Genomic DNA, 72,089 nt, shown 5'->3' on the forward strand with positions numbered 1-72,089 from the left:
TGGCTTATTTCACTTAGCATAATACCCTCTACACCCACCCATGCTATCACAAAAGGTAAGATTTCCTTCCGTTTTATGGTCGAGTGGTATTCCATTGTGTAAACCACCACAACTTTTCTTATCCACTCACCTACTGATAAGCACTTCGGCTGCTTCTGAATCTTGGCTGTTTAAATAACTCTGCAATGAACATAGAGGTACATATATTTTTTCAAATTAGCATTTTAGTTTTTTCCAGATGTATTTCCAGAAGTGAAATCATTGTGTCTTAAGGCAGTTCCGTTTTTATATTTATAAAATATTTTTCAACTTTTTAGATTTTTAATTTTATTTATTGAGGTGACATTGCTTAAGAAAATTAAATAGTTTTCAGTGGTACAGTTCTATACTACATCATCTGTAAACTGTACTGTGTGTTCATCACCCCAAGTTATGTCTCCTTCAATCACTGTTTATCCTTGCTTTATCGTGAAGTTCTATTTTTAAATTTTTGTAAGCTAGATCTTAAAAACATTTTATTGATTTACTATTTAGGAGAGGGGGAAGAAGTGACAGAGAAAGTGAAAGAAACATTGATGCAAAAGAGGAACATAGATCAGTTGGTTGCTTCTTTTACATGTCTCAACTGGGGATGGAACCCACTACTCAGTCATGTGCCCGGACAGGGAAACCAACTGGAGACCATTCAGTCTGTGGGGTGATGCCCAACTAGATGATGCACAGTGGTCAGGGCTACATCTTTATATTTTTTATTAAGTCCATTCTGCTTTCCACAGTGGCTGCACCAACCTGCATTCCCACCCATAGTGCATGACGGTTTCCTTTTCTCCTCATCTTAGCAAACAATCATTTGTTGATTTATTGATGATAGCCATTCTGACAAGAAAAACAAGCATGTTCATCATATCTTTTTAATATTGAGGCATAGAACATACCTCTCAATTTTTAATTCATTTTTAACTGTAAAAATATGTTATTGAAAAAACCATTTTTCCCAAACACTCTTTTCATTGCCTCTTTCACATCTTTGTTCCTCAGACTGTAGATGATGGGATTCAGCATGGGAATCACAATGGTGTAAAATGTTGACACAATCGTGTCATGGTCCAAGGCATAGCTGGAACTTGGTCTCACATACATGAAGAGGATGGTTCCATGATAAATTGACACACCTGTTAAGTGAGAGCCACATGTAGAGAAGACTTTTCTCCTTCCCTCAGCAGAACGCATCCTAAGAATGGCCAACAGAATGAAACCATAGGAGATCAGGACAATCAGGATAGTGATGATCTCAATGGAGCCCACAAAGTAGAAGAGTAGAAGCTGGTTTATGTGAGTGTCAGAACAGGCAATAGCAAGGAGAGGAGGGATGTCACAAAAGACATGCCTGATTTCATTGGAAGCACAGAAGGATAGGCTAAATGTGGCTATTGTGTGTATAGAGGCATTCACAATGCCACCAGCATAGGAAGCAATGATGAGTGGCACATAGACTCTGGGTGACATGCTCACTGAGTACAGGAGAGGGTTGTAGATTGCCACATAGCGATCATATGCCATTGCAGCCAAGAGGAAGCATTCTGTGGTCCCAAAAGTAACTGCGAAAAACATCTGTGATGAGCATCCAAGGAGCGAAATGACTTTATTCTTTGACAAAAAATCTACTAACATATTTGGAGTAATTACTGAGGAAAAGCTGGCATCCACTGATGATAACACACTCAAAAAGTAGTACATGGGGTTGTGGAGCCTGGAATCCCCAATGACCAATACAACTAGCCCTAAATTTCCCACCAGAGTAAACACGTAAATCGCTAGAAACAGGAAGAATAAGATGATTTGCACTTGCAAATTTTCTGTGAAGCCCTTCAGTACAAATGTAGTAACTTCAGTGACATTCTTCATGTTGAAATCTTATAAAACAAGCATAAAGATATTTGTACAATTACAATTTACTTACTACAAAAAGAATAAACAGAGTTGTGACTCAATATTGTGACACAAGGAGACAGGAGCTATGTCCTCATATTATTTGTTGGCAATGTAGAATTTCCACGTTGCACATAGTAGATAGTGACAAGTAAGTGGGTCAAGTGTCCATGCCACTCACTGCAAAATTAAATGGAAAAGATGGGTGTCCACTCACTATGCGAATCCATGACATTTCCAAAACTATCAGGTCAATTGATAATTTATTACTGTATTCTATTAGCTGTTTTCTGATTAAGTAACATTAGAACACCAAGTGGTTGATTAAAAATAATTTTCTTTTGATAGTGATTCACATCAGATAGTGTTTCAGTGGGCAGAGCACTGGAATAGAAAGTCAGCATTCTAGACCTTCCAGTAATGTTGTAAAATGATATACCACAGGTTAGTCACCTATATAATGAGAATATTAATATTTATTTTGTAACATTGGGGTAAAAATTGAAAAAAATATGCTAATAAAGTTGAATTTTGACAGTTATGTTCAATAAAGAATATGCTGAGTTACTTTTTATTCTACAGAGTAGCGGTTGCCTGGATTGTAACATTTCATGAGCTAATGTGTAAAAACTTCTACCTCTGTTAGATTGCCTTGGGTTTATCTGAAAGAACAATGAAGATTTTTGATGGCTCATGATCACAGTAAGCCAAATTAAGCAATGAAATACAAACTTTAATGAAAATGATTAAGTCTCTATTAAAAATATGACCCAAAGTCACAAGAAAAAAATCAACCCCAATACAATTCTTGGTCTCAGTTCAATGACATACCTGGTTAGGAAAAACATAGGATTTAGATCTAAAAGTGAGTGCTCATTGCCCTGGTCATGATTAAATGTCAAGTGTGGGATTAGGCTTCCTCTTCACAGTTTGTTCCCCTTAAAATAGGAATATGTTTGAATGACCAAGCAGATATGATGGCACATACGCAGACTAATTAAATGTGTAAAGCAAGACATGTATAAAAAATTTCTTTCAAATTTGTCATTGTTTTGTTACAAATTTATGATGACTATAGAATTGATCCTTTGTCATCAGATATATTTGTTTTTAAAACATTAGCAAATATTGGATCCCAAACTAATATTATCACTAATTATTTAAAATATGTGACCTTAGCCTCCTGCTAGATATTTCATTCCTTAGCTAAATTTATTATATTTGTTTTGTAATTATTAATAAGTACTGAGATATTATTCTTTCATGATTAAATCCAATGAATCTTACTTTAATTATGATTTTTTTCTCTAACCACACAGCTCATCACCATTCCATTTTCCACATTACTGTGGGCTTAATTTTACTTGGGAAAGTAAGATAGTAAAAGATTACAATGTTGAACACTAGCTAAATTTTACTTGAATCAGGTATTTCCCCTAGATGCCAAAATAAATGTTACATTTGGTATACATAAGTCAATACTAAAATACTTTGAAAGGATTCAGAGTTATAAAGACAAAATGTCTGTGATTTTTAAGAATTTAATAATATAGCATCCACTTTTGAAATTAATACCAAACCAGTTCAAAGACACAGTTTTAATAGAAGGCAGAAAATTCCAAATATCTTTGCCCCAGCATTGAAATAGTAAGTTGGTTAAAAGGAGAAAAGTAATAATGGCCATGCTCTGAGCACATTTCCCAGTATTATAGTATCTCTTACTATACCATGACCTTATTCTGTAACTGCCCTCTCCTATTATCACTCCCAGTGAAATAAAATATGATTCTTGATACATATTTAAATAGACTTTAAACACTAAAACTAGAGAAAAATATGAAATAGCATTAACTTGAAGTGACTTCTATATCACAAAGCTAGCAAAATAAAGGATAATTGATTATTTCTTCATTAGAGCAAAATACAGGCACTCAGGTAGTTGAATAGGTCCAATGTTTTCTTTGTTGTCCCTGCTTTAATCTGATCATTCTCCTTCCATCATAAAAACAAAAGCAGGCATTCAATTTGGAAAACTCTTACTTAACTCTGCAAACATAAGTTCAATAGTTTGTATCTGTTGGGTTGTATTTATCCACACAGTTGGGAACAGCTAAAGGGGATTTTATAACATTTGACCTTCACATTTTTAGGCCACACCTCATAAAATATTTTTCAAGTGACCTAAACTTTTCTCTTCTTACCTGTGTATCAGCAAATGTGGGTTTAGATACACTATGAACACAGTGGTGTAGATCATTTATATTCCCTTACTGAATGATTAATGAAAACCACCAAGAGTTTCCCCAAGGGGAACATGACTCAATTATCTCCTGGTTCAAGATAGCAACATGATGATTTACTCAATAATTAGAAAGAAAAACTGTTATGGAATAATTTACTACATGTGATATTTATTAAATAATCAAAGCCCTCCGGCCTCTGGTTATTATGATGCCTTATGATGATTAGTATCACTAAGTACATTTCTTTTTTTGCATCTATACTTATTGTACTTTTATTTTGTTTTATAATTAAATTTATCGGGGTGACACTGGTTAACAAGATTATATAGATTTCAAGTGTACATCTCCATGACCCATGCTCCGTATATTGCATTTTGCGCCCAAAGTCAAATCACCTTCTGTCACCATAGATTTGGCTGCTTTTACCTTTTATTACTCCCCCATCCCACACCCTCTGACAGCCACAATACTGTTGTCTGTATCTATGAGGTTCAGTTTTTTATCCCATATATGTGAAAACATGTGGTTCTTAGCTTTTTATGACTGACTTACTTTACTTAGCATGATATTCTCAAGGCCCATCCACATTATCACAAATGGCAGAATTACATCTTTTCTTATGTTTAAGTAGTGTTTCACTGTATTATGTACCACATGTTCTTTACTCAATCCTCTATGGAAGAACTATTGAAGGACATTTTGGTTGTTTCCATGTTTTGGCCACTGTGGATAGTGCTGCAATGATCGTGGAGGTGCATGTGTCTTCGCCACTCAATCTTTTTAGATTTGGGGGTTATGCACTCAGAAAAGGTGTTTCTGGGCTATATGGTAACTCTATTCTTATTTTTTAAAGGAAGCTCCAAACTGCTTTCCGCAGTGGTTATACCAGTTTATATTCCCACCAGCAGTGAATGAGGGTTCCTATTTTCCACAATCTTTCCCACACTTGTTATTTTTTATGATGATAGCAGCCATTCTAACAGGTGTGACATGGCATCTGGTTGTAGCTGTGATTTGCATTTCCCTAATAGCTAGTGAAGTTGAGCATCTTTTCAAATATCTGATAGCCATTCATATTTCTTCTTGGGAGAAGCATCTGTTCAGGTGCTCTGCCCACTTTTAAGTCAGATTGTTTGTTTGGTATTGATTTGTATGAGTTGTTTATATATAAGTTAGGTATAAAATCTGTCAGAGCTGTTGTTTTCGAATATCTTCTATTTGGATGGCTGCCTTTTTGTTCTGTTGGCAGTTTCTTTTGATGTGCAGAAGCTTTTTACTTTGATATAGTCCCCTTTGTTTCCTCCTTTACTTCCCTTACCTTTGAAGTCAAATTCATAAAATATTCTCTAAGATCAACGTCCATAGCTTTCGTACCTTCTTTGTAATTTAGTGTGTCAGGTCTTAGATTTAGGTCTTTGATCTATTTCAATGTAATACATCACATTAACAAAATAAAAGGTAAAAATCACATAGTCGTATATTAAGAATTGCAGAGAAAGCATTTGGCAGGATATCTGTTTATAATTAAAACACTTGATAAAATAGAAAGAAAATATCTCGACCTCATAAAGGCCTTACGGGACAAACACTCGGCTCATATCCTACTCAATGGTGAAAAACAGAGCTTTTTCTCTAAGATCAGGAACAGGACAAGAAGACCACTCTCACCACTCTCATTCCATGTGGGACTGGGTGGTCTAGCCAGAGCAACCAGGCAAGAGAAAGTAATTAAAGGCTAACAAATCAAGAAGAAAAAAATAACATCATCACTTTTTGCTGATGACATGATTCTTTATAGACAAAACCTTAAAGACTTCACCAAAAACTATGAGAAACAACAAACAAATACAGTGTAAAGTTGCAGGATACAAAAATCATTGTATAAAAATCTATTGCATTCTCATATACTACAATAAAAAGGACATTTCAGAAAAAAAGAAAAAAACAATTTCTTTTGCAATGGCAACAAAAAGAATGAAATATCTAGGAATAAACTTCAAGGATGTGAAGGACCTATACACTGAAAACTACAAAGCTTATTAAAAGAAATAAAAATACAGAAATGCAAAAATATTTTGTGTTCATGGAGTGGAAGAATCAACATAGTTAAAATGTTCATATTACCCAAAAACAATCTACAGATTTATTGCAATCAATATCAAAATTCCAATGACATTTTTAAAAGAAATAGAACAAGAATATCATTGTAGTTGTATGGAACCACAGAAGCCCCCAAATAGCCAAAGCAATCTTGGAAAAAAAAAAGCACAAAGTTGGTTGCATCATCATCCTAGACTTCAAATTATATCACACAGTACAATAATTTAAACAATATGGTTGTCAGAAGAACCAACACAGCGTTGGAACAGAACTGAGAGCTCAGAATAAACCCAAATGCAAGTAGGCAAATAATTTTCAATAAAGGAGCCAAAAAATTCAATGGAGAAAAGAAAGCCTCTCCAATAAATGGTGATAGAAAAATTGAAAAGTCACATGCAAAAAGAATGAAACTAGAGTGTGTGTCCCCATACACAAAAATTAACTCAAAACAAATGAAAAAACTTAAATATAAGACTTGAAACACTGAATTACACAGAAGACATTTATGGACCTTGATCTTACAGAGTATTTTATGAGTTTGACCCCAAGGCAAGAAACTAAAGGCAAAAATAAATGAATGGCACTATATCAAACTAAAATACATATAATTTTCTGTATGTATTACTCAGAATTTGTATTTGAAAAGGATTGTGGCTGAGGTTCTTTATTTTATTACTTGTTTATAAGTTTGTTGAAACAATGAAATAACCTTGTAATGACATCTATTTTTTCTTTTCATCAATATGGCATTTTAGCATGTTAGAATTCTGATAAAAACAAAACAACATAGAACATGGAATCTATAACTGGTACCTACACTAAGATGACTGAGCTTATTTTCTTAGAATTTCCATCTCCCCCTGAACTGTGTAGATTGTCCTACTATTTATGGTCCTGACACTGTGTGGTATGATTTTAATGGGGACACTGGATTAAGGATGCTAATCAGGATTAATCCATGCTTTCAATCCTCTGTGTAATTTTTCCTTAGCAAACTATCCTTTGTAGACCTTTCTTACTCCTCAGTCATTGTTCCTGAAATGCTGACCAATTTCCTTTCAGAGAACAAACCTGTTTCTTATTATGGCCATACCTCGCAGTTTATTTTTTCTGTGCTTTTCCGGACACAGAATCCTTTACCTTGGCTGCTAGGATATACAGCTGCTATGTCGCCATCTGTAACTCTTCACTGTATACTGTCGTGATTTCTGAGGGAATTTGTACATGGTGGATTGTCTTGTCATACATCAGAGGCAACATGAGCCCCTTGGTACACAAATCCTTTGCATTTATTCTGAAGTACTGTGATAAAAATGTTATGAATCATTTTATCTGTGACTTCCTCCCCCTCTTCAGCTAGCCTCTGCAGACAGATCAATTAACGAGTGGCATCTCTCCACACAGGGCAACTCAGTGAAAATGACCTGTTTTATCACATCATCATCTACTTTTTCACTATTTTCTCAGCATTAAAGGCTTTTCAGTGGGAAGAGGAAAACCTTATCTCTATGGGCCTTTCACCTGACTTCTGTGTCCACCCATCAGAGGAGTCTTCTCCCAGTATTGATAAATTTATCTCAGTTCTACACACGGTCATCCTTGTGCTGAACCTGTCAATTTACAGTTCAACAAACAAATACGTACATGACACCACTGAGAAACCCACAGGACTGAAGGTAGAATCCTTGTGAGATACAACTTTCTAAGATGGGTCAAATTCCCTAATCACAAGCTCTATTTGGCAACCTGCAACAGCCCTACCAGCACACACACAACTTCTCTCACAAGAATTTCACCAAACACTCATTTTTCACATAGTCCAAAGGAGTTTATAGCCCCAAAGTATAAGAAAACCTTTAAAAGTTTTAAAATTGCTGCTTAATGTTAATGTGGCAATGGAGTATAGCTGGCTGCCTTAAAGGATATACTAAATACCTTGGAAAAGTGTGCACGTACATGTGTGTACGATCATGTATACATTGTCCACTGACAAGAGTAGATTAGTGGACGAGGGAAGAAGCCAGATTCCCTTGATTCATATGCCAGCTCTGTACCCAGCCATTGAGTGGCACTTTGAATAAGTAACTTATTTTTTCTATGCCTCAGTTAACTATCTGTGAAATGGGGAGAATATAGTACCTGTGTCATTGATTATTATATGATTAACTAAGTGAAGGTTGAGAAGACTGCCTAAGCTGTTTGAAGCACTTTATCAATGTTAATCATATATATAGTATATGACCCAAATAACAGTCTTAGAATTATACTCAGGAGTAACCAATGAGTATGTTCATCCAAACACATGTACAAAATATTCACCACTGAATTATTTACAGCAGTATAAAACAACTCAGTTTTTCTCAATACAGTAAATCAGGAGTCGACAAACTTTTCCTTAAAAAGATAAGAAGTGTACTTTTTAAGATTTGTAGGCTATGAAATTTTTCCATAACCACTGAGATTTGATTTTGTTTCGTAAAAGAAAACATCAACAATGTATTAAAAAATCCTGCATCCCAGCTTCAATAAAACTGTGTGTTCTATAGTTTAATGACTCATGGTCTAGATTTGGCAAATTATTTCATGATAAGTTTGTACATTGAAAAAATACACAGCAGTGAAGGTGAATGAACTACTTCCACATACAATAGCACAGAGATATTTTACAAATGTAGTATTGAGTGAAACAAGCCAGAGGAAAATGTATAAAATATTATATGTCTTGATTAGTGTGTATCTCAAAAAATACAAACTGATCCAGTGTACTGGACATCAATTTGTGATGGGTGTGGGGACAATTTCTGAGATGCTAGTAATGTCCTTTTTCTTTTGACCAGGTTCTGTGTGCACAGGCCAATGTATTTTTTTCTCAGCCGCCTTTCTTTCAGTTAATTCCATTACACAACAGCAACTGGATCCAGAACACAGGCAGGTTCCTTTGCCAAGAAGTCAATTCCCTTCTGTGGCTGCTCTCTGCAATTCCTGATCTGCACCTTTGCAGAATCTGAGTATCTAAAGCTCATGGGTGATGGCTCTTGATGGACACAAGGCCATTAGTAATACTTTCCTCTTTCCATTCACCATGTCCAGTGGAGTGTGCACCCTGGTCATGTCTGGGAGCACATGATGGGAATTATGGATACTTCAATAAATACAATGTTAATATGCTGCTTGGTTTCTTTGGGTCAAATGAGATTAACCATTTCTTCTGAGAAGGCCTACCTTGACTTCTGCTATTTTGCTCAGATGCTCAGGCGAATGAGTTGGTGATATTCACAATTTTGGGCTTCATTAATTGATTACTGTATCAGGACTGTTTGTTCCAATTGTTATATATCCCAGCACTAATGGAGACCAACTGTGCTGAGGGGAGGTTCAAACCTTATTCCACCTGCACCTCCTACTTAACTGTAGTGCTAATTTTCCAAGGGACTCGATCTTCATGTATTTCAGGCCACGTTGTTTCTACTTCATAGATCAAGACAAAATGAGCTCATTGTTTTACACCTTTATGATTCCCATGCTAAATGCTTGGACTTAAATCCTGCAGACCAAGGATGTGAAAGAGAACCTGGAACAACTTAGAAACAAAAAGTGGCTCCATTAAAAGATTATATATTGGGATATGGAGCTATATACATATACCTGTATGTGTGTGTATTCCAACATTACATATACCATGTTCCAAAAATGGAACTGTTTTTGATTCATTTCATGTGAACCAATAACTATTTACACTACATTTCAGCCACATCAAAATGTGTCGTTTCCTAAATACTCCGTACTCTCTCTTATGTCTTGAATGTATATGTGGTACTCTCTATTTGTACAAATGCTGTGAACTTCTAGTTACCAAATTTTTATTGCATTGATCTTTTATTTGTACATTACTTTAATTTTTTAAAACTTCCTGAGAGTTTCTAAAGTGACTGTTGCACTTCTATGTGATTTTATTCCACAGCGACTCCTGCAGATTTTGTACTGAGGAAGCTTATCATCTAGTGGAAGTGACAAATTTTAATAAATGGTCATTCAAATTATTTATAATAAACTATAGTTATGCCACAGTGAAAAAAGACTACACACTGTATATCCAAAGCACACTAATCAAACAGAGAGAAGCGCTCTGGCTGGTGTAGCTGAGTGGATTGAGCATGGGCCTGCGAACTAAAGGATCGTGGTTCGATTCCCAGTCAGGGCACATGCCTGGGTTGCAGGCCAGTTCCCAGCAGGGGACACACGAGAGGCAACCATACATTGATATTTCTCTCCCTCTCTCCATCCCTTCCCCTCTGAAAATAAGCAAATAATATCTTTTAAAAACTCAATTAAAACAGGGAGAAGAAAGATAAAATGTGCTCCCTGCTATGAACACAATGACCTGAAATGAAAAAAGATAAGTGGGAACTAACTGAGAGATTCAAATGGTTAGAGAAACATTCTAGGTAGATAGATCATGCTATTAGAAAGTCCTTGAGTTGTATAAAACCATGTCATTTCTCTGGGATTTCAAAGCTTAATGAAGACCAGTTAGCTAAGGTATGAAAAGCAAAGGGGACTGGCCTCATGAGTCAATCCCTGTGCTGCAATTCACAATTCATTGGCTTCCTCCAGGGGCTGTCCTCCCCTCCAGCACTCTCTAGATTGGTTCACACACCATCATGTGTCTTAGGACACTGTTGAATCTATGACTCCGCTTCCTATCATTATCATCAAGGTGGGGTTTCCAACAGTCTGCCATTCAGGACTGTGCATTCTGTTTCTTCACCCAAGCACTAGCACAGCACATGAAAGAAAGATATCAAACACATTCACTGTTATTAAGTGTTTGTACTTCTAAGGCAGAAAAAATTCACTGACAGCCTTGCACGTGCCTTCATTTCAGTTTTTGTATCTTATATGAAAGAACATAAACTGGTTGTAGATATTAAAATAAGGAAATGTTAAAGAGATATGGATAAATTGTTTTTAAAATAAATAAACCAAATATCATGTATCAAGATATTTGACAACTGCACATGCCCCTGCTCTACTTTGTTGATGATCAAGTCACCGGAAGTAGCTTGTTTAGCAAACAGGGACAAGGATGTGACTTTGAAGGATCACACAAGAAACAAGGGCAATCAAATCTGCAATCCCACCAACAGTGAACTTGAGTCCCCTTTTCCCCACAACCTCTCCAGCACTTGTTGTTTGTTTCTTTGTTTATGATAGCCAATCTGACTGGTGTTAAGTGGTATCTCATTGTGGTTTTAATTTGCATCTCTCTGATAGCTAGTGATATCGAGCATCTTTTCATGTGTCTCTGGATTCTCTGCATGTCCTCCCTGGAGAAATGTCTGTCCAAGTCCTCTGCCCATTTTTTGATTGGGTTGCTTGTCTTCTTTGAGTGGAGCCGAATGAGTTCTTTGTATATTTTGGAGATTAAACCCTTATCTGAGGTATCATTGGCAAATATGTTTTCCCAAGCTGTTGCTTCTCTTTTTATCTTGATACTGTTTTCCTTAGCCATGCAGAAGCTTTTAATTTTGATGAGACCCTGAAACACCAATCCAAAAGAACCTATGCACCCCGATGTTCATAGCAGCACAATTTACGATAGCCAAGAGTTGGAAGCAACCTAGATGCCCATCGGTAAATGACTGGATCAAAAAACTATGGTACATTTACACAATGGAATTCTATGCTGCAGAAAGGAAGAAGGAACTACTACCCTTTGCAACATCATGGATGGAACTGGAAAGCATTATGCTGAGCGAAATAAGCCAGGCGGTGAAAGACAAATATCATATGATCTCACCGTTAACAGGAATCTAAACAAACCAAACAAGCAAGCAAAATACGACCAATGACACTCAAATATGGAACAGGCTGTCAGGGCCCAGAGGGGAGAGGGGGGAGAATCATAGGGGAAAAGGGAATGGACTCACATGAACAAGTATAAAAGACACATGGACAATAACTAAGGGTGGGGGGTGGAAAGGGGAGGGAGGCGGGGAGCACGGGGTGGGGGGCAGGCAGGGTTGGGAATATAAGACAGAAACCTGTACTTGAACAAGAATTAAATAAAAATTATATTTAAAAAAAAGAAAAAAACCAAATATTTACACAAGTCAGAGTCATTCAATTTTTGTATACCCTTACAAAATGCCTTTGAGTGATAATGATAGGGGACTCAAGAGTTGGAAGTTTTTGTTTAAAGTAAATAGTTGTAAGCTAAGGAAGTAATGCATATGTTAAAGCTATTGTTTCAGAAAGTATACATAGATAAGGCCTATCTTGTTTCCTGGGAGGAAACAAGTGCCAATCTCCTGGGGCGCTGTTAAAGACCACTGCCCATGCGACAAGTGGAGGCATCCAGAACATTGTGTTCCATGGAGGGAGAGATAACCACCCGCCTGTGGTAACAGCTAACTGTTCAGGACAAGAACACTACAGTTTCTTTCACCAATTCTCCCTGAATTTCAAAACTCTTCATTGCCCCTTGTTTATTCCCTATTTAAAAAAAATATTGGCTTGGAAAAAAAATAAGAGAGTTTTGTTAGGGTGTGAACCTGCCATCTTCTCAGATCCCCAGCCATCTGAATAAAGTGCCCATAAAAATTCAGCCCCTGCTTCCACTTCTGGGTTTGGCAGGTGACAGGCAGCACAAACATGGTGTCTTTTCCAGTTTCAAAAACACTTCAGATTGCTAGGGAAACCCAAGGAGGACAATGAGACAGCTCTGTTCTCTAAGGAGGTATTGTTTCTGGGATTCTGAGACACAGTATGGCAGAAAAACAACAGGAGATGCTTCTTGTGGTAATAATAGGTCCATTTTAACCCATGGCCTTGGGAATTTTACCTCTGGCTTGGGTCCTGTCTTGAACAGCACCATTGCAGGACTGCAACTGGACTAGACAGAAGCCCAAGCAGAGATGGTGTCAACCCTACAAGTGCAAAGATAATAGCATTGAACTGGCACACTATTCCCTTATAAGACAACTGAAATGTATTTAAAGTCAGATTGCATATGCTTCTAGCCACTATAAACAAAGATGTGTCTAATGTGTGAACTAAATAGGACTAAAAACAAGGAAGAAAGTAGAAGGTTTTAATGAGTCTGATAATGTTCTGTTTCTTGGTCTGGATACTGATTACTAGGATATTTTTTTAAAACAAGTTGTATACTTACCACTTAAGCATTTTCTGTATGTACATGCTGTATCATGACTCACCTAAAGAGCAGCTACCATTAAAGTGATTCTCAATTTTAATATCAAATATCTGTTTGAATGTGGAATGTAGACAGCTCTTACTCACTGACAGAAGTCAGAATTGACTTTCAACTTTGGAAAAGTATATGGCAATGTTCTGTTGCAGCTGCCCCTAAAATCCCACCAGTAGTTTTGTGCCCGATAGAAATGAGAAAGTATGCACATGCAAAGCTTTGACAAAAATGATCAATGTGCATTATTTGGGATTTGACAAAAACATTTAGCATGATTATTCATTGGAATACTGTACAGCAGAGAGAATGCATAAACTGTTCTCATGTGCAATGGCTTGGGGGAACCTCATGTGCATGATACTGAATGAAAGGATACAGACCTGAGAGGATAAAAACAGAACGACTGCAATTCTTTCCACTTTATAAAAACATACTCAACTATCTACCATTTTGCCATCAGTTGTGTTAGTTCCAAAAACAGTTTTTGAAAGCCTAGTTTCCTGATTTTTGTTCAGGGTTTAAATGCGGGAATTTATGGCTTTTTAAATTGTACATTTTAAAATATACATATACATATCTTTAAAAGGGTTTTCTAAAGGCAAAGATTATTTACTATCAGATTATGGTGATTGCGAGATTTCGTTATTAATTTTTTAATTTCTAAAAGTTTCTTATACACACATTTTCAAAATATTATTATAAAATTAACAAAGCATATAATTTCCATAAACCATTTCACTAAATGATTGTCTCTTGTCACCAGAAAGGGCTACCTCGATTATCTATCACAGGTATTGGTAGCAGCCTTCACTCACTACTTTCCCTGTTCCTGCACCAGGAAGCCACACTGACCTGGTTTTCCTTGACGGCATCATCAGGGGCTGCACTGTGTGCAGGGCCTCATAATCATCCAGGCCTCAGGGCCCAACAGCCATTATCTGCGGGAAGGAGATTATGAGAAGGCTGTTCTCTATCCAGTACCTGTGACATCGGGAAAACCCTGCACATACAGAATATTCTTCTCTCTTGTTTTCTCTGAAGTCTTAAATTGTGTTCTGAATCTTCCCCCTTAAACACATAGTTAAAGAAAGCCATTCAATTAGAACATAAATCCTTTGGGAATGAATTTAAATGATCTACATTTTGACAATACATTGCTCCCCATATTCTGGGTGTCACGGGGAGTGGGAGTTACACTACAAGGGCTCCCACGTTTATGGAGGTCTCCTTTGGATCCTGCTTGAAAGGGGTATCACCTGAGGCAGCTGGCATCTCTGGATGAAACATCTATTTCCTTCCTCCACAACCAGGGATTTCCAGACATGAATCATGGCTGTTGAGAACTGCACCCTGTTTACTGACTTCATACTCTTAGGACTCTCTGACAGGCAGGATGTGCAGCAGGGGCTCTTTGTGCTCTTCCTGCTGGTTTATGGCATCACTGTGATGGGCAACCTAGGGATGATCCTGCTGATCAACATGGACCCCCGACTCCACACACCCATGTATTATTTCCTGAGCAATCTGTCATTCAATGATATCTGCTACTCCTCCACTGCTTCCCCTCAAATGCTGGCTGATTTCTTATCTCAGCAAAAGAAGATTGCATACAATTTATGAGTTGTTCAGATGTTCATTTTTGGTACTTTTGGAGACATGGAATGTGTTGTGCTGTCTGTGATGGCATATGACCACTACGTAGCCATTTGTAATCCACTTCTGTATACAACAGCCATGTCTGGAAGAGTCTGCACCCAGCTAGTGGCCATTGTGTACATACAAAGTCTGGTGTACTCTGCAATCTTTACTTATTGCACTATTCAATTGTCTTTCACAATTCCAATATCATCCATCACTTTTTCTCTGACTTCCCACCCTTACTAGCCCTCTCCACCTCAGACACAACCATCAATGAGACAGTGATGTTCACTTACAGTAGCTGTGTTCTTGGGTTCAGTATTGTCACTCTCCTCCTCTCCTACAGCTACATCATAACTTCCATCCTTAGAATGAAGTCAGCCAAGGGCAGACACAAAGCCTTCTCTACCTGTGCCTCCCACTTAACCACTGTGGCTATGTTTTATGGGACACTCCTGTTCATGTATTTCCAACCCAGCTCAAGTCACTCCATGGACACAGACAAAGTGGCCTCTGTTTTCTACACAGTTGTCATCCCCATGTTAAACCCACTGATCTACAGTTTGAGGAATAAGGATGTGAAAGATGCCCTGAAAAAAGCAGCTGGCACTAAATTATGTTCTGATTGAAGCCATGTTTTCAGTAGTTCAGGTATTTGATATGCATTATTATGGGTTCACCAGTGCGTGATGCTAAATATTTTTCATTATTTATCATTGTGTCTAAATTAAACATAGGGACCACTCATTATTGATCTTAATTGATTCAGGTGTTTGATATTCATTATTATTGACTCACCAGGGCCCAATGATAAGTATTTTCCTTTACTTATCATTGTGTCCAATTACACATAGAGAACAGTTATTATTGATCATAGTCTTCTCCCCAAGCTAAGGGAGACTAGTAGTAGGTAAACTTCACTGTTTTTCAAAGAGGATTTTATCCCTCCCTTCTCTCTTCACAGGTAAGTCCCAGTGAGACATCATGGGCTGAGCAGCCCCTCTACCCATGCCAATTCAACTCACCCTCCCAAGGTTCCATTTTTTAAAGTAATGGGTATAATAAACTTGCTCATTTAGGGGGAGTTCATGGGTTGAAATAGGTTTGTTTGTCTTATTCCTATGTAATTGTCTCAATCCATAAATGTTGCATCATAATACTTACAAGTATAAGTAGTAAATAAACAAATGAGAATTTTAAAAAACCTTTGGTCCAAATTGAAATTTTCATTCATGCATGGCCCTTTTCATTCTTCTTCACAAACATTTGTATCTGTCTACTGACAATGCTTTTGTTCCAGGATGTTTTTTTGTTGAATCGATGAATAATGTCCTCTGCAAAACTGAAGCAATAAAGTGCCTTTGTACATTTTTCTAAAAAATACTGAGCTCCCTTCAGTTTTTCATTCTATGCTAATATGTTTATCTTAGACAAAGTTCATCAGTTCTCCTTGTCTTTCAGGCTTGTCTGAATAAGATTTAGGGACAGGGATCACATAGAGAGAACTTTCTGGATCCCCTATTCCTCATTATTCTGCACCGATTTATTAACAACTATTCAAAGAATCAGAAGCTGTAGATTTATATTGCACCTCAGAGTATTCACATCAGCCTCTTGATTTCTCCTCTTGCTCTCAATGTGGCGAACAGACATCACCCTATTAATAAATGTACAGAAATATATGAAGGGAAGTTGGGCTTAGTAACACCAGGACCTCCTCAGGGTCACTGGGAAAGAAACCTGCATCTTGATGTGAGCATAGCTCCACACTAGTTAAAACAAAACTTTAAAAAATGAATTGCCCAATTGGTACATGTTAAATTGTAAAGGCATAGTTATAAACAAAAGTATGTGTTTCATGGAAAAATAGTAGGATTCCATTTGTAATGATTTACATTTGTTATCTGCTTATCTGTGAAATAAACTGGAACAATATTTTACACACAACTTAAATAGTGGTCATTTCTGAGTATGTCATTGCTATCCCAATAGCTTAATTAAATGAATTGCTTGTGTTGTTCTCCTTGCAGTCAATTAACAATGACCAGCTATGAAAAAGAAAACACAATTTCAGATTCCAATAAGTGCTTATTTTATTTTATGTTGTTCTGAGGAAGGGAACAACAGGACATTCTTTTCTGATTCCAGAAGGACAGGATACTGAGTGATAGAAGGCTTTCCATTCAGGTCCTCATCCCTAGTGTTATCTATACCTACAGTGTATGAAAAATGCTGAGTGTCATGTGCTTCCAAGCATGATAAGAATAAAACAGTACATTAAAAGCATGCAATTTTGCCCTGGCTGGTGTGGCTCAGTGGACTGAGCGCGGACCTGGGAACCAAACAACCATGGTTCGATTCTCAGTCAGGGTACATGCCTGGGTTGCAGGCCAATTCCCAGCAGGGGACACACAAGAGGCAACCATACATTGATATTTCTCTCCCTCTCTCCTTTCCTTCCCCTCTAAAGATAAATAAATAAAATGTAAAAAAAAAACTGTGTGATTTTCATCAGGTAACTTGCCTTCAGTTACTGATTGGAGAGTGTTTTAAGACAAAAGTAATTTATTATTCTTACCTCTTTTCTTTTACAATATAAAATAATTTTGTTGCTGTTCATAGAATATTTAACACATCAGAACCTCTGATAATTGTCCAGCCCCCCACTCTCTATTAATTTATTAAAACATACATTTATGAAACATAAATGTATTCATATCTATAAAATGAAATCTCTTTATTTTGTGTAAATTTGGATTGGATGGTCATGATTCATATATATGTTTAGGTGAAAAATATCCAATTTTTAATTATATTTTTCTTTAAAGATACTAAAATAATAGCTTTTACATATACTCAACAAGTGAAATTATTGTTCCTGTTTGTGTCTTATTTTCATTTTAAGGGAATGATCAAATGAAAGAAAGGTTAAGATAAGAACTGGACTTTGAAGTGAGACACACCTGAGTGCAAATTTGTTCAAATCCTTTCCTGTCCCCAGTAAACTCAATAAAAAAAAAAGAGATGAAAAAAATTTTTCCTTGTTATCTGTGTAACCCTAGAGCACTTAATTCTTTTAAGCCTCAGTTTCCTCATCTCTTTATCACAGGCCTAATATATACATTATGAGGAGAAATATATATAATTTCAGAATTTTATGATTCTTGAAGAGAGTTCCTAAGATCATACAGAGTCAACCATCTGCTCATCAGGGGCTAAAGCCCTGCTGCTGAAAGAAGACACTGTCTCCTTGCTGGCCTCATGTCAGGAAGTGAGGTCTCCAGGATCCACCCTCATCTGCAGTAGAGCCTGCTCACCCCATGGTCAGATTCCTGTGTGTATCCTAGCCTCAGGGATTGTGGGCCTCTCTGCCATCCACCTCAGATCTTGTCTGTCCTGACCCTGCCTTCACTCTTAGAGCTGAGTAGAGGTTTTCTCATGGCCACCCATGCTGGCCACACCATCCCCTTGTGCAGGCCAAATCCCTGGACCCACTCTATCAGTCTAATTCCAGAATCCACACTGCCAAGAAATGAGTTCAGATCATTAATCCCAGAGTATCTCATTTCATGCTGTTCTGTCTGTCCCTATCCCAAGGACTATGGCTATCATGGCAAATTAGCTACAAAGGAACCAATATTTATCTATTACAGTGAACTCATGTACTCTGAACATTTCTGCTCAGTATTTAAAAAAAATATTTGATTCTCCTCACTCATAGGTCACCATTCCCTTCTTCTCCATTGAAACCCCACTTAGGCCATACCCCCACCTCACCACTGATCTACCTAGACAAGTCCCTTTTGGGAAAGATAGCTTCCCTTGCAATAAAGGCTACTATAATCTCAATTATAACCCAACATACCTTTTCACTGACAGAAGGCTTTCCTCACTACTCCATCCTCTCTCCCTCTACTCAAACTCACCTGAGATGTATAAGATCTGCCCAGAAGGTATCCAGCCATGGAAAAAAATAGAGACATGTATTGAAGAAGATGCAAGATATAAGAAACGCTGGAAAATAACAAGGACAAAACATCTCAGTGTCCATCAAAGTAGGTACTTTGGGACCTCACACAGTTCTCCCAATAGCCACCATCTGCACTGTCATATTTTTCTCAATCTCTTTGAGGGTCTAAAATCTCTTCCATTTCAAAATTGAATTCAGTTTTGAGAAAGTCTATAAATCTCAGGGTTTCAAATCTGGGCTGGAGGGATTTAAGTCACCTGAGTGATCAGATGTTTAGTCAAAAAACCTGAAGGAGACACGATGCACCAGGGGGCACATTGTCGTGATGAAGCTGCTAGTCACCAGTTGCTCACAGCTGCAGCAGTTTCCACAGGAATGTTCAGCTTAACATTAAATTTGATGCAGAGTCATTGCTCTACTCATTCAGTCATTTTGAATGTGCTGGCACACAGCACACATGCTCACTCAATGGCATCTACTGCCCCCACTGACTAGTGCAGAAAGTGGTCATTGTTCACACAGGTGCATTTTAGTCCACTCTCTTTGGCTGACAATTACACCAATGTGCCGCAAACTTTTCACTTTATATTAACAATGGCTGGACTTTTTCCGGGCATGCCTTGTATACCTTCTTTCAACTTACAGTCCTAATTCAGTAGAGTTTATTCCCAGAAGACAACCACAGTGTCATTCCTCCATCTGTAGGTTCCTCTTCCCATCTCTGGCTCCCAAGCATAGTCTCCTTCAGTAATTTTGTGTAATCAGTTAGTGTTACATGTCAAATCTTTAACCATAGCTCTTTATTTTTGCTCATTTATTAGTATCTCCAAGCAGAAGCACCACCAGGGATGACAGTTAGTGTCTTTGTATAATAATCCAAGCAAATAGCTCTGTGTGGTAAAAATCTGGTCAGCAAAATTTGTTAAATAAAAACTGAAATAATTCTCATGATATCTAAGTGTGTGGCTCCATATGAAGAGGCAGCATACTCAACTGAGCTTGACATCTTCTGTAGAAACACACTCAGAACTGCAGAGGCAATGACAACAATATTCAGTCAGAGTGGCTCCTCCCATCTCACTCTACCTGTGACCTTCAACAAACCATTCTTTCTCTTTGGACTTCAGGTTCCAGTCAGTCAGATGAGGAGCTAAAACTGAATAATCTTAATTATCTATTCAAGTTACTGCATCCTGGATTATATTAACATGAGTCTATCACTGCACATATCCATTGAGCATGATTGGGACAATGACAGACAGCTGAGAATACACTCATACCAGTGGAATGTATTACAGCTGCAGGCCAACTGGACCTGAACTGGAAGTGGCAATGATAGCAGATGGAGAGTTTGGGTGCATGAGTCCCACCACCATCAAGCCAGTCTACTTAACAGGCCTTCCATTCTACATTTCACTGGGAGACACACTTTATAAAAGTGAACATTCAACTTTGTTAGTTGTCGGAAATATCAAATACTCCAAATAATGGCTACAATTAAAGGAAAAGATCCTGTCACTTATTGGTGAGGGTGTTCAACAAGGCATTCACACAAGGGTAGTGTGTTATGGCCAGGTGGGTTGGCAGACTTCATGGAAAACTGTATGATGGTATTTACTAAATCGAAATTTTATATACACATGCACACACATTTTCAACTCCTGGTTTTATATACAAGATAAATGGGTGTTTTTGTCTACCAAAGAGTATTACAAGAGTGTTCACACTGAAATTATTGGAAATAACAAAAGAGAAACAACTCAATACCTACCATGCACATTAAAGTAGATCAATACACAACGATGTAGTTGTAGAAAAGAATGCTCTACACCAATGGGTTCATCTTTGCAACTGAATGCAACAATGTGAACAAGTGTATAACTGCCTACAGCAGCACATGCTTTAGGTGTCTGTTTGTGCTCACTTCAAGATTATTCTACTCTGATGATAATGAAGAATCTAATTACTCCGTTGGATGAAGGGACTAGTGACTTAAGAGGATTTCTGGTGCTCTGAACTGTGTGGCTCAGTTTCTTGTGTATGAAAAGTCACCAGTTTGATTCCCAGTCAGGACTCAGGCCTGGGTTGCAGGTTCAGTCTCCTGTCAGGATGTGTACAAGAGGCGATGAACTGCTGTTTCCCTCTCAAAATGATGTTTCCCTCTCTTTTACTCCCTCCTTTCTCCTCTTTCTAAAAAAAATCAAAATATTTTTTGAGAAGGCTATCCTTGAATGGATGACTTTGGTGATTCTGGTAGTGTTCTATTTGTTGTTTTGTCTTCTTCACAAGGGTATTTATTTTAAATTTATATAGCTATATACTTATCACTTAAGTAATATCATGTATAATACATAACAGAAAGGTTATCCAGAAGGCAAATCTATATATGCACCATTAGATTCTAAGAAACTTCAGAAATTTATTGTTGTAAAAGGTTTAGTTCCAGTGCTGCCTTGTCTACAGTAAAGTCCAGCATATTCTTGGAAATAATTGAAATTTTAAAGAATATTTCTGTGATAACATGTCACTCTGCTCATAAATAATTACTGTATTTTTAAGTAAATATGTCTTACTCATAATATGAACACTTTCTTTTTTAACTGATGTTCAGCTACAGTTGTTTTCATTCTCCCCCACTACTCCTGTCTTCATCACCCATGCCTTCCTCCCATCCTCGATTCTACCACCCTTTGACTTAGTCCATGTTTCCGTTATGTATGTATGTTCATTGATGACCCTTCCCTTATTTTACTCCATTATTCCTCTCCCCTCTTCCCTCTGGTTACTGACAGTTTGTTCTTTATTTCAGTGCTGTTGATTATATTTTGCATGCCTGTTTGTTTGGTTGATTGTGTTCCACTTGTAGGTGAGATCATATGGTATTTGTCTTTCAACTCCTGGCTTATTTCTCTTAGTATAATGCCCTTCAGATCCATCCATGCTGTTGCAAAGAGTAGGAGCTCCTTCTTTCTTTCTGCTGCATGGTATTCCACTGGGTAATTGTACCATAGTTTTTTAATCCACTCACTTACTCACAGGCATTTAGGTTGTTTCCAGTACTTGGTTATTGTCAATCGTGTTGCTATGAACGTTGGGGTGCATAGGTTCTTTTGAATTGATGTTTCAGATTCTAAGTGCATAATCCCAGCTTGGAATTGCTGAGACAAAAAGGCAGTTCCATTTTCTGTTGCCTGAGGAAATCCTTAGTGTTTTCCAGAGTGCATTCCCACCAATAGTGCAGTAGGGTTTCCTTTTCTCCACAACCTCACTGGCACTTGTTTGTTGATCAGTTATACTGGCCATTCTGACTAGTGTGGAGTGATATGTCATTGTGGTTTTAATTTGTATCTCTCTAATGGCTAGCATCCTTTCATGTGTCTTTGGGCTTTCTGTATGTCCTCTTCAGAAATTCTCTGTTCAGGTCCTTTGCCCATTTTTTAACTGGGTTGTCTTTCTTCCTGGAGTGGTGCCCTGTGAGTCCTTTATATATTTTGGAGATCAAACTCTTGTCCAAGGTATCATTTGCAAATGCATTTTCCCATATGGTAGGTTCCATTTTCATTTTGCTGCTTCCTTTAGCTGTGCAGAAGCTTTTTATTTGATAAGATCCCATTTGTTTATTGATTCCTCTATGTCCCTTGCTCTAGGGGAGATAGATATAGGTGAAAATATTTCTGCTTGGAAAATCTGAGATTTTCTGCCTATGTTCTCCTCTAGGACTTTTGTGGTGTTGCCACTTCTAATATTGTTTCCAGGAACTGGGGGATTAGTGAAGCTCATTTCCTTTGGTGCCATTACCAAGCATAAACTACCAGAAATGGAATTGCTTGGTCATAAAGCAGTTTTTTAAATTTATTTCGTTAACTCCATACTGCTTTCCGTGTGACTGTGCCAATCTGCAAGCTCACCAACAGTGCATGAGATACTCCTCTTCTGCATACCAAAAAATACAAATGGCTGTAAGAAAATAGTACAAACAACTTTATGCTAACAAATTGGACAATCAGGAGGAAATAGATAAATTCCTAGAAACATGCAACTTTCCAAGACTGAACCAGGAAGAATCGGAGAATCTGAGTAGACATACTACAACTAGGGGGATTGAAGCAGTAACCAAATAACTTCCAACAAACAAAAGTCCTGGACCACACGGCTTCACAGGTGAATTTTACCAAACACTGAAAGAACACAACATTTTGCGCAACTTTTGTGAATTTAGTGAAAATCTCCGAAAGACTCTAGTTTACTCATTACCTCTAGGTTTCCAATTCTGTATCAAATAATGAGTTTATTAGAAACAACTCAGGATGTATGTATCATAACATATATGATAATATATGGTGATTATTACACATCATAAAACATCTCACTTTGGTAAAACGGCCAAAATTGATTTTATTTACAGTCAAATTTGTATGCTCTTAAAGTTCATCTCTTACAATTTATTTTAAAGAAGAACTTAGCTATGATAAATTATGTATGTATAATTATACTCATATCAAAATTTTTGGTATAACAATTCTCTATAAACCTACAGGATACTAGGAAAAGAAGAATGAATAAATTAATGTAAAAAAGGTTGCATTGATGTTATTCAGAATAACTATTTGCATATAAGCTATATTTATTCTGATGTAATTTTTGTTTGAATATTAAAAATCTCATGAGACAACAAAATTTAGTTTTCCCTAATCACCATGATTATAGTCAGCTTTTTGTGTGTTTACAAGATCTTTATTTTGTAAAAATATTTAATGTGAGAGTACTTGTATATGCATGTCTTTGTGTGCAACTTGAGTGGTTATTTTTATAAATATGAGATGGAAACAATACACCTGTATAAGATTTGGTGAGCTAGACGTAAAGAGCCCTCAATACACTCATTTTACTATTGCTAAGTAAGTACAATACTAGGCAATAAGGTAGGGAGGGACAAAAGCAACACTTTAAAAAGGTCCATGCCTTAATCACTCAGCCTGTAGGGAATAACAGACGATAGAACATCTTGTTATACCTGTCACTTATTCCTGAGAGACCAGCACCCCGGTCCACACACAGCCATGGTGATATAAACCAGATGACTGAGGGGACAGTGCTGAACCCTCTGGCAGACAGAAAGCAGGCAACAAGGAAGTCTGTGATCTGGAACAGGTAGATTTTATCATGGTTTTCTCATTTCTATTTTAGATTTCTTTAGTTTTTCTATCTTTATTCAACAGAAATCATATTATAAAACTAATGGAGGGAAAGAAATATTATACAAGCATTTACTTACTTTTATCAATCTCATTATTTTAAAGACATTCATAAATGGCAAGGAAGAATAAAATGTGAGTATTATTTATGAAGGTGGTTGGACATTTTTTGTTTTTACTCTCTTACCTGTACTTTCACATGTTTTATAAATATTTCCAGTTTAAAGTGAAGTTTTTTAAAATTCATTTTATTTTTAGAGGGGAAGGGAAGGAGAGAGGGAGAGAAATATCAATGTGTGGTTGCCTCTCGCATGTCTGCCACGGGGGACTGGCCAGCAACCCAGGCATATGCCTTGACTGGGAATCGAACCATGATCCCTTAGCTCGCAGGCCTGTGCTCAATCCACTGAGCTACACCAGCCATGGCTAAAATGAAGTTTTTAAAAAATATATCTCTATAAGCACCAATAATTAGGTGAGTTCAGACCAAGAGTTTTGGAGAGTTGCATATGTATCACTACATAATCATTCAGATGTAATTTTTTGTTTATTCTACATTCTGCTCCATTTCTCATATTTCCACAGAATAGAAGAGGTCACATACTATGTTATATATGATATGTCTGGTTTGTGTAAAATATAACAGCAGAAGACAGAATTTAATTGATCTTTTTTTTAACCAAAAGGAAAAGACCAACTTTTTTTAACCAAAGGAAAGCAGATTTCAGGAATTCTCAAGAGGGAGGGGATCAAGAACACAGTCAAACAATTTTACAGTTTCTAGGGAATTGGGATGGAGCCCAGTTCAGCTGTAAATCTCTCTGAGGTTATGGGACCAGGGACACATGAAGACTTTATCTTGTATCTTGCACATTTGATCTTTTGGTGAATAGATTAAGTGGAGTCTAGCAGATTAGAGTAGAGGGTCTCACACAGTAAACCTCACTTGCCTCTGGGTCACCTCTTCTACTAGGATACCTACTATCAGGTCCCAACACACCTCCCCTGAGCAGTGCTGTCAGAGGGGGCATGGTTAGTCCTACATGTTCCAGTGTGTGCACTCTAACCTATCATCCACGGCGACCCCTCCAACTTCTTCTCTAGTCAACCTTCCCTGCTCTGGGAGTCCTGGATCACAGACTATCTTTATCCGTTGTTGACTGAGGCTGGATAAGACCAGGGGAAAATGGGGAAGTGGGGACACGATACATCAAGAAACAAGCCAGAGATCTGCCTGCTTTACAGTACTGGATAATAAGGGAAAAATCAAGAAATATATTTGTTATCAGCATGTCTCACTTCACTATGCTTCTTTATTGCAGAATATAACAACACAATGCATCAAGAAAAGAAACAACCTTGTAATTACATATGGGTTATCTGAACCAAATCATTCTAAAACCACATGGTCAACTCTGAGGACATCAATTTCTTAATCTATAAGATAAAACAATACTATATAGTTAGGTAAGGAAATAAAATGATTTCTTTTGTATCAAAGTGTGCTACCTATTCTATATAAGCTGTATTATTATCATTTTATCAATTCACATTAAATTGGCAATATTGCAGAGTCAGTTTACTTACAGAGAATGTGCATTGTTGAGCTCTTTTTCTAACTACTGACAAATAGAAGGAACCACCAGTTTAACTGCTTAGACACTCAGATGATTTTGCCCTCCACTTGCATTTCCTTCCTCCACAACCAGAGATTTCCAGACCTGAGTGATGGCTGTTGAGAACTGCACTGTGTTTACTGACTTCATACTCTTAGGACTCTCTGACAGGCAGGATGTGCAGCAGGGGCTGTTTGTGCTCTTCCTGCTGGTTTATGGCATCACTGTGATCGCCAACCTAGGGATGATCCTGCTGATCAACAGGGACCCCCGGCTCCACACACCCATGTATTATTTCCTGAGCAATTTGTCTTTCTGTGATGTCTGCTACTCCTCCTCTGTCTCTCCCAAGATGCTGGCTGATTTCTTATGTGAGCAAAAGAAGATTGCATATAATTTGTGTGTGGTTCAGATGTTCTTTTTTGGTGCCTTTGCGGCTGTGGAATGTGTCATGCTGTCTGTAATGGCGTATGACCGTTATGTAGCCATTTGTAATCCACTTCTGTATACAGTTACCATGTCCAGGAGAGTGTGCATTCAACTCGTGGCCACTGCCTACACTGTAGGTTTCATGGATATCACCATCTTTACCTATTTCACAACTCAATTGTCATTCTGCAATTCCAATATCATCAATCACTTTTTCTGTGACTTCCCACCCTTACTAGCCCTCTCCACCTCAGACACAACCACCACTGAAATAGCGTTGACTGTTTCCTGTAGTTGTGTTGTGGGGTGCAATGTCATCACTGTTCTCCTCTCCTACAGCTACATCATAACTACCATCTTTCGCATGAAGTCGGCTGAGGGCAGACAAAAAGCCTTCTCTACCTGTGCCTCCCACTTAACCGCTGTGGCTGTATTTTATGGGACACTCTTTTTCATGTATTTCCGACCTAGTTCGAGTTACTCCATGGACACGGACAAAGTGGCCTCTGTTTTCTATTCAGTTGTCATCCCCATGTTAAACCCACTGATCTACAGTTTGAGGAATAAGGATGTGAAAGGTGCCCTGAAAAAAGCAGCTGGCACTAAGTTATGTACTGGGTGAAAGTTTGTTCAATCAAAAAGGTTTTATTTATAGATGTTGACAGCTAACATTTATGGACATGGCACAGTTTTATGTAGTCTCACAAACAGAATTCTGGATATTTCCTTAACCACCTTTGTGCCTAAATTGAATGTAGAGAATAGTCATTATGAACCTTTATTTCTTTGAACTAAAGGAGTAATAGTTTTACTCTGTTGTTTTGCAAAGAGGATCTTTGTGTACTACTCTGCTCTCTTCATGAATATACATATATCCCAGAGTGATGTGGTCATAGTGCCATCTTTCTTCATGTTTAAAGTTCCACTTTTTTAAGCAATGATTTTAATAAACTTGGTGAGCCAGAATGGAGTTTTAATAGTTTAAGTTAGCTTTCATTTTCTTCTTCCTATGTGCTTGTATCGTCCTATACATTTCCCATCACAACACTTAGAAGTAATAGGTAGTAAATGAATGAATAAGAATAAATTATAATTCTGCCTTAGCTCAAAGTCCCATAAATGCAAGATTCTTGTGTGTCTTGTTCACCAGTATTTCTACTTTGTTATTTACAATGCTTATTTTCAGGATGCCATTCAAAGGTATTTATTGAATGAATGAAGATGTGTCCCGAGCAAGGCAGATGTCAAAAGCAGCCTTTGTGAATGAAAAAGAAAATTACTTTGTTTTGTTTTATTCTAGCAGGTGCATTTCACACAGAATCCTCCAATTTTTCTTCTTTGCCCAAGGCTGAGTAAGTGTCAGGGACACAGATCATGTGATGTGGACCACTTCTCAGATCCTCTATTTCTGATCATTCTACCCCAGGGGTCGGCAGAATCAGCAACTCTAGATTTGTTTGGAACAACACAGCCTTCACATCAGGCTGTGGATTTGCCCTCTTGCCCTCCCTCTGGGGAACAGACACACTCTCTTGACAACTGTACAGAAGCTGCATGAATGATGCTTGGGCATCTAGGACCTTGACCTTCTCTAATACCCACTATCCCCTTAGTGTATAAAGTGTGCTCCATGTGTGTACTTTATAATATGTCGATAGCATTATACTAATTAACTTTTATATTTATTTATTTATTTATCTTTAGAGGGGAAGGAGAGAGGAAGAGAAACATCAATGTATGGTTGCCTTTTGTGTGTCCCCTGCTGGGAGTTGGCCTGCGGGGAACTGGACTACAACCCAAGCGTGTGCCCTGACTGGCAATCGAACCTCAATCATCTGGTTCGCAGGCCCGTGCTCAATCCACTGAGCTACACCAGCCAGGGCCTATACTAATTAACTTTTAAAAAAACATGAAATTCCCTATTGATATAGTTTAAGTTGAAGAGTTATTAACAAAAATTTATGTTCTATGGAGAAAAGAACAAATAACCAAGTAGTATTTACATTAGTATTCCAGTTGTGATGCCACAAATTAGTTCTCTGTCAATCTGTGAAATAAACTGAAACCTTAGGCTAAACACAATTTAATAGTGCTCATTGCTTAGTGGTTTGATGTTAAGCGATGCTAAGATCTACTTTAATAACTTAAGGTGATTATATTTGGTATTTACACTACCATTGAATAAATATTAATACTGTTATAAAAACATTGTATAATCTCAGGTCCACAGAATGTTCATTTAATTTTAAGGTTGCCATTTTATTAAAAAACCTGGAGGCTCTCTCTTCTCCATGGAGGACAGAATAATAGACTGCACAAGTCAATGCCTTCTCATTTAGGTCCTTTTCTCTTTATATACACACACACACACCACCTTCCTTTAACATGTAAGGTGTGTTTAATGTATATTCTTCAAACATTATAAGAATGAAACAACACATTTCTCAGCTTCGGTTAAATGTCCCACTCTTAAATCATGGACAACTCTCTCTTTTACGCATTGTACTAATACCATTCTGTTATTATATCACCAGCTCCAATATATTATTGTGAGAGTTTTTAGCTGAAGGACTGGGCACTCCATGTCTATTATCCAAAGCACCTGAATAGTGTCAGTGACACAAAATGACAAAACAGACAAATGTATTCAAAAATGAAGTATTAGATAACATTTTACCTCTTGTTCAATGCCACTAAAGCAACAAATCTCAGGGTATGAACCTTGACAATACATATTTCATCATTCTCCAGAAAGTGTATAAATGGCTGTGGACACTAATGTGATGGATCTGTAAAGATCTACGTATGACTTATACTCTAAGTAAAGAGCATTCATCTCTGAACATTCCTCAGATTTGTCTATTTCATCTATCTCTGCTCCAGTTTCCACCAGAAAAATATTATGAGCAACAGTATAGTAGAATGCATTGTATTTTAAAAGTATTATCTAAAAACATATATTTTATAAAAGATCATACTCACAGGGTGGGTGGAAGTGGATGAGAGCATAAGGGTGATAAATGGTAATAAAAAAACAATGAAAATAAGCCATTAAAATATCCTCATGCAAATGATCTACATTAGCAGAATCAGCTTTTAATGGCTGTTATTTCTACACTTTGTTGAATATCCACCAGCCTAACAATAGAAAAATATTTGAAACACACATTTACTGGGTCATTATTCATGTAAATTGTATGTAACATTTGTGAGAATGTAGAAAAACATGTCTATACCTATATAGATTAGATAGATAGATAGATTTCAAATACATATATAGATATATATGTACAGTACAAAAATTTTGTACCAGGGGAATCAATGTTATAAAATTAAAGAAAAGAAGTTATACTCTCCCCCCCTCAAATGCCACTTTGACCTACTGATTACTTTCAAATGCAGTTACTCAAAAAAGCTGGTGTCTTGTCATACATTGGAGGCAACCAGGGCCCCTTGGTTCACATCCTTTGCATTGATTCTGAAGTACTGTGATAGAAAATGTTGTGAATCATTTTGTCTGTGATCCTCTCCCCTGGATAAGCTAGACTGTGCAGGCACATCATTTAGTGAGTGGCATCTCTCCACACAGGGCAACTAATGGAAATCGTTTCATCGCATTATCACCTCCTACTTCTTCACCCTTTTCTCAGTCTTAAATCTGCTTTGTCACTGGGAGGAGGAAAACTTTCTCTCTGTGGGCCTCTCACCTGACTTCTGTGTCCACCCATGAGGGGGTCTTCTCCCAGTATTGGTAAATTGATCACAAATCTACACCATGGTCATCCTCATGCTGAACCTTTTGATTCATAGTTTGACAAACAAATAAATAAGTGACACCACCAAGGAATCCACAGGACTAAAGGTAGGTTCCAGCAATGGAGTATAGCTGGTTGTTTTGAGGATATACTAAATACCTCATAAAGTGTGTGTGTGCATGTGTGTGCAATCATGTGTAGATTATCCATTGACAAGAGTAGATTAATGGATGAAGGGAGAAGCCAGATTCCCTTGATTCATATGCCAGCTCTGTACCCAGGTATTGAGTGGCATATTGAATAAGTAACTTAGTTTTTCTATACATCAGTTACTATCTGTGAATTGGGGAGAATATAGTACCTGTGTCATTGATTATTACACGATTAACTAAGTGAAGGTTGAGAAGACTGCCTAAGGCACTTGAAGCACTTCATAGATGTTTGTCATATGTATATAGTCTATGATTCAAATAACAATCTCAGAATTATACTCAAGAGAAACCAATGAATCTATTCAACCAAACACATGTATAAATTATTCCATTGAATTATTTACAGCAGTATAAATGTGAAAACAACTCAGTTTTTCTCAACACACTAAATCAGGAGTTGACAAACTTTTCCTTAAAGAGATAAGTAGTGCCTTTTTTAAATATTTGTAGGCTATGAATTTTTCCACAACCACTGAGAAGTGTTTTTGTTTCGTAAAAGAAAACATCAACAATGTATAAAGAAATGCTGCATCCCAGCTTCAAAAAAACTTTATGTGCTATACTTTGCTGACCCATAGTCTACATTTGGCAATATTACTTCATGATAAGTTTGTACATTGGAAAAATACACAGCAGTGAAGATGAATAAAGTACTTCCACATACAATAGCACAGAGATATTTTACAAACATACTGTTGAGTGAAACAAGCCAGAGGAAGATGTGTAAAACATTATATGACTTGACTAGTGTATATCTCAAAAAATACAAACTGATCCATTGTATTGGACATCAATTTTTGATGGGTGTGGGGGCAATTTCTGAGATGCTAATAATGTTCTTTTCCTTTTGGCTTGGTTCTGGGCTCAGAGGCCAATGTATTTTTTTCTCGGCCAACTTTCTTTCAGTGACTTCCACTACCCAACAGCAACTGGACCCAAAACACAGGTAGGTTTCTTTGCCAAGAAGTCAATTCTCTTCTGTGAATGTTCTCTGCAATTCTTGATCTTCTGCACTTTTGCAGCGTCTGTCCATCTAAATTTGCTGGTGATGACCCTTGATAGGCACAAGACCAGTAGCAACCCCTTCCCCTTTACATTCACAATGTTCAGCACAGTGTGCACCCTGATCATGGCTGGGGGGCACATGATGGGAATTATGGATACTTCAATAACTACAATGTTAATATGCTACTTAGGTTCCTGTGGGTCAAATGAGATTAACCATTTCTTCTGGGATGGCCCACCTCACCTTCTGCTATACTGATGAGATTTTCAGGTGAATGAGTTTGTGATATTCACAATTTTGGGCTTCATTAATTGATTACTGTATCAGGACTTTTTGAAATGTGTCCTTTCCTAAATACTCCATGCTCTCTTTTACATCTTGAATATATATGTGGTACTCTCTTTTGTACAAGTGCTATGGACTTCTAGTTATTAAATTTTTATTTAATTAATCTTTTTTTGTACTTTAATTTTTTAAAACTTTCTGAGAGTTTCTAAAGTGACTGTTGCACTTCTATGTGATTTTATTCCACAGGGACTCCTGCAGATTTTGTACTGAGGAAGCTTATCATCTAGTGGAAGTGACAAATTTTGATAAATAATCATTCAAATCACTTATAATAAACTACAATAATGTCATAGTGAAAAAAGGCTAGTCACTATATATCCAAAGCACACCAATCAAACAGAAAGAAGAAAGATAAAATGTGTTCCCTTCTATGAAAAGAATTACCTTCAATCAAAAAGATAAGTGGGAATTAACTGAGAGATTCAAATGGTTAGAGAAACATTCTAGGCAGATGGATCATGCTATTAGAGAGGCCATGAGTTGGACAAAACCATGTCATTTCTCTGGGATTTAAAAGCTTAATGAAGACCAGTGTAGCTAAGGTCTGAAAAGCAAAGGGGACTGGCCTCATGAGTCAATCCCTGTGCTGCAATTCACAATTCACTGGCTTCCTCCAGGGGCTGTCCTTCCCTCCAGCACTCTCTAAATTGGTCCATACACCTTCATGTGCCTTGGGAAACTCTCTTTCCTAATCACTGCCATGGAGGTGGGGTTTCAGGTAGTCGGAGATTCAGGACTGTGCATTCTATTTCTTTACCCAAGCACTAGCACAGCACCTGAAAGAAAGATATCAAACATGTTCACTGTTGTTGAGTGTTTTTACATCTAAGGCAGAAAAAATTCACCGACAGCCTAGTATGTGCCTTCAAACATGTTCAAACATGTATCAAACATGTTCACTGTTATTGAGTGTTTTTACATCTAAGGCAGAAAAAATTCACCGACAGCCTAGTATGTGCCTTCAATTCAGTTTTTTAGAACCACAGTTTTTGAGAACCACAAGAACATAGAGTGGTTGTGGATGTTAAAATAAGGGAATGTTAAAGACATACAGATAAAATATTTAGAAAATAAATAAACTAAACAGCATTTATCAAGATATTTTAGAACTTCACATGCCTCTGCTCAGCATTGTTGATGATCAAGTCACTGGAAATGGCTTGTTTAGCAAACAGGGACAAGGACATAAATTTGAAGGACCACACAAGAAACAAGGGCAAGGAAATATTTACACAAACCAGAAGTCATTCAATTTCTAAATGCCCTTACAAAATGCCTTTGAGTGAAAATGATAGGGTACTCAAAGAGTTGGAAAATTTTAGTTTAAGGTAAATAGTTAAAAGCTTAGAAAGTAATGCATATGTTAAAGCTATTGTTTCAGAAGGTACAGATAGATAAGGCCTCTTCTGGTTTCTGGGAGAGACAACCAAGCTCCTGGGGCACTGTTAAAGACCACTGCCCAGGAGAAAAGTAGAGGCATTCAGACAATTGTATTCCAGGGAGGGGAGGCAACCACCCACTTGTGGGAACAGCTAACTGTCCAGGGCAGGAATTATCTAAACTGTAGCATTAGATAATCATATTTCTTTCACCTGAATTCTAAACCCCCTCATAGCTCCTTGTTTATTCCCTGTTGAAAAAATGTTGGCTTGGAAAAAAATCTGAGAGAGTTTTGTTTTAGGGTGCAAACACGCCATCTTCCCAGATGCCTGGCCATCTGAATAAAGCACCCATACAGATTCAATCCCTGTTTCTGCTTATTGGGTTTGGCAGGTGACAGGCAGCACAAACATGGTGTCTTTTCCAGTTCAAAACATTTCATATTGCTAGGGAAACCCAAGGAGGTCAATGAGACAGCTCTGTTCTCTAAGGAGGTACTGTTTCTGGGATTCTGAGACACAGTATGGCAGAAGAACAACAGGAGATTCTTGTTGTGGTAATAACATGTCCATTTTAACCCATGGCCTTGGAAATTTTCCCTCTGGACTGGGTCCTATCTTGAGCAGCAACATGGCAGGACTGCAACTGGACTAGACCATCTCTGCCCAAGCAGAGATGGGTGTCAACCCTACAAGCACAAAAATAGTAGCATTGAACTGGCACACGATTCCCCTATAAGACAACTGAAATGTATTTAAAATCAGATTGCATATGCTTGTAGATACTATAAATAGACATGAGTCTAATGTTTGAAGTAAAGATAACTTAAAAGAAGGGAGGAGGCAGGTTTTAGCGATTCTGATAATGTTCTGTCTCTTGGTCTGGATACTGATTACTAGGATATTTTTTAAAAACAAGATGAATACTTACCATTTAAGTATTTTCTGTATGTACATGCTGTACCATGACTCACCTTAAGAGCAGCTACCATGAGAAAGATTCTCAATATCAATATGAAATACCTGTTTGAATGTGGAACATCTACACCTCTCACTCACTGATGGAATTCAAACCTGGTGTTCAACTATATAGCAGTTGGAAAACTATATAGCAGTTTTCTGTTGTAGCTGCTCCTAAAATCCCACCAGTAGTTTTGTACCCAAGAGAAATGAGGAAGTATGCAGATGCAAAATTTGTACAAAAAATGATCGATGTAGCATTATTTGGTATTTGACAAAAACATTTAACATGATTATTCATTGGAATACTGCAGAGCAAAGAGAATGTATAAACTGTCCTCACATGCAATGGCTTGGGGGAACCTCATGTTCATAGTGCTGAATCAAAAGATAGAGACATGAGAGAATAAAAGCAGAATGATTGTAAATCTGTACACTTTATGAAAACATACTGAACTATTTACCATTTTGGCATTGATTGTGTTAGGGTCCAAAAACAGTCTTTGAAAGGCTGGTTTTCTGATTTTTGTTCAGGGCTTGGGTGCAGAATAAAAAAGGTGGAGATAGCCTAGGGACTTAGATAATCATATTAAGTAATAATCAGATGTAATGATTCCACCCTCTGTTTTGAATTGCACCCCTATCTTTGGGAAGAGTTGCTGGTCCTGGGGGTGGAAACAAAAATCCAACAGTTAGAAAACACAAGATTCTCACCCCAAAGCTCAATTATAATGTAAATTTTGGGGTGTAGACTGAATGCAAAGTCTTTATTCTTGAGTTAAAAACAAGCCCTGGTGTATTTGTCATAAATACCACATGGTATAAAACATAAATTTAAAGTGTGAATGTTTATAAGAAGACGGAATATAATGTTTTATTGAAATCAATAAGTCCCCTATCAGAAACCTGGTCTTATTTTTAGTTTTTGATTAAATTACTCAAAAGGAAAATGTTTTATTCTTTTATTTTTTAATTTTTTTTTCAAGTACAGTTTTCTTTCTTGTATTCCCAGCCCTGCACCCCCCCAGTGCTCCCCACCCCCCTCCCATCTCCGCCTCCCGTCTTAGTTATTGTCCATGTGTCTTTCATACTTATTCATGTGAGTCCATCCCCTTTTACTCTGTGCTTCTCTCCCCTCTACCCTCTGGACCCTGTCAGCCCGTTCTGTATTTCAGTGTCTTTGGTTACATTTTGCTTGCTTGTTTGTTTTGTTGTTTACATTCCTGTTAAAGGTGATATCATATGGTATTTGTCTTTCACTGCCTGGCTTATTTTTTTTTTACATAATCCAGACATCATTCCTCAAGCATATATAAATATCATAATTAAATATTATAATATTTTATTTTCTTGTTGTATAAAATTTTCTAGCCCATAAGTTTTATAAGTGCAAAAGGTATGTCTAAGTAGTTTCCATTTGAATAAATTTAGAAGCTGTATGAACAGCTGCTAAAATAATACCAAGAATAAACTATATGTTCAAAAGATATTCCAAAAGACTGACTAATGAAATTATGAATAAATGAATGAATAAATACAATAGCCATCTTAGAGCGGTGAAATAAAACAGTATTTTTTGGCTTTAGAGCCATAATCTACCTGTAATATAATTTTAACTTTGGTAAAGAGGCAGTGACAACATGCATATCATTCTCTAGAATAGTCTGATCTTTAGGGCAGGACACAATTGTTCTTTCTTCACCTTGGTATATTTAAGAAGGCTATGGCACATTGTAAGCTTTAGAAGTAATCAAGGAATAGACAAACTGTGAACAATAAAGAGGAAATTATGAAGATTTTTCACCAACTTCAAATTATTGTCATAATAAATTTAAATGGGGGTTCTTTTCAGGCTCCCATAGCCCCATGAAGGTTGTAGGGTGGCTTCCTCTCTAACATCCATTGGATATTGCCTTCCATGTGACCACAGACACAGTCTGTACTCTTCTCAGTTAACACGACTCTCATTTCTTATCAGTTCTGCCAACTTCCCATCTATTTAGCATTCTTATAACACTGTAAAGATTTTTTAAAAACTAATTCTTTTATGCTTTTTGGTATTGATGCTTCATGTTACAAGTTGATCTCTCATTTAAGTCCTATTTTCCATTTCCTAAGTGTTGATTAGGATACTTGGTAAATTTACCTTGGGCAAGCAGTCAGAACTCTAAGATAGTGCTATCATTGAATCACAAGATTCACCTTCCAAAACATGTTTAAGAAACACACACATGTCTATATGCACACATACACACAGAAATAACCATATAAGTATCATATTTTTTTAAAGATTTTATTTATTTATTTATCTTTAGAGGGGAAGGAGAGGGAGAGAAACATTAATGTATGGTTGCCTTTCATGGGTCCCCTGCTGGGAGTTGGCCTTCAGGGAACTGGCCTGCAACCCAGGCATGTGCCCTGACTGGGAATCGAACCGCGATCCTCTGGTTCGCAGGCCCGCGCTCAATCCACTGAGCTATACCAGCCAGGGCTAGTATCATATATTTATCACTCACATTAAATAATAGTTTTATCTTATAAGATTCATTATTTTAAAGCAATGCACAACTACGTATAAGCTAAATTTCTGTTGAAACAACCTCTCATTCTCATTCCCCCCATCCATCTAGAGCAACAGCTATTAACAATTTCAAACTTTCTGTTTGTAAATATTTTCATTTAGTGTTATTGTGGTATGAACATTTAACATGACATCTACCCTCTTAAAAAATTTTAAGTAACACATACAGTGAACTACAAGCACACTGTTGTATAGATATTTCCAGGATGCAAACTGGAAATAGCTTTTTCATAACTAAGACTTTATGCCTGTTGAATAGCAACAGCTATTTCCCATCATCCCACTCCCTGTAAACTGCCATCCTACCCTCCACTTCTGTGTATTTGAATGTTTTAGATACCTCATGTAAAAGGTACATGCAGTATTTGTATTTCTGTGGCTAGCTTATTTCACCTATTATAATGCCCTAAGGATTGTGCATCTTTTTTTAAATAAAGGGTGTTTACTTTCATATTCTTGGGTACATTGATATATATCTCTATATACACACATATAAGCACACCATATAATGTATGTACATTATAAATATGTATATACAATGTATATGTAAACATGTATATATAATGTATGCACACATAATATATAATAGTGATATGGTTCTAAAGTGTATTTCATTGTATCTTAAAATTTATATACATGGACTTAAAATGTTTACATCATTTTGTGTTTGGTATATATATTTCTCAGTAATCCTATTTTGAGATTTAATTATCCTGATTTCTATGGGTTTGGTTCATACATTTAGAGTAGATGGACATTTTAGTTGCTTCTAAATCTTCTCTATAATAAACAATAATAAAGTTTACACATTTTTGTGCCTCGCTTGATAGTCCCGGACTTCTTAATTTTTGCCAATAAGTGTAGAAGTATTTTACATCATTTTACATTCATACTTTTCAAGTAATTATTAATGTTAAATATGTTCATTAGCCTACAGGTCACTCTGAATTGTCCATTAACATTCTTTACCCACAGTTCTATAAAATATTAATTTATTTTTTAAAATATAACAGAAAGGTACTTGTATCTATTTCCTCTTCTCTATGGCTAATTCTTTTATTGTATTTGTGATTATTTTTTTATTTAGACCTTTAAAATTGTAAAGCAAAAACTTATCCATCTTTGTGATTTTAGCTGTGTTTAAGGATCCCTTCTATTCCAAATCAGTCTCTCTCTCTCTCTCTCTCTCTCTCTCACACACACACACACACACACACACACACACACACAGCCAGTCTTCATTATCACCTGTATGATTTGGATATGTGAGGTTGATGAATATTGGTGACTATGGTTTAGTTTTGACATTTTAAGGAGGCATGCATGGTGGGGTGAACCTTCTAAAGAGGAGACAATAAATGAGAACATACTGTTCTGCATAATTGTTGAGGTCTTATTTAAAAATAATTATCCCACTATAGGGAAATATCCTTAGCTTGGACTTTAATTCTAAGGAGATTATCTTGCTTAATTTTTTAAAAGGACACCCCTTTACAAAGAGAATATTTTAATAAAATAGGAAGTAAAAATAAATGTAAAACTTGTATAAAGACAGGAAGGAAGGGAGAGCATTACAACTTAATTTTTTTCTTTGATGTAGACATACTTATGCAATGAAAATGAGGTCTGTTGGAAGCTGGGCCATAGGAAAGACTCACTTTGTACACTGATTCTTGAGCCTGGGCCAATGGTGGCATGTGCAAGGACATGACAGAGGGCAGAGGTCAATAAAAAGAAAGCTGAAAGTTGAGTCAGAACCAGGCCTGTAAGAAATCCCAGGAAGATGGGCTGGGACTTAGTTCTGGGAAAACACCCAATCTACCAGCAAGTTGCACCTTCCTCTGACTTGTGCTTTTCTTTTGTCATTTTTAGTTTAAGTATGATCTTGATGAATGTTAATTTCTGGACTTTGTCTTATGTGTGATATGAAAAATGGGTTTAACATCTGTGGCCTGAATGAAAGAACAAAATGTAGAGAAATGTACCTTCGCAAACAGCATGTCAATGGCACTAAGAATTTGAACACATTTTCTGTGGTCCCCCAAACACAGACTGTGATTAGATGGCTACCAATGCATGGACATAAGGATGGAGCAGAGTGTTTTGAACTGCAGTCAGATACCAATGGTATCATGGAAGGTGGTCCAGGCTAATGTGAGCTGTGGCATTGTTACTTATTAGGTGGTATGTGATCAAGCTAGTCAGCTAAACCATAATACTATTTAAACTGCAAACATTAGGGCCTCTATGTTACATGGAGAGAGATAAACAATTCACAACTTTCTAAAGTAATGACTACACACATGTATGTTTGTTTTGCATTTTGTATTATATCAAGCAGGATCAAAATCCACATACATATATGTGTAAATACATATATCAGCAAGAACATATTAAGAAGAAAATAAATAATAACTTTTTAAAGACTAAAGACAGAATAGGCAGAAGTTTGACTGTGATCTTTATTATAAAATATGCAAGAAGACAGAAATACATTAATAAACTAAAACAAAACATTTTCAAAATACCTTTTTGATATTGAACACAGATAACAACTGTCAATTCTTTCAATTTGTATTCAACTATGAAAAGATACTTTACTGATAAACATATTTTTCCCAAACACTTTTTTCATCGCCTTATGTACATCTTTGTTCCTCAAACCGTAGATGATGGGATTCAGCATGGGAATTCCAATGCTGTAAAATATTGACACTATCATGTCATGGTTGAAAGCGTAGCTGGAGGTTGGTCTCACATACACGAAGAGAACAGTTCCATGAGAAATTGATACTCCAGATAGGTGAGAGCCACATGTAGAGAAGACTTTTCTCCTCCCCTCAGCAGAACGCATCACAGAACGGCCAACAGAATAAGGCCATAGGAGATCAGGACAATCAGGATAGTGAAGATCTCAATGGTGCCCGCAGAGTAGAAGAGTAGAAGCTGGTTTGTGTGTCAGAACAGGCAATAGCAATGAGAGCAGGGACATCACAAAAGACATCTGATTTCATTGGATGCACTGAAAGATAGGCTAAATGTGGCTGGTGTGTGTATACAAGCATGCAAAATGCCACCAACAGGTGGCATCATTGCTTCATAGGAAGCAATGATGAGTGGCACATAGACTCTGGGTGACATGCTCACTGAGTACAGCAGAGGGTTGTAGATTGCCACATAGCGATCATATGCCATTGCAGCCAAGAGGAAGCATTCTGTGGTCCCAAAAGTAACTGCGAAAAACATCTGTGTTGCACATCCAAGGAATGAAATGGCTTTTTTCTTTGACAGAAAATCTACTAACATATTTGGAGTAATTACTGAAGAATAACAGGCATCCACAGATGATAGCACAGACAGAAAATAGTACATGGGGTTGTGGAGCCGGGGATCCCCAATGACCAATGCGATTAACCCTAAATTTCCCACCAGAGTAAACAGGTAAATCACTAGAAACAGGAAGAATAAGATAATTTGCAGTTCAAGATTGTCTGTGAAGCCCTTCAGTACAANTTTTTAAAAACCAAAGACAGAATAGGCAGAAGTTTGACTGTGATCTTTATTATAAAATATGCAAGAAGACAGAAATACATTAATAAACTAAAACAAAACATTTTCAAAATACCTTTTTGATATTGAACACAGGTAACCACTTTCAATTCTTTCAATTTGTATTCAACTATGAAAAGATACTTTACTGATAACCATATTTTTCCCAAACACTTTTTTCATCGCCTTATGTACATCTTTGTTCCTCAAACTGTAGATGATGGGATTCAGCATGGCAATTCCAATGCTGTAAAATATTGACACTATCATGTCATGGTTGAAAGCGTAGCTGGAGGTTGGTCTCACATACATGAAGAGAACAGTTCCATGAAACATTGATACTCCAGATAGGTGAGAGCCACATGTAGAGAAGACTTTTCTCCTCCCCTCAGCAGAACGCATCACAGAACGGCCAACAGAATGAAGCCATAGGAGATCAGGACAATCAGGATAGTGAAGATCTCAATGGAGCCCGCAGAGTAGAAGAGTAGAAGCTGGTTTGTGTGTCAGAACAGGCAATTGCAAGGAGAGCAGGGACATCACAAAAGACATCTGATTTCATTGGATGCACTGAAAGATAGGCTAAATGTGGCTGGTGTGTGTATACAAGCATGCAAATATGCCACCAGCATAGGAAGCAATGATGAGTGGCACGTAGACTCTGGGTGACATGCTCACTGAGTACAGGAGAGGGTTGTAGATTGCCACATAGCGATCATATGCCATTGCAGCCAAGAGGAAGCATTCTGTGGTCCCAAAAGTAACTGCAAAAACCATCTATGTTGCACATCCAAGGAATGAAATGTCTTTATTCTTTGACAGAAAATCTACTAACATATTTGGAGTAATTACTGAAGAATAACAGGCATCCACAGATGATAGCACAGACAGAAAATAGTACATGGGGTGGTGGAGCCAGGAATCCCCAATGACCAATGCGATTAACCCTAAATTTCCCACCAGAGTAAACAGGTAAATCACTAGAAACAGGAAGAATAAGATAATTTGCAGTTCAGGATTGTCTGTGAAGCCCTTCAGTACAAACGTAGTAACTTCAGTGACATTCTTCATGTTGAAATCTTCCTCATGAATCAAACATGAAGAAGTTGGTGCAATTATAATTCACTTACTACAAAGGAAATAAACGTAACTGTGACTCAATATCATGATGCAAGGGAACATGAGATATATCTTCATATTTATTTTCTGGCAACATAAAATTTCCTTTTTGCACATAAGATAAGTGACAAGACAGTGGGTCAATTGTCCATGCCAGTCAGTGCACAATTAAATGGAAAAGAGGGGTGTCCTGTCACTATGTGAACCCATGTCATTTCCAAAACCATCAGGTCAAACAATTAATTTACAACTGTATTCTATCAGCTGTCTTCCTATTAAATCACACTGAACACCAAGTGATTGGTTAAAAAGTAATTTTCTTTTGATATTGGTGCATATCATGTATCATATCAGTGTACAGATCATTGAAATAGAACATCAGCATTCTGAACCTTTCAGTAATAGTGTAAAGTTATTTGCTATAAGCTAGTCTCCTATGGAATGAGAACATTAATAATAATTACTTAGTCTACAATATTGGGGTAGAAATTGAAAGACAGAAATATGTTAATAAACTTGAATGTTGACAATTATATTAAATAGATAATTGATGAATTAATTTGGTTCTGCAGAGTAGCTGCATCCTGGATTGTAATATTTTATGAGCTAATCTCTAAACATTTTCCAGCTCTACTAGATCCTCTTGGTTGTATCCAAAAGAATGAATGAAGAATTTTTAAGGATGATGCCCACAATTTAATTAAACCAAATTAAGAAATAATAACACTTTGATGAATATAATGAAATCTAGTTTTTAAGGTGTGATCAAGAGTCACAAGAAAAAAATCAGCCTGAATATACATCTTGACATCAATTCAAAGATACACCTGTTGAAGGCAAATGACATTGGATTTAGTTCTGAAAATGTGTGTTCTCAGGTTCATGATAAAATGCCAGGTGTCCGATTAGGGTTTCTCTTCAAAGAGACTTCTCTTTAAAGCAGTAATACGATTGAGTGACCAAACAGATGTAATGGCATATAGCCAGACAGACTATTAAATCTGTAAAGCCATAAATAAAGTAATTTCCTTTAAATATATCAGTTTTTGGTTATCAATTTAAGATGCCAAAATAACTAAAGTTTTTTTCATAAGATGCATTTATTTTTAAAACATTGGCAAATATTAGGTCCTAAAATTAATAAGTGATCATCTAAAATATGTGACTAGAGTTTTGAGTCACATATTTCGTTCTTTGTGTACATTTAATGTATTTATTTTTAGATTAATAACACTTACTAAAATATCATTCTTTCAGGATTCAATCCAAATAATTGTATTTTGATTATGATTTTTTCTCCTCTACTCACACACAGCTCACCACAATTGTATTTGCTACAACATTATTCTGCACTTAATTTTACCTGGGTAAGTACAATAGTGAAAGACTACAGTGTTAAGTGCTAAACTTTACTAGACACCAAAGTACAATTTATACTAAGTATAGCTAAGTCAATATTAAAATATACTGAAAGTCCTTAGAGTTATAAGTGATTTATAGAGAATTAGTAATATAGCATCAGCTTTTAAAATTAATGGAAAACCACTTCAAAAATAGAGTTTTGTACTTTATTTTTTATTGCTTACATCACTACAGTTTTCCCCATTTTTCTCCTTCTGACACCTCCACCCAGCTCTTGCCCCTTTCCCTCAGGCCATCACCACACTGCTGCTTGTGTCTATGGGCTGTGCATATGTGTTTTCTGGATAATCCCTTCACCTTCTTTCATCCCCTCACCCATCCTCTCTGACAACTGTCAGTCTGTCTTTTCACCCAGAGATCCCGCTTCTGGAAATATAACCTAAGAATACCAAAATGCCAATTCAACACAATATATGCCCCTAAGTTATGTTCGTATCAGTGTTATTTATGATAGCCAAGATCTGGAAACAGTCCAAGTACCCATCAGCAGAAGAGTGAACAAAAAAGCTGTGGTGCTTTTAGACAATGGACTACTCTGCAGCCATAAAAAGGAATTCCTACCTTTTGAGACAGCTTTGGATGTTATTAGACTAAATAATAAACAGATAGACCTGGAGATTATTATTCTAAATAAAATAAGCCAGTCAGTGAAAGACAAGTACTGTATGATCTCATTTATATGTGAAATCAAATTAACAAAATAAACTAACAATATAGAAACAGAGGTATAGATACATGGAACGGTCTAAAAATAAAGTTTTAAAAGAAGGCAGAAAATTCCAAATACCTTTGTCTCAACACTGAAGCAGTAAGTGGGCAAAGGAGGAGAAAAATAATAACAGCCGTGCACTGAGCACACACAGCAGAAATGGACCTTTGTGCACATGGGCTTACTTCACCTCTCTAGCAACTCTCACAGCTAAGTCGTGCCAGAGCCAGCAATCAATCCTGCACCTCTCGCGGAGTGTGTGCACACTTCCCAGTGTTACACTATCTCTCATAGTATCATGGCCTCATCCTATGCTGCCCTCTCCTATCATCAGTCTCAGTGAAATAAAACATGATTCTTGATATATATCTAGATAAAATTTAAACATTAAGACTAGAGAAACATTATGAAATAACATTAACTTAAAATGGATTCTGTATTTGAGTGTCATTGGTCATATTTTGCTTGCTTGTTTGTTTTGTTGTTTAGATTCCTCTTAACAGTGATATCCTTTGGTATTTGTCTTTCACCACCTGGCTTGTTTTGCTCAGCATAATGCTTTCCATCCATGATGTTGCAAAGGGTAGTAGTTCCTTCTTCCTTTCTGCAGCATAGAATTCCATTGTGTAAATGTACCGTAGCTTTTTGATCCAGTCATTTACTGATGAGCATCTGGGTTGCTTCCAACTCTTGGCTATCGTAAATTGTGCTGCTATGAACATCGGGGTGCATAGGTTCTTTTGGATTGGTGTTTCAGGGTTCTTAGGATATACTCCTAATAGTGGAATTGCTGGGTCAAAAGGCACTTTCATTTTTAGTTAGTAGGATCCAGAGGGGACAGGGGAGAGAATCATAGGGGAAAAGGGGATGGACTCACATGAACAAGTATAAAGGACACATGGACAATAACTAAGGTAGGGGGTGGAAATGGGAGGGAGGTGGGGAGCACTGGGGGTTCAGGGCTGGGAATATAGGACAGAAAACTGTACTTGAACAATAATTAAATAAAAATAAAAATTTTAAAAAACCTTAAAATGGATTCTATATCACAATGCTAGGAAAATATAAAAGATGATAGATTGTTTCCTCATTAGAGCAAATAGAAGCTTCTAAGTAGTTGAATAGGTCTAATGTTTTCTTTATTGTGCTTGCTTTAATCTGATCTGTCAGTTTTCATCATAAAAATGAAAGCATATACTCAATTTGGAAAACTGTTACTTAACTGTACAAACATAAATTCAATAGTTGCGGCCCTGGCTGGTGTAGCTCAGTGGATTGAGCGTGGGCCTGCGAACCAGAGGATCTCGGTTCGATTCCCAGTCAGGGCACATGCCTGGGTTGTAGTCCAGTTCCCTGCAGGCCAACTCCCAGCAGGGGACGCACAAAAGGCAACCATACATTGATGTTTCTCTTCCTCTCTCCTTCCCCTCTAAAGATAAATAAATAAATAAAATCTTTAAAAGAAAATTCAATAGTTGCAATAGGCAGCAAATGAAGTGTTTAGTTCTGGAGATTTTATAACAATTGTCCTTCACATTTTTAGGCCACACCTGATAAAATATTTTTCAAGAGAGCACCTACATTTTTCTCTTCTTACCTGTGTATCAGCAAATGTGGGTTTAGATACACTATGAATACAATTTATATTCCCTTACTCAACTGTTGATGAAAACCACAAGAATGTCCCCAATGGGAACATGCTCCAATTATCTTCTGGTTCAAGATAGCAACATGATGATTTATTCAGTAATCAAAAGGAAAATTGTTATGAAATAATACACCATACATTGATATTTATTAAATAATCAGAATCCTCTGAACTGTGAGCACAATCATGCTTTAGATTTGCATTTTCCTTATGATTAGTGACATTGTTTTCTTTTGCTTGCATGTATACTTCATGTATTTCTCTTTGCTTTCTTTCTTTTTTTAAAAATATTTTATTTATCTTTAGAGGGGAAGGGAAGGAGAGAAGGAGAGAAATATCAATGTATGGTTGCTTCTTGTGAGTCCCCTGCTGGGAACTGGCCTGCAACCCAGGCATGTGCCCTGACTGGGAATCGACCCGTGATCGTGTGGTTCTCAGGCCCGCACTCAATCCACTGAGCTACACCAGCCAGGGCTCTTTGCTTTATTTCTTACTGAAACTTATTAGGAAGGCATTGGTCAATAAAACTAAATGTACCAAATGTACACTTGGTTTCAAGTGTACATTTGGTACACTTGAAAATGTACATTTCTCTGAAACATGTTCTGAATATTGCATCGCGTGCTCACTTTCCAAAGTCAAATCATTGTCACCATAGATTTGGTTCCCTTTGTCCTTTTATTACTCCCCTAAGTCCCATCCCTCTGATAAACACAATACTCTTTTCTGTGTCTATAAGTTTCAGTTTTATATCCCATAGTTGAGTAAAATCACATGGTTCTTAGCTTTTTCTGACCAATTTGTTTTGCTTAGCATGAACTATTCAAAGTCCATCCATATGGTCACAAATGGCAGTACTTCATTTATTCCTGTGGCTGAGTAGTATCCCATTGTATATATGTACCACATGTTCTTTGTCCACTCATCTCTTGAAGGACACTTGGTTTGTCTCCAGGTCTTGGCCACCGTTAATAGTGCTGCAATGAACATAGGGGTACATATATTTTTGCCAATAATGTTTTCAAATATTGGAGGTGGATACCCAGAAGAAGGGTTGCTGAGTCATGTGGTAACTCTCTTCTTACTCTGTGGAGGAACCATCATAATATTCTCCATAGTGACTGTAGCAGTTTCCATTCCCACCAGCAGTGAATGAGGGTTTCTTTTTCTCCACAACCTCTCCAACACTTGTTATTTTTGGTCTTCATTATGATAGCCATTGCAACAGATGTGAGGTGGTATCTCATTGTAGTTTTGATACGCATTTTTCTAACAGCCAGTGAAGTTGAACATCTTTTCATATTTATGTTGGCTGTTTGTCTTCTTGGGGGAAGTATCTGTTTAAGTCCTCTCCCCATGTTTTAATTGGATTGTTTGTTATGTGTTGAGTTGTATGAGTTATTTATATATTTGGGATATGAATCCAGTTCTGAAATATTCTTTGCAAGTATCTTCTCCCAAGTAGCTTGCTGCCTTTTGATTTTGGGGGGGTTTCTTTTGCTGTGCAGAAGCTTTTTAGTTTTATATATTCCATTTACATATTTTTGCCTTTATTTCCCTTGCTTTTGGTGTCAAATTCATAAAATGTTCTGTAAGTACAGGGTCCATAAGTTTAGTACCTATGATTATTTTCTGTGTAATTCATTGTGTGAGATGTTATATTTTACTATTATTGCTCTGTGGCCATTATCATTTTTTTGAGAAATGTCTATTGAAGTGGTTTTCAAATATTTTCTCCCATTCTGTAGTTTGCCTTTTCACTCTATTTTTTCTTTTTTGTGTGCAGATTTTTAGTTGTATTTATTCTCATTTAACTAACTTTGCTTTTATTGACAGTGTTTATTGTGCTGATTGTGTCATGGTATCACATCCATGAAATCATTGTCATGTCCAAATTCTAGCTTTTTTCTTAGTTTTCTTCTAGGAATTTACTTAAATATTTTTTTTTTTGTTTCTTTGAATCCCTTTTCCCAGAAGAGTCCTCTATCTTATTTATTTTTATTTTTATTTTTTAACATATTATTATTGTTGTTCAAGGACAGTTTTCTGCCTTTTTCCCTCCACCCTCCCCACAACCCCAGCCTTCCCTACTTTCTTCTCCTGTTTCTACTCCATTTGTTATTGTCCATGTGTGTTTTATAATAGTTCCTGCAAACTCTTCATCCTTTTCCTCTATAATCCCCTTCCCTCTTCCCTCTGCCACTGTTAGCCTGTTCTCCATTTCACTGTCTTTGATTATAATTTGCTTGCTTGTTCATTTTGTTGATTAGGTTCCTGTTAAAGGTGAGATCATATGGTATTTGTCATATGATAAATGACATATGACAAATATGTCATATGTCAACACCTGGCTTATTTCAGTTAGCATAATGCTCTCTAGTTCCATCCATGTTGATGCAAAGGGTAGGGGCTCCTTCTTTCTTTCTGCTGCTTAGTATTCCATTGTGTAAATGTACCATAGTTTTCTGATCTATTCATTTACTGATGGGCAGGTAGGTTGCTTCCAGCACTTGGCTATCATAAATTATGCTGCTATGAACATCAGGGTGCATAGGTTGTTTTGGATTGCTGTTTCAGCATTCAATGAAATTGCTGGGTCAAAAGGCAGTTCCTTTTTTCATTTTCTGAGGAAACTTCATACTGTTTTCCACAGTGGTTGCACCAGTCTGCAGTCCCACCAACAATGCACTAGTGTTCATTTTTCTTTGTATCCTGTCCAACTTTGTTATTTCTTGCTTTGTTTATGATGGCCATTCTGACTGGTGAAGTGCTATCACTTTGGTTTTAATTTGCATCTCTCTGATAGCTAATGATACCGAAGATCTTTTCCTATGTCTTTGGAACCTCTGCATGTCCTTTTTAGCGAAGTGTCTGTTCATTTCCTTTACCCACTTTTTAATTGGGTTGCTCGTCTTAGAGTGGAGTTATGTGAGTTCTGTATATATTTTGGAGATCAAACCCTTGTCTGAGGTATCATTGGCAAATATGTTTTTTCATATGGTTGGTCATTTTTTCATTTTAATGTTGTTTCCCTTAGCTGTGCAGGAGCTTTTTATTTTGATGAGATCCCATTTGTTTATTCTTTTCTTTATGTCCCTTGATCTAGTGAACATATCAGTGAAAATATTGCTGCATGGAATGCCTGAGATTTTCCTGCCTACATTCTCCTCTAAGACTTTTAAGTGTTGTGACTTGCATTTAAGTATTTTATCCATCTTGAGTTTATTTATGTGTATGTCGTAAATTGATTGAGTTCCATTTTGTTGCATGTGCCTGTCCAGATATCACAACACCATTTTTGAAGAGATTATTTTTACTCAATTTTATGCTTCTGCCCCTTTGTCAAATATTAGTTGACCATAGAGACATGGGTTTATTTCTGGGTTCTCTATTCTGTTCCATTGGTCTATGTGTCTGTTGTTACTCAAGTGCCAGGATATTTTGATTATAGTTGCTTTGTAATATAGGTTGGTGATCAGATATTGTGATCCCCCTACTTTGTTCTTCTTTCTCAAAATTGCTGAAGCTATGGAGGAACATTTATGGTTGCATATAAATTTTTGAAATGTTTGTTCTGTATCTGTGAAATATGTCATTGGTATTTTAATAGGGATTGTGATGAACCTATAAATTGCTTGATACCAAAACTATAGCTCACATACCACTTACCACAGAATCATTGGTATCTGACTCCAGATCAAAGCACTGTGCTCCTTCCTTAGGTCTATGCATTAGCAGCGATTCTAAGTATAGCCTGTGGTTTGGAGGCCACAGGTAATATTTGTGAATTCTTGGTGTCATTACCATGCTTTCTGTGATGGTGCCTCCCACTGCCTTTTATTATTTTACCAAAAGCACAAACAAAATCCATTCTTCCATTTCTCACAATATGTAGAGAGTAGGCATGAACATTTATAAAGATCATACTTAAAGTCAAACATGACAAAAGACAAGCACAATTTGGAGGGTAAGGCACACCCGGCTTGCAATTCGAACTCTTCCCACAACTGAGCCCCTGCTCATCTTGATGCTTTTTCCTAGAGTCCTGGTGCTGACTCAGCTCTGGTTCTGTTTTAGTCTGACCCCTCCCACCCTGTGATACCTGTGAAGATGCTCCCCCTCTTCAGTCCTCATGCTCAGGACCCAAGATACAGAAAAGCATGCCTGCTGTGTTGATGTTCAACACTGCTTCTCACAGACCTGATTGTCATCGAAAGTGCATGTATCCTTCAAGAACAATTTAGAGTGGCAGTTGTCCTTCCTTCTTCCCTTCTGTTTTCCTTTATTCTTTCTTTTTGTTTTAGTGATTACTATAGTTACCAATAGTACTATTGTTATCATTAATTTCTTTGTGAAAACTGTTTGAATTTCAGCAAAAAGAACCTCCATAGGCCCTAGAATACTAATAATATTTCTCTAAAGTAGAATCATTAAATTTCAATAACACCTTAGCAGGAGAAACACAAGGCATCTCTTTTCACAATCTATTCCCTCAACGATTTCTTTACATTTTTTCTCCTGTTTGAATTGTTTCCCCAGTGCCATTCACCCATTCCCCTCCTTTAAGTGTCTCTTCTTAGTGGGTTCTCTTTCTCTTGTTATATTATATTTTTTTCTCACAATTTTTTCTTTTATTTTCTTTAATGTTCCGTTATCATTTATACTTAAGATTATTCTGCTGTAGTTTCAGATGAACAGCAGAGTGGTCAGACAATCATGTACTTCAGAGTGTCCCTTCACTGCTTCGTGTACTCACCTGACTCTACAAATATTTTTCTCAATGTCATTGACCATTTGAGTTCTGTCTGGCAAAACTCCAGCCACTGTTACTAATGATAACAAGAATGGTTTATGACATCGATGTAACTTCACAGCCAAGGAGATTGGACTGGAAGGTGCCTGTGTGAATAATAATGACTTCACTGCACTAATCAGTGGGCATTGTAGATACCATAAAGTGAGCACGTGTTCTGTTTGGCTATCTCATTCAAAATGACTGAGTAGAGCAATGAATCTGCATTAAATTTTGCATTATGTTTGAGCATTCCTCTGCAGAAAATATTCAGATGATTGAGAAGGCTTTTGAGGAAATGCAATGACTACTGCACAAATGAAAGTGTGGCACATATGATTCAGCTGGTTGAGAATCTGTTGGAAGTGACCCATGTTCTGGAAGGGCTGCAACAAGCACAACACCTGTAATGTTGAATGTGTATGGGCTGCAACCAACAAAGATCAGCCATTGACAGTGCAAGAAATAGAAGACGACCTGGGGATTCCAAAAACTACTATATCTGAGATATTGACTCAAGATCTTGGCTGAATATATGTTGTGGCAAAATCTGTTCCATGGCTTCTGCTGCCAAGACAAAAGGAACATCATGTTGAAGTTGCTGATGACTTGATTTGAGCCACTACCAACTAACCAGATTTCCTCAAGAAAAGCATAATCAGAGGTGAACTGTGGGTCTGGGCCCCTGTGAACATGGTTGTGATCCAGACACAAAGGACCAGTTGTCCCAATGGAAGTCTCTTGGCTATCCATGACCAAAGAAGTAGCAGCAAAGTTGCAGCACTATCAAGATCATGTTAACTACATTTTTTAAAATTTTATTTTATGTTTTTAAATTTTTAAAAAATATATTTTATTGATTATGCCATGATAGTTGTCCTGTTCCCCCCTTCACTCTCCTCCACCCTGCACACCCCTTCCTCACAATTCCCCCCCCTTTAATTCAAGTCCATGTGTCACAAGTTCTCTAGGTTCTGTATTTCCCGTAGTATTCCTACCCTCCCCTGTCTATTTTCTACCTACTGTCTATGCTACTTATTTTCTGTACCTGCTCTGTTTTTTTCCTCCTCCACTCCCCTGTTGCTGACCTTCCATGTGATCTCCATTTCTACGGTTTCGCTCCTGATCTAGCTGTCTTCTTAGTTTGCTTTTGTTTTAGGTGTGGTTGTTAATAACTGAGTTTGCTGTCCTTTCACTGTTCATAGTTTTTATCTTCTTTTTCTTAGATAAGTCCCTTTAACATTTCATATGATAAGGGCTTAGTGATGATGAACTCCTTGAATTTGACCTTATCAGAGAAGCACTTTATCTGTCCTTCCATTCTAAATGAAAGCTTTGCAGGATAGAGCAATCTTGGCTGTAGGTCTTTGGATTTCATGACTTGGAATACTTCTTTCCAGCCCCTTCTTGCTTGTAAGAGATTTCTTTTGGGAAATCAGCTGACAGTCTGATGAGAAGTCCCTTGTAGGTGAGTGTCCCCTTATCTCTTGCTGCTTCTAGGATTCTCTCCTTCATTTTAATCTTGGCTAATGCAATTATGATGTGCCTTGGTGTGTTCCTTCTTGGGTCCAACTTCTTTGGGACTCTCTGAGCTTCCTGGATTTCCTGGAAGTCTATTTCCTTTGCCAGACTGGGGAAGTTCTTTTTCATTATTTGTTCAAATAAGTTTTCCACTGGTGGCTGTTCCTCTTCCCCTTCTAGTACCCCTATAATTTGGATGTTAGAACATTTAAAGACGTCCTGGAGCTTCCTAAGCCTCTCCTCATTTTTTTTTTGAATTATTGTTTCTTCATGCTTTCCTGTTTAGTTGTTTCTTTCTTCCTTCTGGTCCACTCCCTTGATTTGAGTCCCACTTTCCTTTCCATTACTATTAGTTTTGTGTGCATTTCCCTTCATTTCAATCAGTTTAGCCTTCATATGTTTCTCTAATTTGTGGCTATTTAAAAAGTGTTGTCCATTGAGAGTACACCCCTCCTGGCCAAACATCAAAGTTCCTCATTGGTTGGAAGATGCAATATGATGAAAATGGCTATGGTTATGGGTAACTGATGATTGGCAGTTTCATCACAACAGGATGTCTGCCCATGCATCATGTCTCATGCAGAGTTTTTTTGCTTAGTATCAAATCACCCACGTGACTCAGCCCTACTACCCAGATTTGGCACCTTGCAACTTCTGGCTTTCCCAAAACTAAAATCACCTTTGAAATTGAAGAGGTTTCAGACCTTTGGTGAGACTTAGGAAAATACGAGGGGCCAGCTGATGGCCACTGGGAGAACTATGTGAGGTTCCAATGTGCCTGCTTTGGAGAGGACTGAGGTGTCTTTGTACAATATACAATGTTCCTTGTATCTTGCATCTTCTTCAATAAAGCCTCTATTTTTCATATTTCATGGATGGATACTTTCTGGACAGACCTCATAGTTCCTGTGCTGTCATCTACATTTCTGTGGATAGCCTGTAACTAGCAATTTGTACTGGATAATCTCTTCACTTTTTCCACCCATTCCCCTAAACTCTCTCTTCTGACAATTGTCAGTCTGTTCTTTGTGTCTATGAATCTGTTTCTATTTTGTTTGTTATCTTATTCTGTTCATTAGGCTCCAGATAAAAGTGAAATAATGTACTTGTCTTTCTCTGGTTGGCTTATTTCATTTAGCATAATACCCTCTACACCCATCCATGCTACTGCAAAAAAGATTACTTTCTGTTTTATGGTCGAGTGGTATTCCATTGTGTAAACTACCACAACTTTTCTTATCCACTGACTTACTGATAAGCACTTGGATGCTTTCAAAGTTTGGTCCTTTAAATAACTCTGCAATGAACAGAGAGGTACATATACTTTTTCAAATTAGCATTTTAGTTTTTTCCAGATATATTTCCTGAAGTGGAATCACTGGGTCTTAAGGCAGTTCCATTTCTATATTTATAAAATATTATTCAAATTTTTAGATTTTTAATTTTATTTATTGAGGTGACATTGCTTAAGAAAATTATATAGTTTTCAGAGGTACAGCTCCATACTACACATCTGTAAATTGTATTGTGTGTTCATCACCCCAAGTTATGTCTCCTTCAATCACCATTTATCCTCGCTTTATCATGCAGTACTATTTTTAAATTTTTGTAAGCTAGACTTTTAAAAAGATTATATTGATTTACTTTTTGGAGAGGGGGAAGAAGTGAGAGAGGAAGTGAAAGAAACACTGATGCAAAAGAGAAACATAGATCAGTTGGTTGCTTCTTTTACATGTCCCAACCGGGGATGGAGTACACTAGTTAGTCATGTGCCCTGACAGGGAAACTAATGGAGACCATTCAGTGTGTGGGGTGATGCCCAACTAGATGAGGCACAGTGGTCAGGGCTCCGTCTTACATTTTTTATTCACTCCATATCACTTTCCACAGTGGCTGCACCAACCTGCATTCCCACCCATAGTGCACGAGGGCTTCCATTTCTCCTCATCTTAGCAAACTATCATTTGTTGATTTATTGATGATAGCCATTCTGACAAGAAAAACAAGCATGTTCATCATATCTTTTTAATATTGAGGCATAGAACATACTTTTCAATTGTTAAATTCATTTTAACTGTAAAAAGATACTTTATTGGTAAACACAAATTTTCCAAACACTCTTTTCATTGCCTCTTTCACATCTTTGTTCCTCAGACTGTAGATGATGGGATTCAGCATGGGAATCATAATGGTGTAAAATGTTGACACAATCATGTCATGGTCCAAGGCATAGCTGGAACTCGGTCTCACATACATGAAGAGGATGGTTCCATGAAAAATTGACACTCCTGTTAAGTGAGAGCCACATGTAGAGAAGACTTTTCTCCTCCCCTCAGCAGAACGCATCCTCAGAATGGCCAACAGAATAAAACCATAGGAGGTCAGGACAGTCAGGATAGTCACAATCTCAATGGAACTGACAAGGCAGAAGAGTAGAAGCTGGTTTATGCGAGTGTCAGAACAAGAAATAGCAAGGAGAGGAGGGATGTCACAAAAGACATGTCTGATTTCATTGGAAGCACAGAAGGATAAGCTAAATGTGGCTATTGTGTGTATAGAGGCATTCACAATGCCACCAGCATAGGAAGCAATGATGAGTGGCACATAGACTCTGGGTGACATGCTCACTGAGTACAGGAGAGGGTTGTAGATTGCCACATAGCGATCATATGCCATTGCAGCCAAGAGGAAGCATTCTGTGGTCCCAAAAGTAACTCCGAGAAACATCTGTGATGCACATCCAAGGAGCAAAATGACTTTATTCTTTGACAAAAAATCTACTAACATATTCGGTGTAATTACTGAGGAACAGCAGGCATCCACTGATGATAACACACTCAAAAAGTAGTACATGGGGTTATGGAGCCTGGAATCCCCAATGACCAATACAACTAGCCCTAAATTTCCCACCAGAGTAAACACGTAAATCACTAGAAACAGGAAGAATAAGATGATTTGCACTTGTAAATTTTCTGTGAAGCCCTTCAGTACAAATGTAGTAACTTCAGTGACATTCTTCATGTTGAAATCTTATAAAACAAGCATAAAGATATTTGTACAATTACAATTTACTTACTACAAAAAGAATAAACAGAGTTGTGACACAAGGAGACAGGAGCTATGTCCTCATATTATTTGTTGGCAATGTAGAATTTCCAAGTTGCACATAGTAGATAGTGACAAGTAAGTGGGTCAAGTGTCCATGCCATTCACTGCAAAATTAAATGGAAAAGATGGGTGTCCACTCACTATGTGAATCCATGACATTTCCAAAACTATCAGGTCAATTGATAATTTATAACTGTATTCTATTAGCTTTTCTGATTAAGAGACATTAGAACACCAAGTGGTTGATTAAAAATAATTTTCTTTTGATAGTGATTCACATCAGATAGTGTTTCAGTGGGCAGAGCACTGGAATAGAAAGTCAGCATTCTAGACCTTCCAGTAATGTTGTAAAATGATATTCCACAGGTTAGTCACCTATATAATGAGAATATTAATATTTATTTTGTAACATTGAGGTAAAAATTGAAAAAATATGCTAATAAAGTTGAATTTTGACAGTTATGTTCAATAAAGAATATGCTGAGTTACTTTTTGTTCTACAGAGTGGCTGTTGCCTGGGTTGTAACATTTCATGAGCTAATGTGTAAAAATTTCTACCTCTGTTAGATTGCCTTGGGTTTATCTGAAAGAATAATGAAGATTTTTTATGGAAGATGGCTCATGATCACAGTAAGCCAAATTAAGCAATGAAATACAAACTTTAATGAAAATGATTAAGTCTATTAAAAATATGACCCAAATGTCACAAGAAAAAAATCAACCCCAATACAATTCTTGATCTCAGTTCAATGACATACCTGGTTAGGAAAAATAACATAGGATTTAGATCTAAAAGTGAGTGTTCATTGCCCTGGTCATGATTAAATGTCAAGTGTGGGATTAGGCTTCCTCTTCACAGTTTATTCCCCTTTAAAATAGGAATATATTTGAATGACCAAGCAGATATGATAGCATATAGGCAGGCTAATTAAATGTGTAAAGCAATACATGTATGAAACAATTTCTTTCAAATTTGTCATTTTTTGTTACAAATTAATGAAGACTATAGAATTGATCTTTTGTCATCAGATATATTTATTTTTAAAACATTAGCAAATATTGGATCCCTAAACTAATACTATGACTAATCATTTAAAATATATGACCTTAGCCTCCTGCTAGATATTTCATTCCTTAGCTAAATTTATTATATTTGTTTTGCAATTATTAATAAGTACTGAGATATTATTCTTTCATGGTTAAATCCAATGAATCTTACTTCAATTATGATTTTTTTTCTCTAACCACACAGCTCATCACAATTCCATTTTCCACATTACTGTGGGCTTAATTTTACTTGGGAAAGTAAGATAGTAAAAGACTACAATGTTGAACACTAGCTAAATTTTACTTGAATCAGGTATTTCCCCTAGATGCCAAAATAAATGTTACGTTTGGTATACATAAGTCAATACTAAAATACTTTGAAAGGATTCAGAGTTATAAAGACAAAATGTCTGTGATTTTTAAGAATTTAATAATATAGCATCCACTTTTGAAATTAATACCAAACCAGTTCAAAGACACAGTTTNGAAAGGATTCAGAGTTTTAAAGACAGAATGTCTATAATTTTTAATAATTTAATAATATAGCACTAACTTTTGAAATTAATGTCAAACCATTTTAAAGACACAGTTTTAGTAGAAGGCAGAAAATTCCAAATATCTTTGCCCCAGCATTGAAATAGTAAGTTGGTAAAGAGGAGAAAAGTAATAATGGCCATGCACTGAGCACGTTTCCCAGTATTACAGTATCTCTTACTATACCATGGCCACATTCTGTAACTGCCCTCTCCTATTATCACTCCCAGTGAAATAAAATATAATTATTGATATATATTTAAATACACTTTAAACATTAAAACTAGAGAAAAATATGAAATAGCATTAACTTGAAGTAACTTCTATGTCACAAAGCTAGCAAACTAAAGGATAATTGATTATTTCTTCATTAGAGCAAAATACAGGCACTCAGGTAGTTGAATAGGTCCAATGTTTTCTTTGTTGTTCCTGCTTTAATCTGATCATTCTCCTTCCCTCATAAAAACAAAAGCCGACACTCAATTTGGAAAACTCTTACTTAACTCTGCAAACATAAGTTCAATAGTTTGTATCTGTTGGGTTGTATTTACCCACGCAGTTGGGAACAGCTAAAGGGGATTTTATAACATTTGACCTTCACATTTTTAGGCCACACCTCATAAAATATTTTTCAAGTGACCTAAACTTTTCTCTTCTTACCTGTGTATCAGCAAATGTGGGTTTAGATACACTATGAACACAGTGATTTAGATCATTTATATTCCCTTACTGAATGATTAATGAAAACCACCAAGAGTTTCCCCAAGGGGAACATGACTCAATTATCTCCTGGTTCAAGATAGCAACATGATGATTTACTCAATAATTAGAAAGAAAAACTGTTATGGAATAATTTACTACATGTGATATTTATTAAATAATCAAAGCCCTCCGGCCTCTGGTTATTATGATGCCTTATGATGATTAGTATCACTAAGTACATTTCTTTTTTTGCATCTATACTTATTGTACTTTTATTTTGTTTTATAATTAAATTTATCGGGGTGACACTGGTTAACAAGATTATATAGATTTCAAGTGTACATCTCCATGACCCATGCTCCGTATATTGCATTTTGCGCCCAAAGTCAAATCACCTTCTGTCACCATAGATTTGGCTGCTTTTACCTTTTATTACTCCCCCATCCCACACCCTCTGACAGCCACAATACTGTTGTCTGTATCTATGAGGTTCAGTTTTTTATCCCATATATAAGTGAAAACATGTGGTTCTTAGCTTTTTATGACTGACTTACTTTACTTAGCATGCTATTCTCAAGGCCCATCCACATTATCACAAATGGCAGAATTACATCTTTTCTTATGTTTAAGTAGTGTTTCACTGTATTATGTACCACATGTTCTTTACTCAATCCTCTATGGAAGAACTATTGAAGGACACTTTGGTTGTTTCCACGTTTTGGCCACTGTGGATAGTGCTGCAATGAACATGGAGGTGCATGTGTCTTCGCCACTCAATCTTTTTAGATTTGGGGGTTATGCACTCAGAAGAGGTGTTTCTGGGCCATATCGTAACTCCATTCTTATTTTTTTATTTAATTATTTTTCAAGCACATTTTCCTGTTTATTACACCCATCCCATCCCACCCCTTGTGCCCCCCCTCCCTCCCATTTCCACCATTCTCAGTTGTTGTCCATGTATCCTGTATATATGTTCCTCTAAATCCATCCCCTATTTCCCCTGAAATTCCCTCCCCTCTCCCCTCTGGTCACTGCCAGCCTGTTCTCTATTTCAGTGTCTTTGGTTATATTTTGCTTGCTTGTTTGTTTTGTTGTTTAGCTTCCTGTTAAAGGTGAGATCATAATAAATGAATGGATCAAAAATCTATGGTACTTATACACAGTGGAATTTTATGCTGCAGAAAGAAAGAAGGAGCTCCTACCTTTCGCAACATCATGGATGGAACTGGAAAGCATTATGCTGAGTGAAATAAGCCATTCTTATTTTTTAAAGGGAGCTCCAAACTGCTTTCTGCAGTGGCTATACCAGTTTACATTCCCACCAGCAGTGAATGAGGGTTCCTATTCTCCACGATCTTTCCAACACTTGTTATTTTTTGTCTTATGATGATAACAGCCATTCTAACAGGTGTGAGGTGGCATCTGGTTGTAGCTATGATTTGCATTTCCCTAATAGCTATTGAAGTTGAGCATCTTTTCAAATATCTGATAGCCATTCATATTTCTTCTTGGGAGAAGCTTCTGTTCAGGTCCTCTGCCCACTTTTAAGTCAGATTGTTTGTTTGGTATTGATTTGTATGAGTTGTTGAAAGGTGCCTTGAAAAAAGCAGTTGGCACTAAGTTATGTACAGGGTGAAAGTGTGTTCAATCACACAGGTTTTATTTATAGATGTTGACAGCTAACATTTATGGACATGGCACAGTTTTGTGTATTCTCACAAACACAATTCTGGATATTTCCTTACTCACCTTTGTGCCTAAATTGAATGTAGAGAATAGTCATTATGAACCTTTATCTCTTTGAACTAAAGAAAACGAATAATAGTTTTACTCTGTTGTTTTGCAAAGAGGATCTTTGTGTACTACTCTGCTCTCTTCATGAATATACATATATCCCAGAGTGATGTGGTCATAGTGCCATCTTCCTCCATGTTTAAAGTTCCAGTTTTTTAAGCAATGATTTTAATAAACTTGGTGAGCCAGAATGGAGTTTTAATAGTTTAAGTTAGCTTTCATTTTCTTCTTCCTATGTGCTTGTATCATCCTATACATTTCCCATCACAATACTTAGAAGTAATAAGTAGTAAATGAATAAGAATAAATTATAATTCTGCCTTAGCTCAAAGTCCCATAAATGCAAGACTCATGTGTGTCTTGTTTACCAGTATTTCTACTTTGTTATTTACAATGCCCATTTTCGGGATGCCCCTCAAAAACATTTATTGAATGAATGAAGATGTGTCCCGAGCAAGGCAGATGTCAAAAGCAGCCTTTGTGAATGAAAAAGAAAATTACTTTGTTTTGTTTTATTCTAGCAGGTGCATTTCACACAGAATCCTCCAATTTTTCTTCTTTGCCCAAGGCTGAGTAAGTGTCAGGGACACAGATCATGTGATGTGGACCACTTCTCAGATCCTCTATTTCTGATCATTCTACCCCAGGGGTCGGCAGAATCAGCAACTCTAGATTTGTTTGGAACAACACAGCCTTCACATCAGGCTGTGGATTTGCCCTCTTGCCCTCCCTCTGGGGAACAGACACACTCTCTTGACAACTGTACAGAAGCTGCATGAATGATGCTTGGGCATCTAGGACCTTGACCTTCTCTAATACCCACTATCCCCTTAGTGTATAAAGTGTGCTCCATGTGTGTACTTTATAATATGTCGATAGCATTATACTAATTAACTTTTAAAAAAAACGTGAAATTCCCTATTGATATAGTTTAAGTTGAAGAGTTATTAACAAAAATTTATGTTCTATGGAGAAAAGAACAAATAACCAAGTAGTATTTACATTAGTATTCCAGTTGTGATGCCACAAATTAGTTCTTTGTCAATCTGTGAAATAAACTGAAACCTTAGGCTAAACACAATTTAATAGTGCTCATTGCTTAGTGGTTTGATGTTAAGCAATGCTAAGATCTACTTTAATAACTTAAGGTGATTATATTTGGTATTTACACTACCATTGAATAAATATTAATACTGTTATAAAACATTATATAATCTCAGGTTCTCAGAATATTCATTTAATTTTAAGGTTGCCATTTTATTAAAAAACCTGGAGGCTCTCTCTTCTCCATGGAGGACAGAATAATAGACTGCACAAGTCAATGCCTTCTCATTTAGGTCCTTTTCTCTTTATATATACACACACACACCACCTTCCTTTAACATGTAAGGTGTGTTTAATGTATATTCTTCAAACATTATAAGAATGAAACAACACACTTCTCAGCTTCGGTTAAATGTCCCACTCTTAAATCATGGACAACTCTCTCTTTTACGCATTGTACTAATACCATTCTGTTATTATATCACCAGCTCCAATATATTATTGTGAGAGTTTTTAGCTGAAGGACTGGGCACTCCATGTCTATTATCCAAAGCACCTGAATAGTGTCAGTGACACAAAATGACAAAACAGACAAATGTATACAAAAATGAAGTATTAGATAACATTTTACCTCTTGTTCAATGCCACTAAAACAACAAATCTCAGGGTATGAACCTTGACAATACATATTTCATCATTCTCCAGAAAGTGTATAAATGGCTGTGGACACTAATGTGATGGATCTGTAAAGACCTACGTATGACTTACACTCTAAGTAAAGAGCATTCATCTCTGAACATTCCTCAGATTTGTCTATTTCATCTATCTCTGCTCCAGTTTCCACCAGAAAAATATTATGAGCAACAGTATAGTAGAATGCACTGTATTTTAAAAGTATTATCTAAAAACATACATTTTATAAAAGATCATACTCACAGGGTGGGTGGAAGTGGATGGTGGATGATAGCATAAGGGTGATAAATGGTAATAAAAAATACAACAAAAATAAGCCATTAAAATATTCTCATGCAAATGATCTACATTAGCCGAATCAGCTTTTAATGGCTATTATTTCTACACTTTGCTGAATATCCAGCAGCCTATCAATAGAAAAATATTTGAAACACACATTTATTGGGTCATTATTCATGTAAATTGTATGCTAACATTTGTGAGAATGTGGAAAAATGTGTGTATACCCACATAGATTAGATATACACGGTGATAGATTTCAAATACATATATACAGATATATGTAAAATACAAAAATTGTGAGCCAGGGTAATTCAATGTTATAAAATTAAAGAAAAGAAGTTATATTTCCCCCCCAAATACCACTTTGGCATACTGATTACTTTGAAATACACACTCAAGAAAGCTGGTGCCTTATCAAACTTTGGAGGCAATAAGGGTCCCTTGGTTCCCACATCCTTAGCATTGATTCTGAAGTACTGTGATAAAAAATGTTGTGAATCATTTTGTCTGTGATCCCCTACCCTGGATAAGCTAGCCTGTGCAGACACATCATTTAGTGAGTGGCATCTCTCCACATAGGGCAGCTAATGGAAATCATTTCATCACATTATCACCTCCTACTTCTTCACCCTTTTCTCAGTCTTAAATCTGCTTTGTCACTGGGAAGAGGAATACTTTTCTCTCTATGGGTCTCTTACCTGACTTCTGTGTCCACCCATCAGGGGAGTCTCTCCCAGTATTGGTAAATTTATCTCAGATCTACACCATGGTCATTCTCATGCTGACTCTTTTGATTAATAGTTTGACAAACAAATATATAAATGACACCACCAAGAAATACACAGGAATAAAGGTAGATTCCTTGTGAAGTACAATTTTGCAAGATGCATCTAATTTCCTAATCACAAGGTTTAACTGCCAACATGCAATAGCCTTACCAGCACACATACTACTTCTCTCACAAGAATTGCACCAAACACTCATTTTTCACATAGTGCAATGCAGTTTATAGCCCCAAAGCATAAGAAAACATTTGAAAGTTTTAAAATGGCTGCTTAATGTTAATGTGGCAATGGAGTATAGCTGGTTGTCTTGAGGATATAGTAAATACCTCATAAAAGTGTGTATGTGCATGTGTGTGCGATCATGTGTAGATTACCCATTGACAAGAGTAGATTAGTGGATGAGGGAAGAAGCCAGATTCCCTTGATTCATATGCCAGCTCTGTACCCAGGTATTGAGTGGCATGTTGAATAAGTAACTTATTTTTTCTATGCACCAGTTACTGTCTGTGAAACAGGGAGAATATAGTACCTGTGTCATTGATTGTTACATGATTAACTAAGTGAAGGTTGAGAAGACTGCCTAAGGGATTTGAAGCACTTCATAGATGTTAGTCATATGTATATATTCTATGACTCAAATAACAATCTCAGAATTATACTCAAGACAAACCAATGAATCTATTCAACCAAACACATGTACAAAATATTCACCATTGAATTATTTACAGCAGTATAAATGTGAAAACAGCTCAGTTTTTCTCAACACATTAAATCAGGAGTTGACAAACTTTTCCTTAAAGGGACAAGTAGTGCATTCTTTTAAAGATTTGTAGGCTATAAAAACTTTCCACAACCACTGAGATTTGCTCTTGTTTTGTAAAAGAAAACATCAACAATGTATAAAGAAATGCTGCACCCCAGCTTCAATAAAACTTTATGTGCTATACTTTGCTGACGCATGGTCTAGATTTGGCAAATTACTTCATAAGTTTGTACATTGGAAAAATACACAGCAATGAAGATGAATGAACTACTTCCACATACAACAGCACAGAGCTATTTTACAAACGTAATGTTGAGTGAAACAAACCAGAGGAAGATGTGTAAAATATTATATGACTTGATTAGTGTGTATCTTAAAAAATACAAGCTGTACCAGTTTGTATTTGGACATCAATTTGTGATGGATGTGGGGACAATTTCTAAGGTGCTAGTACTGTTCTTTTCATTTTGGCCTGGTTCTGGGTACACAGGTCAATGTATTTTTTTCTCAGCCACCTTTCTTTCAGTGACTTCCACTACACAACAGCAACTGGACCCAGAACACAGGTAGGTTTCTTTGCCAAGAAGTCAATTTTCTTCTGTGAATGTTCTGTGCCATTGTTGATCTTCTGCACTTTTTTTTTGCTCTTTTATTTTTTATTTTTTCACAATTTTTAAAATTTATTTAATTATTTTTCAAGTGCAGCTTTCTGTCTCTTAATCCCATCCCATCCCACCCCCTGTGCTCCCCCCTCCCTCCCATTTCCACCATTCTCAGTTGTTGTCCATGTATCCTTTATATATGTTCCTCTAAATCCCTCCCCTATTCCCCCTGAAATTCCCTCCCCTCTTCCCTCTGGTCACTGTCAGCCTTTTCTTTATTTCAGTGTCTTTGGTTATATTTTGCTTGCTTGTTTGTTTTGTTGTTTAGCTTCCTGTTAAAGGTGAGATCATGTGGTATTTGTGCTTCATCACCTGGCTTATTTCACTCAGCATAATGGTTTCCAGTTCCATCCATGTTGTTGCAAAAGGTAGGAGCTCCTTCTTTCTTTCTGCGGCATAGAATTTTATTGTGCATATGTACCACAGTTTTTTGATCCATTCATTTACTGACGGGCACCTAGGTTGCTTCCAACTCTTGGCTATTGTAAATTGTGCTGCTATGAACTTTGGGGTGCATATGTTCTTTGGGATTGGTGTTTTAGAGTTCTTAGGATAAAATCCTAGCAGTTGATCTTCTGCACTTTTGCAGAGTCTGTGCATCTAAATTTCGTGGTGGTGACCCGTAATAGGTACAAGACCAGTAGCAACCCCTTCCTCTTTACATTCACCATGTTCAGCACAGTGTGCACCCTGATCATAACTGGGGGGCAACTGATGGGAATTATGAATACTTCTATAAATACAATGTGAATATGCTACTTAGGTTCCTGTGGGTTAAATGAGATTAACCATTTCTTCTGGGATGGCCCACCTCACCTTCTGCTATATTGATGAGATTCTCAGGTGAATGAGTTGGTGATATCCACAATTTTGGGCTTCATTAATTGATTAATGTATCAGGACTTTTTGTGCTAATTGTTATGTATCCTAGAAATGACGAAGGTCAACTGTGCTGAGGGGAGGTTCAAACCTTATTCCATCTGCACCTCCTACTTAACTGTAGTGGTAATTTCCATGGGGACTCAATCTTCGTGTATTTCAGGTTGTTCCTACTTCATAGATCAAGACAAAACGAGCTCGTTTTTTCACACACTTGTGATTCTCATGCTAAACTCTAGGACTTATAACCTACAGACCAAGGATATGAAAGAGGACCAGGAAAAACTCAAAAACAAAAAAATGGCTCCATCGAAAAATTATGTACTGTGGTATGTATTGGAATATTATATAATCTCTCAATGTTACATATACTATATTGCAAAAAGTTAAACTGTTTTTGATTCATTTGGTATAAACCAGTAACTATTTTTACTGTTTCAGCCACACCAAAACGTGTCATTTCCTAAATACTCCATGCTTTCTTTTATGTCTGGTGCCTTGAATGTATATGTAATACTCTCTATTTGTACAAATGCTGTGGACTTCTAGTTATTAAATTTTTATTGCATTGATCTTTCATTTGTACTTTATTTATTTTTTAAAACTTCCTGAGAATTTCTAAAGTGACTGTTGTACTTGTATGTGATTTTATTCCACAGCGACTCCTGCAGATTTTGTACTGAGGAAGCTTATCATCTAGTGGAAGTGACAAATTTTGATAAATAATCATTCAAATCATTTATAATAAACTACAATAATGTCATAGTGAAAAAAGGCTAGTCACTATATATCCAAAGCATACTAATCAAACAGAAAGAAGAAAGATAAAATGTGTTCCCTGCTATGAAAATAATTACCTGCAATCAAAAAGATAAGTGGGAACTAACTGAGAGATTCAAATGGCTAGAGAAACATTCTAGGCAGATGGATCATGCTATTAGAGAGGCCATGAGTTGGACAAAACCATGTCATTTCTCTGGGATTTAAAAGCTTAATGAAGACCAGTGTAGCTAAGGTCTGAAAAGCAAAGGGGACTGGCCTCATGAGTCAATCCCTGTGCTGCAATTCACAATTCACTGGCTTCCTCCAGGGGCTGTCCTTCCCTCCAGCACTCTCTAAATTGGTCCATACACCTTCATGTGCCTTGGGAAACTCTCTTTCCTAATCACTGCCATGGAGGTGGGGTTTCAGGTAGTTGGAGATTCAGGACTGTGCATTCTATTTCTTTACCCAAGCACTAGCACAGCACCTGAAAGAAAGATATCAAACATGTCCACTATTATTGAGTGTTTTTACATCTAAGGCAGAAAAAATTCACTGACAGCCTAGTATGTGCCTTCAATTCAGTTTTTGTATCTTCTATGCAAGAACATAGAGTGGTTGTGGATGTTAAAATAAGGGAATGTTAAAGACATACAGATAAAATATTTAGAAAGTAAATAAACTAAACAGCATTTATCAAGATATTTTAGAACTTCACATGCCTCTGCTCAGCATTGTTGATGATCAAGTCACTGGAAATGGCTTGTTTAGCAAACAGGGACAAGGACATAAATTTGAAGGACCACACAAGAAACAAGGGCAAGGAAATATTTACACAAACCAGAAGTCATTCAATTTCTAAATGCCCTTACAAAATGCCTTTGAGTGAAAATGATAGGGTACTCAAAGAGTTGGAAAATTTTAGTTTAAGGTAAATAGTTAAAAGCTTAGAAAGTAATGCATATGTTAAAGCTATTGTTTCAGAAGGTACAGATAGATAAGGCCTCTTCTGGTTTCTGGGAGAGACAACCAAGCTCCTGGGGCACTGTTAAAGACCACTGCCCAGGAGAAAAGTAGAGGCATTCAGACAATTGTATTCCAGGGAGGGGAGGCAACCACCCACTTGTGGGAACAGCTAACTGTCCAGGACAGGAATGCTACAGTTTCTTTCACCTAATTCTCCCTGAATTCTAAACCCCTTCATAGCTCCTTGTTTATTCCCTGTTGAAAAAATGTTGGCTTGGAAAAAAATCTGAGAGAGTTTTGTTTTAGGGTGCAAACACGCCATCTTCCCAGATGCCTGGCCATCTGAATAAAGCACCCATACAGATTCAATCCCTGTTTCTGCTTATTGGGTTTGGCAGGTGACAGGCAGTACAAACATGGTGTCTTTTCCAGTTTCAAAACATTTCATATTGCTAGGGAAACCCAAGGAGGACAATGAGACAGCTCTGTTCTCTAAGGAGGTACTGTTTCTGGGATTCTGAGACACAGTATGGCAGAAAAACAACAGGATAAGATTCTTGGGGTAATAATAGGTCCATTTTAACCCATGGCCTTGGAAATTTTACCTCTGGACTGGGTCCTATCTTGAGCAGCAACATGGCAGGACTGCAAATGGACTAGACCATCTCTGCCCAAGCATAGATGGGTGTCAACCCTACAAGCACAAAAATAATAGCATGCTCCCCCTCCTCAGTCTTCGTGCTCAGGAACCAAGATACAGAAATGTGTGCCTGCTGTGTTGATGTTCGACACTGCTTCCCACAGACCTAATTGTCATTGAAACTGCATGTATGCTTCAAGAGCAAATTTAAGTGGCAGTTGTCCCTCCTTCTTCCCTTCCGTTTTCCTCTATTCTTTCCCTTTGTTTTTGTGATTATGATAGTTACCAATATTACTAATGTAATTATTAATCTGTTTGTGAAAACGCTTTGAATTTCAGCAAAAAAGAATCTCCCTAGACCGAAGAACACTAACAATATTTCACTAGAGTAGAATCATTAAATTTCAATAACACCTCAGCAGGATAAACACAAAGCATCTCTTTCCACAATATATTCCCCCCAACAATTTTTCATCACTTCTTTTCTCCTGTTTGAATTCTCTCCCCAGTGCTATTCATCCATTTCCCTCCTTTAAGTGTCTATTCTTAGTGAGTTCTCTTTCTCCTGTTACATTATAATTTTTCTCTCAATTTTTCTTTCTTTTTTAATTTTCAATTATCATTTATACTTAAGATTATTCTGCTGTAGTTTCAGATGGACAGTTAAGTGATTAGGCAATCACGCACTTCTGAGTGGTCATCTCACTTCTTCATGTACCCACCTGACTCTACAAATATATTTCTCAATGTCATTGTTTGAAGTCTGTCTGGAAAAACTCCAGCCATTGTTACTAACAGTAACAAGAATGCTTTCCAACATCGATGTAACGTGGCAGCCAAGGAGATTGGACAGGAAGGTGCATGTGTGAAGAATCATGACTTTACTGTACTAGTCAGTGGGTGTTGTAGACATCATTGAGTGAGCATGTGTTCTGTGTGGCCATTTCATTCAAAATGACTGAGTGAGTACAGCAACAAATCTGCACCAAATATTGTGTTAAGTTTGAGCATTCCTGTGCTAAAACTATTCAGATGATTCAGAAAGCTTTTGGGAGAATGCAATGATCGTTGCACAAATGAAAGTGTGGCAGAAGTGATTCAGGTGTTTGAGAATCTTTTCACTTCAAGAAAGTGACCCATGTTCTGGAAGTCCTGTAACAAGCCCAACACCTGAAATGTTCAATGTTTATGGCCTGCAATCAATAAAGACCAGCAACTTAGAGTGCAAGAAATAGAAAATGACGTGGGGATTACAAAAAACTACTGTATTTGAGATATTCACACAAGATGTTGGCATGAAATATGTGGTGGTAAAAGTCGTTCCATGGCTTCTGCTACCAAAAGAAAAGGAACGTCGTGCTGAAGTTGCTGATGACTTGATTGAAACCACTACCAATGAACCAGATTTCCTCAAGAAAAGCATAACCAGAGATGAATCTTGGATTTATGGCTGTGATCCAAACACAAAGGACCAACTATCTCAATGGAATTCTCTTAGCTCTCCATGGCTGAAAAAGAAGCAGCAAAGTTGTAGCAATATCAAGACCATGTTAACTGTGTTTTTTTATTTTGAAGGTGTTGTCCATCACAAGTATACCACTCCAAACAATTAGTAAATAGTACTACATGAAAGTTCGTCATTAGTTGAGAGATGCAATATGATGAAAATGGCTACCATTATCGGCAACTGGTGATTTGCAGCTTCATCACGACAATGTTCCTCTTCATTTATCATGTCTCATGCAGATTTTTTCTGAAACATCAATTGCCCAGATGACTCAACCCTATTACTCACATTCAGCACCCTGTATTAAAATTTAAATTACCTTTGAAAGGGAAGAAGTCTGAGATCATCAGTGAGATTTGGAATATAAGTAGGGACAGTTGATGTTGATTAGGAGAACTGTGTGAGGTCCCAAGGTCCCTACTTTGAAGGGGACTAAGGTGTCATTGTCCTACATACAACATTTCTTGTATCTTGTATCTTCTGCAATAAGTGTCTCTATTTTTCATTTTACATGGATGGATAGTTACTGGACAGACCTCATAGTTCCTGTGCTGTTACCTACATTTCTGTGGTTATCCTGTAACTACCAATTTGTGCTGGTTAATGCCTTTCCTTTTTCCACTCATTCCCTCAAACTCTTTCTCCCCTGACAACTGTTGGTCTGTTCTCAGTGTCTATGAATCTGTTCCTATTTTGTGTGTTCCCTTATTCTGTTCATTAGGTTACAGATAAAAGTGAAATTATATGGTACTTGTCTTTCTCTGATTGGTTTATTTCACTTAATACCCATTAAGTGAATAATAAGTATAATACCCATTAAGCATAATACCCATTACACCCACCCATCTGTCGCAAAAGGTAAGATTTCTTTGTTTTATGGTCAAAAAAGTATTCAGTTGTGTAAACAACAACAATTTTTCTTATCCACTCACCTATTGATAAGCACTCTGGCTGCTTCCACATCTTGGCTGTATAATTAACTCTGCAATGAACATAAAGGTTCATTTATTTTTTCAAATTGGTGTTTTAGTTTTTTCCCTATATATTACCAGAAGTGGAATCACTGGGTCTTAAGGCAGTTCCATTTTTATATTTATAAAATATTTTTCAAGTTTTTACATTTTTGATGTATATTTTGATTGCATTAATTGGCTGACATTGTTTAAGAAAATTACATAGGTTTGAGGGGTACAGATCTACACTACATCAACTGTAAATTTTATTGTGTGTTCACCACCCCAAATTCTGTCTCCTTCATTCACCATTTATTCTTGCTTTTTCATGCAGTACGATTTTTAAAGTTTTGTAAGCTAGACTTTTAAAATAGTTTATTGATTTACTTTTTTAGGAGAGTGAGAAGGGAGTGAGAGAGGAAGTGAAAGAAACATTGATTCAGAAGAGAAACATAGATATGTTGGTGGCTTCTTTTACATGCCCAGTTGGGGGATGGAACCAACCACTCAGTCATGTGCCCTGACAGGAAAACTAACTGGAGACCATTCAGTGTGTGGGGTGATGCCCAACCAAATGAGGCACAGTGGTCAGGGCTCCATCTTACATTTTTATTCACTCCATACTAGTTTCCACCGTGGCTGCACCATCCTGCATTCCCACCCATAGGGCACGAGGGTTTCCTTTTCTCTTCATCTTAGCAAACAATCATTTGTTGACTTATTGATGATAGCCATTCTGACAAGAAAAGCAAACATGTTCATCACATCTTTTTAATATTGAGGCATAGAACATACCTCTCAATTGTTTAATTCATTCTTAACTGTAAAAAGATACTTTATTGGTAAACACAAATTTCCCAAACACTCTTTTCATTGCCTCTTTGACATCTTTGTTTCTCAGACTGTAGATGATGGGATTCAGCATGGGAATCACAATGGTATAAAACATTGACACAATCATGTCATGGTCCAAGGCATAGCTGGAACTCGGTCGCACATACATGAACAGGATGGTCCCATGATAAATGGACACTCCTGTTAAGTGAGAGCCACATGTAGAGAAGACTTTTCTCCTCCCCTCAGCAGAACGTGTCCTCAGAATAGCCAACAGAATGAAGCCATAGGAGATCAGGACAATCAGGATAGTGAAGATCTCAATGGAGCCCACAAAGTAGAAGAGTAGAAGCTGGTTTATGTGAGTGTCAGAACAGGCAATAGCAAGGAGAGGAGGGATGTCACAAAAGACATGCCTGATTTCATTGGAAGCACAGAAAGATAGGCTAAATGTGGCTATTGTGTGCACACAAGCATGCAAAATGCCACCGATGTAGGAAGCAATGATGAGTGGCACATAGACTCTGGGTGACATGCTCACTGAGTACAGCAGAGGGTTGTAGATTGCCACATAGCGATCATATGCCATTGCAGCCAAGAGGAAGCATTCTGTGGTCCCAAGTGTAACAAAGAGAAACATTTGTGCTACACACCCAAAATAAGAAATAGCTTTGTTCTCGTTCAGGAAGTTGACCAACATTTTGGGTGTGACAACTGAAGAATAACAAGCATCTAAGATAGACAACACATTCAGAAAATAGTACATAGGGTTGTGCAGCCGAGAATCCAGAGTGATCAATAAGACCATTCCCAAGTTTCCTATCAGAGTGAAAAGATAGATAGCTAGAAATAGTAAAAGCAGAAAGACTTGCACCTCAAAACCACCTGTGAATCCCGTCAATATAAACATAGTGACTTCAGTCCCATTTTCAATCTGAATCTTGTATAAATCAAAGTTTGAGGTCAACTGTGACATTTTATTTTTATTGATAGATTATTAAGCACTATTGTTAAAAATAGCATCTACCGTATTTTATCCCCTTGATTTTTTTCTTAAAGGGTCTACCAAATCCTTGGTGGTGAGGGAATAAGAAGTGGTGAAGAAGTTGGGGCCAATGAATGCATTACCCTGTTAAATTAAAGAAATTTTGGTTAAATGACTGGCTAAATTTGTCATATTTTTAGAGATCTCAACTTATGTGCTTTAATTTCCAATTTATTTTTTTGTCAAATGTACTCCCACCTATTTTCATATCGCATTATTTTAACATTCACAAAGATGAGCAAATATAGAAGGTTTTATTCAAAATTGTAATAGAAAGGACACATCTGAATAAGAGCTCTAGATTTCCTACATTGTGCATGAGATGCCTTTCGTTAACACTTCCAATTGTTAAAATGGAAGCAACTGCACTTGTCTTACAAGATTGTTTATAAATTGAAATTGTATTGTATTTAAATGAGAAAAATGTGAAATTCCTTTGGATTATTCCCAGACTTACATTTCCACTTGACACATGGGGCAGCCTATGCCCACCAAACCATGTATATCCTCTTTTGGGCTGGAGTCCCTTTCCACCAGTACTTTCTGACACTGGGAGAGACACCTTGTACACAGGTCATAACAGAACATTGGTTTGGTTTGGTTGTTCAGTTTTCTTTCTTGATACACCTATCACCACATTGTCCATTTAGGCCTGCACAGTTTATTATATTGTCGAGAGTTTTCCAATTTAAGTTAATGCCAGTGTAAGATATCTTTCTATTTATATACTCATGAGCCTTATAAAATCCTTGGGTGTACTTTTAAGGCTTATGTATTTCAAAAATAAATCCTGATGGTTTCCATATATTAGTTTCTTAAGGAGTCACTAATATTATTATAAAAGAACAATTACCCAATAATACCTTACAACATTTATGAAAGAGATTGTTAAAAGAGTAAAATTACCATAAGAGACACAAGGTAGTGTTTTATGTCTAGTGTGTTGCCCTTTTCCTCCAGACCAATTGTCCTTCTGGGAAATGTGAAAAAGAAGAAGGTGTGGAAAAGAAGGGAAGCGTTGCCTGTCCTTGGGCTGAATTCTTCATGGTCTAGACACAATGAAAGGCAGCATCTACCATATCAAGGAGCAAGATTTCCGGAGTGGGGCTCTGTTTCCCCCTGAGCGTGTTCAGGCTGTAGGAGCGAAAGAAAAACCTGGTATGGGCCCAGGGACTTACCACGGACTTCTATTTGTGAGATGAAACACACGTTGTTGTCAATGCTCATTAATCAAGAAAGAATGAGCAAATTGGCATATTTTGATTTTCCAGAAAGCTCTTCCCAGATCCTTGTGGAATACTTTAGATCAAAGGATAAATAGCATTTCAAATGTGGAGAAGCAGCCCCACAAACAAAATGCTCATTTAATCCTTAGAGGGTCTAGAGCAAAAAAATACAACTAAACTAAATTTCAACTTCTGTGGAAATACAGACAACTAACTATGCTCTTGAGAACACAAACATCTTAGAGTAATTTTCAGTTTACTTTGAATAGATACATTAATAAAATAAGATAAAAATCAATTAAAAGTGTAAGTGTAATAATGTATTAGTGCATTATTTGGGCATTACAACAAATTTATTTCTGTTTAACAAAATGTCTCCTTCCCTCTCTCTCTCTCACCCATGTTTGCCCCAACAGACTCAGGAGCAAAACAGGAATTAGGCAGACCGGAAGAAGCATGGTGAAAACAACAAAAAGTATGCAAGCAACTTTAGAAAATGTATTAATGTGTAGTCTCCTAAAGGAATCTGTTA

General features: G+C 36.9%; 4 protein-coding genes and 3 pseudogenes across 4 annotated transcripts in view; 2 read left to right on the forward strand and 5 right to left on the reverse strand.

The window, feature by feature from the left end:
* The window catches only part of LOC118999669 (olfactory receptor 1086-like), a 7,236-nt gene extending 5,331 nt beyond the window's left edge, over positions 1–1,905 (reverse strand). Inside the window, exon 1 of the mRNA XM_037064373.1 lies at positions 1,001–1,905. Within this exon, the coding sequence (XP_036920268.1) occupies positions 1,001–1,905 (905 nt within the window). The remainder of the gene's footprint in view (positions 1–1,000) is intronic.
* Positions 1,906–14,811: 12,906 nt separating this feature from the next.
* Positions 14,812–15,749, forward strand: LOC118999670 (olfactory receptor 1044-like; annotated as a pseudogene).
* Positions 15,750–25,949: 10,200 nt separating this feature from the next.
* On the forward strand, positions 25,950–27,892 carry LOC118999671 (olfactory receptor 8U9-like). Its single transcript, XM_037064375.1, has 2 exons — positions 25,950–26,922; positions 27,782–27,892. Exons 1-2 carry the CDS (start codon positions 26,014–26,016, stop codon positions 27,890–27,892), a joined length of 1,020 nt encoding a protein of 339 aa, XP_036920270.1. The 5' UTR covers positions 25,950–26,013.
* Positions 27,893–39,149: 11,257 nt separating this feature from the next.
* LOC118999672 (olfactory receptor 5T2-like) lies at positions 39,150–40,087 on the reverse strand (annotated as a pseudogene).
* A 159-nt stretch (positions 40,088–40,246) lies between these two features.
* LOC118999695 (olfactory receptor 5T2-like) lies at positions 40,247–45,224 on the reverse strand (annotated as a pseudogene).
* An 8,177-nt stretch (positions 45,225–53,401) lies between these two features.
* LOC118999697 (olfactory receptor 1094-like) lies at positions 53,402–54,367 on the reverse strand. Its single transcript, XM_037064393.1, has one exon. It carries the CDS (start codon positions 54,350–54,352, stop codon positions 53,402–53,404), a length of 951 nt encoding a protein of 316 aa, XP_036920288.1. The 5' UTR covers positions 54,353–54,367.
* Positions 54,368–69,269: 14,902 nt separating this feature from the next.
* LOC118999698 (olfactory receptor 1094-like) lies at positions 69,270–70,262 on the reverse strand. Its single transcript, XM_037064394.1, has one exon. It carries the CDS (start codon positions 70,260–70,262, stop codon positions 69,270–69,272), a length of 993 nt encoding a protein of 330 aa, XP_036920289.1.
* Positions 70,263–72,089: the final 1,827 nt, after the last annotated feature.

Source organism: Sturnira hondurensis, unplaced genomic scaffold, assembly GCF_014824575.4.
Source record: "Sturnira hondurensis isolate 20B ecotype Veracruz unplaced genomic scaffold, ASM1482457v3 Scaffold0015056, whole genome shotgun sequence".
Lineage (NCBI taxonomy): Eukaryota > Metazoa > Chordata > Mammalia > Chiroptera > Phyllostomidae > Sturnira > Sturnira hondurensis.

Bases quoted from the DNA above. Each gene is read 5' to 3' on its own strand.
- LOC118999671 (XM_037064375.1), top strand. From the start codon at position 26,014: ATGGCTGTTGAGAACTGCACTGTGTTTACTGACTTCATACTCTTAGGA. The intron at 26,923-27,781 runs GCAGCTGGCACT...CAGCAACTCTAG, and splicing joins TGAAAGGTGCCCTGAAAAAA to ATTTGTTTGGAACAACACAG.
- LOC118999697 (XM_037064393.1), bottom strand. From the start codon at position 54,352: ATGAAGAATGTCACTGAAGTTACTACATTTGTACTGAAGGGCTTCACA.
- LOC118999698 (XM_037064394.1), bottom strand. From the start codon at position 70,262: ATGTCACAGTTGACCTCAAACTTTGATTTATACAAGATTCAGATTGAA.